The sequence below is a fragment of the Adiantum capillus-veneris genome, chromosome 27 (assembly GCF_014529385.1).
Source record: "Adiantum capillus-veneris isolate H3 chromosome 27, ASM1452938v2, whole genome shotgun sequence".
Lineage (NCBI taxonomy): Eukaryota > Viridiplantae > Streptophyta > Polypodiopsida > Polypodiales > Pteridaceae > Adiantum > Adiantum capillus-veneris.
The window spans coordinates 32,489,161-32,561,249 of NC_140957.1; the positions used below are offsets into that span (position 1 = coordinate 32,489,161).

General features: G+C 41.0%; 1 protein-coding gene across 1 annotated transcript; it reads right to left on the reverse strand.

Moving 5' to 3' along the window:
- Positions 1–15,003: 15,003 nt before the first annotated feature.
- Positions 15,004–17,967, reverse strand: LOC147421740 (uncharacterized). Its single transcript, XM_086503367.1, has 4 exons — positions 17,566–17,967; positions 16,393–16,547; positions 16,060–16,227; positions 15,004–15,915 (listed from the first exon to the last, which is right to left on the reverse strand). Exons 1-4 carry the CDS (start codon positions 17,738–17,740, stop codon positions 15,220–15,222), a joined length of 1,194 nt encoding a protein of 397 aa, XP_086359493.1. The 5' UTR covers positions 17,741–17,967; the 3' UTR covers positions 15,004–15,219.
- Positions 17,968–72,089: the final 54,122 nt, after the last annotated feature.

A 72,089-nucleotide genomic window follows, 5' to 3' on the forward strand; every position in this document is an offset into this window, starting at 1 on the left:
AATAAGAACATGTATCATCGTGTAAGCCCACATTGTATAATTTTGCCCATCCAATTTACCCTTAGCAGCAAACATTTTGAAAAAATCTGTGTTGTTGTTAGCCATGGTGAGTGACTACACCTGATGTAAAAATTTCCCCAAAAGAGAAAACTTCCCCATCATGTTTGTGTTTTCTTGCCATGCCTACCTCAATTGTTGTCGATGGAGCTGCCCTTGTTGCTTGCTTTAGCCCACAAAACATGAGACTTGCTTGCCTTCATTGGCCCCATGTGATGTGTTGTAAAATGTATGGATTAGGTTTCTCTTCCATTTGTTTGTATCTTGCTTTTTGGTTTTTGTTATTGTTTTTTTCCATGTGTTTTCTTATGTTGGGTGTATGTGTGTTGTGTGAGTTAGTGATTCTTGGTTTTTTCATGCTTTGTTTTATCCACACCTTCTTGGATTGCTTTAGGGTGTATACGTGAATGTGGACGTGTGTGTGTGTGTGTGGCTGTGTGAATCTTGTCTTGTCAAGTATGTGAAGGAGTACGAGCGGAAGTGCGTTGCGAGAGAGAGTGCGAGAAGAAGAGCACGATGATATGGTGAACTCGCTCTACTGTAATGTGTAGAGCATAGTGAGTTCTTATTAGGTTTTTACAAAAGAATATGTGTACATACCTGGTGGCCCGCCCACTTACCTGGGCGACCACATTTGGCTTTATACCCCAACAACCTCCCACTTAAAGTCCAATGTGGTACTTTAAGTGTGAGAGAAGCTACTATACAAGCTAATATACAAGAGATGTAGAGAAGTGATGTACTACCCTACACCTAACTGCTTGCGAAAATGCGCAAAGCTCTCTGAGGGAAGTCCTTCTGTAAGTAGATCAGCAAGATTTTCTGTGGTGTGAACTTTGACAAGCTGAAGTTGCTTATCCTCGAGCATTTCCCTGATGAAATGATACTTCACATCCACATGCTTTGTCTTTGAGTGATAAACTGGATTGCGAGCCAATTGTATAGAACTTTGACTATCACAATATAACACAGGCATCTCTTCTTTGATTCCCAAATCTGTTACTAGTCGATTAACCCAAATTGATTCTTTGCATGCCTCTGATGCTGCAACATATTCAGCCTCTGTAGTAGACTGAGTAACACAATCTTGTAATCTAGAACGCCATGATATTGCTCCACCAGCCAATGTAAAGACATACCCTGATGTAGACCTTCGGTTGTCTAAGTCACCTGCATAATCTGAGTCTGTAAAACCCTTTACACTTAGCTCCTGACTCCCATAGCAGATACGCATACTCTTTGTAGCTTTCAGGTATCTCAATATTCCTTTCACTGCCTCCCAATGTTTCTTGCGTGGGTTTGACATGTATCGACTTACTACTCCCACTGCAAATGCAATGTCTGGGTGAGTAGCAATCATTGCATACATCAAACTACCCACTGCAGACGCATATGGAATCTTATCCATTTCAGCGTGTTCTTCCTCAGACACATGACAATCTTGTTTGCTAAGTTTCACATATGGTGGCAATGGAACACTCAGTGCCTTTCCCTTCTCCATATTGAAACGTTGCAAAACCTTGTCAATATACTCTGTTTGAGATAACCAAATCAACTTCTTTGATCTGTCTCTCTCAATGCGCATACCAAGTATATGACTTGCCTCACCCATGTCTTTCATGTCAAACGATTTTGCCATCTTTGACTTCAAAGCTGAAATTTCTTCCAAGTGCTTGCCAACAATCAACATGTCATCCACATACAAAATAAGGATCAGCCAACTGCCATCCTTAGACTTCTTTGTATATAGACAGTGATCGAACTCACTATGTTTGTAGCCTTGAGAAAGCATAAACTTGTGGAATTTATGGTACCATGCCCTCGGTGATTGTTTTAAGCCATAAAGACTCTTTAACAACTGGCATACCCAATCTTCCTTGCCTTTCTCAACAAACCCTTCTGGCTGCTGCATGTAAATTTCCACATCTAAATCACCATGCAAGAACGCTGTCTTGACATCCATTTGGTGCAACACCAAATCTAATATGGCAACCGATGCAAGAAAGCATCTCAATGTAGTCATCTTGACCACCGGAGAGAAGACTTCATCAAAGTCAATGCCTTGTTCTTGCTTAAAGCCCTTGGCAACAAGCCTTGCTTTGTACTTTGGCTGACTATCATGAGCGGTGATCTTATACCTGTAAACCCATTTACAGGGTAGAGCCTTTTTGCCCTGTGGTAATTTAACTAGCTTCCATGTCTGGTTTTTATGCAGAGATGTCATCTCTGACTGCATGGCCAATTGCCAATTCCCGGAGTCCTTCATTTGCACTGCTTCCTTGTAACATGAAGGCTCATTGCAATCAGTCAACATGACATAGTTCATAGATGGAACAAACCTATCAGGAGGTCGCGTGACACGTCCAGATCTACGCACAATAGGTGGCTCAGGCTTAGCCACAACCTGTGGTTCCACTCTATTCTGTCCTTGCTCCTCTTAAGCCCTGACATTTTGTCTTGCATGTGCAGGTCCATCTTCTTGGAAGACAACTCTTCTAATCTCCTCAACCCTCTCTGGTTTAGAATGATATTTGGATTCATTAAAGTGAACATCATTGCTGCGGACAACCTTTCTGGATTCGGGATCCCAAAGTCTGTACCCCATCTCACAAGAATTACCATAGCCTAGAAAGATGCACTTTCTACTCTTTGGCTCAAGTTTGTTCCTAAATTCCTTTGGAACGTGAGTATATGCCTCACAACCAAAGACTCTGAGATGCTTGTATGAGGGCATTTTGCCTGACCATACCATCTCTTGCACTGAATCCTTCTGCAAAACCTTGCTAGGAGATCTATTTACAAGATGAACAGCTGTTGATATAGCTTCAGCCCAAAACCCATTTGGCAGCTGTGCATTAGACAACATACTTATGACCTTCTCTTGTATGGTCCTATTCATCCTCTCAGCAACACCATTTTGAGGAGGATTGTAAGGAGCAGTAAGTTCATGTTTTATACCTTTTGACTCACAAAAGTCCTGGAAGGCCTTTGAAACATACTCTCCACCATTGTCAGTGCGTAAGCATTTAAGCTTCTTGCCACTCTGATTCTCCACAAGTGTCACAAACGTTTTGAAAACACTAAACGCTTCATCCTTGTGCTTGAGAAAGTAAACCCATACTTTCCTCGAGTAATCATCTATAAATGTCATAAAGTAAGAAGCTCCCCCTAGAGATAGGTTAGGCATAGGTCCACACAAATCACTATGAACAAGTGCCAACTGTGTATCTCTTCTACTGCTTCTATGCTTATGTGGCTACTGTGTTTGCTTACCATACAGACAATGTTCATAGAATTCAAAATCATTAAATGAAAAGCCAGGCAAATAACCAGAACGAGACAAGATTTCCATTCCCTTCTTGGACATATGTCCTAACCGGCTATGCCACAAAGAAACGTTCGGCTGCTCGGTTACATTGATTACATTTTTAGAGACATTTGATACATAAATCATGTAAAGTCCTCCAGACTTTACTCCATGTGCTACTGCCATAGAACCCTTGGATATATTCCACATGTTCTGTCCAAAAGTGGTGACGTAGCCAGCATCATCAAGTAAACCTGTGCTGATCAAGCTCTTTGTAATTGCGGGAACATGTCTCACATTCTTCAGCGTGAAAGAAGAGCCATTCTGAAACTTCAATTGAACATCTCCAACACCTAAGATCTCACATGTCTGCCCATTGCCTAGCCGAACATGATATTTAGTGGTCACATAAGAGGTAAACCACTCCTTGTTTGGAGACACATGAAGTGATGCCCCTGAGTCTATAATCCAGTCACTCATTGCATTTCCATCAGATGCTGTAAGAAGAGCTGAGTCCATTGTATTCTTCAAGAAGTAGATGTCTCCTGACACTAGACTGTCATCCTCTACAACAGTGTTTGTCACATTTATTTCTTGAATCTTCACTGAGGACTTGTTCTTCTCACCATGGTCTTCAGCTTTCTCTTTGCCTTTTTCTACTTTCCATTCTCTGCAGTCTCTTTTCATGTGACCCTTCTTGCCACAATGGTAGCATTCTATGTCACTCTTGCCTTTAGCACTGCGGGACTTGCTACGAGACTGATTCCTCTTTCCACCTTTGTACTTTTCTTTGGTCCTTCCCCTGACAACTAAGGCTGTTCCTTTGCCTTTGTCCATTGTCTTTCTATTGGTTTCTTCAGTAAGCAGACTTCCTTCTACACCTGCTATGTTCAAACCATCTGGAGGTGCAGAATTACTCAAAGCTGTGCGAAAAGTGTCCCAACTTTTCGGCAATGTGATCAACAGGAACATAGCCCTAACAGGTTCATCAAACTTGACACCTTGAGCTGACAACTGACTATAGATTGTGTTGAATTCATTCAGATGATTGGACATAGGTGTCCCTTCTTTCATCTTCAAGTCAACAAGCTTCTTAAGCCAGTATACCTGTGAAGCTACACTCTGCTTCTCATAAAGATGACTCAGCTTTAACCATGCTTGATAAGCCGACATCTCGTTTGCTACATTGAAGTAAACGCTTTCTGCCAAAGTCAGCATAATGGTAGAAAGTGCCAATTCATCCATTTCGCTCCATTCATCTTCGTCCATATCTTCTGATTTTATCCCCTTGAGCTTTATAGGTTTTATCTGCTTCTTTTGTACCAGCACGTGCCAAATCTGCTTCTTCCACAATGGGAAATTGGTTCCATCCAGCTTCTTGATATTGTAAAGAGCAGTGTCCTGTGATCCAGCCATAGCTACGCTTCACAATAGTTTACTTTCCTGGGAAAAATTCGGCAGAGTTTCCCCTGTAAACTGACCTCTGAACCAATATCAACCTGTCAAATGAACCAAGAAAGCTTCAGATTCTGCATAAATTTCGGCAGAGTCTCCTTTGTAAAATGGCTCTGGTGTACTCAAAAAACAGACCAAAAAAACAGCTAAAAAAACACTGTCTCTCTGACACTGTAAGATGCGGGTAAACCTGTCCTGCACCTGTACTGTCTCTGTCACTGTCCTGTCACTGTCCTGTAAGCATAGATTGCGACAATGCCTCAACGGTAGTAAAGCAAAGATGCAATCCCAACTGTCTAACTCACAGTCAATACATCCTAGCTGCCTATCTAAGGGTGCTCGAGGGATCGCTCCAAGACCTGTATCACCGAAAGGATCTCAACATTCGAGAATCCCCCAGCTCAATAAAACCTCACTCGACCCTCAACAAAGGCTGCAGTAAATCTGACAGTACATAGACTTCCCACAAAGTCACACATCCACAAATTTTCCAGTGTGTGCTGTAACCGCTGCGGTGGTTGTTTGCTGCGTGACTCACAGCCAGCAAACCCTCAACAGACATACATCATCTCTGACAATACATCCCATGTGGAAGTACCTGCAATGTCAGGATGAAATCTGGAATATCAAGCAGCAAACACAAGATACCTGATGAACTAGTCGATGTCGCCTACAGTCTGTGTGTAGATGCGCCCGTGTCGTATGTGACACGCCTCCAAGAACTGTGAGCCGTCCTTCGATGTGTAGATAGCCACAAATCAACACTCTGGGAGTGTCGATATCCTCAGCACCTGCAGTCGTAGGCCGAAAACCCCAAATTTGTAGAGTCGGATCTGCACCCGTCGAGACCACGTAGTCGAAAATGGCCTGCGCAGACCTTTGTCGAAGCCGAACGGTGGCCGAGATGACCTCAGAATGAAATTCTGACAACACCAAATCCTTCGGGCTCTCCCACGAGATTTGGGGCCGTGTCTTCGCCTGTCGAATTTCACTCCAATCTGAGTTGGTGACTCTAGCCTCCTGCAGTGCTTCCCCGAGCCTCGATCTGAGCTCTGATACCAGTTGAAGGAGTACGAGCGGAAGTGCGACGCGAGAGAGAGTGCGAGAAGAAGAGCACGAAGATATGGTGAACTCGCTCTACTGTAATGTGTAGAGCATAGTGAGTTCTTATTAGGTTTTTACAAAAGAATATGTGTACATACCTGGCGGCCCACACACTTACCTGGGCGACCACATTGGGCTTTATACCCCAACAGTATGGTGTTTGTTTATGTTTGCTTTAGTTGGGTTTTTTCTTTTCCTTTTATCTTGATTTGGTCTGTTTTGTGATTTCTCTTGAGGTTCTTTTGGGCTGTGATCTACTCTCTCTACCAAGTTTTCTACTGACAGATTTTCTCTAGCGAGCCCTAGATATTGTTCTATTATCTTCTCGGAGGTTCCCTCCCTAACATTGGATTGTAGGAGCCATCTTTAGTTAGTGGATGTCTTCTATAGCGGTCAAGACCTCCTTGAGAGTTCTATTTTGGTGATCTTTTTGGTTCTCCCTTACAGTTTCGTTCAATAGTTCTCTTGGTGGCTTCAGCTGCTTTTGAGCTCTCCCCCTTTTTTATGCTATTTCTCAACACCAAGAAGTTTCTTTGGTGCCATTTTCTTCCTCCATCACACCACCGATGGCTTTCTGGCCATGCTGGAGTTGGTATTTAGGTATAGGGAGTGATTTTGGTAGGGAGTGCTTATCTTTCGAAGGTAAATATCATGAGAGGTCTTTATCTATGGACTTTCATTCTCTCAATTTTTCCATGTGGCTAGTTGTATATGGCTGCATAAAATGTCACATTTGGGTATAATTTGTACTCAATTTTCTACTTGCCCTCCTCATAGGCAACATTAAGGCATTTTGAAGAAATTTTCAAGTAATAGAAACAACCCCTTATATATATATATATATATATATATATATATATATATATATATATATATATATATATATATATATATATATATATATATATATATATATATATATATATATATATATATATATATAGATATAGAGAGAGAGAGAGAGAGAGAGAGAGAGGGGGGGGGGGGGGGGTGGGGGTACTTGAAATGGAAGGATTTTATGCTCAAGAATAGAATGAGAAAATAAGGAACTATAGAGAATAGTGTGAAATATGTCATTTCCATTTACACATTACCAAAAAATGCTATGTTATGATATGTCTATATGTCATTCTTTTGCTGCCACACTCTCTTTTGCAAATGCACATATATGCTTCTAAGAAATGTTGAGGTAGAAAAGCCAGGTAGAAGTCATTGTCATACAAATTTATGGTTCTAAAGCAATCTAACATATGTTGTTGCAATGTGTTTTGTTATATCGTTTTCAAGATACTGCACTTTGTAGGTGGGTGAAAGCACAATAAGGTGGTACCAAAAATCTTGAACCCCGGACATAGCTAGCCTAGCTCCTTACTAGCTACTATTTTAGAGTTTATCACATGGCATACCTTATCATGCTATATATCATTTTAAAGATCTTGATGTGTAGAAACTAAAAACATAGCTTTAAAAAAATTTCAAAATATTTTACACAAATTTCACAGTACCCCAAACCCCAACATTGTTTAGGACCTCACTAAATATCCCAGTTAGTGTTCCACCTTAACATACATTCGGCTAGGTTTTGTAGCAATTTAACAAGTCATTGTACATAAGAACTTTGAGCCAGCCTCTCATTGTACATTTGGTCATTTGGTTGATGGGTGCCAAGCCAAGGGACAGAGGCAAGATTCTAGTCTGAACGAAGCTCAGGGGTTTCCTATATAAAGGGGCAGAGGCTGGGTGGAGATCAATGGTTCTAGACACTCTGATCTCACAATGGTATCAAAGCTAAGTTTAGCAAGTCACGGAGCTATTCTTAGAAAAAGGCATGCATGAGCTCTCTCTCTCTCTCTCTCTCTCTCTCTCTCTCTCTCTCTCTCTCTCTCTCTCTCTCTCTCTCTCTCTCTCTCTCTCTATCTATCTCTCGGATGAAGCTCTCACATGTGGGCATGGCCTCTTAGAGGGGAAGAAATGCCAGGGAAACTGACTCAGAACAATGAGGAGGTGGGCTTGTTCTGTTTGCAATAGGAAGGGGGGTGTTTTTGGCTTTTCTCTCTCCCTCTCTCGAGCTCGCTACAGAGCGGGGTGACCAAATTTCTCTCCTGCAGTAGTGATGCATTGCTGTCATAGTCTTGAAGCTTGTTGTATTTGCATGTGGGTGCCCACCCAAGGCAAGGCCACCCTTTTGACCTACAAAAAATCCCCTAAGGGAGTGTACCTATGACACCCTCCCCCTTACCTTCTCTTTATGGAAAAAGTGGTGTAAGCTAACAAAGTCGAAGGTGCGAGAAACGTTCGTCGAGGCAAGAAACATTGCCAAACCTCTGCAGACTCAAGAAATTTCAAAAAAATCAGAGAATTGTGAAAGTAAGCATCTCTTCGATCTTCTTCTTATCGTAAAGTTTTTGACTAGAAAAGCGGTATCAAGTGTTGCGCCACACAAAGCTAGTAATATAGATCTAGAAAAATCTTTTTGCTATATAAAAATTGATGCTTTGTCTTCCTCAGATTGGACACGGTCTTTTTCGACAGACTTTCAAGTAGGAGTGATTTTCACGATTAGACGGTGATTTTTGAATTTCGCAATCAACATCGACAATTGATTATGATTTGACTATATTGACTTAGCAAGGCTAATAAATTTTGTTTGTGGTTGTTCATAGCTAGTTACGGTTTGGTTTTGGCACGTGACTTTTCTCAAAGGTACATCTTTTCTAAGGCTAGCACATCACGTTACGCCATGGATTCAGACATTGACATGCAACATACACTTGATTTTGAAAATCCTACACTAGCTAGTTCTACTTGTTGCTGCCTTGTGGTTGGCTACCCCACGGAGGGTGCATGCATGGCAACAGGGCCAAATGATAGCATTGAATTGAGCACTACAAACACATATGACTGTTTTAAAGTCTAATTTTGCACAGTTGAATGCAAATGTCACTAAGATGTTTGATATGCTTGTGCAATTCATGCAACAGTTGGCCAAGGGCCAAGTTAATGAGAAGACTAGGGTTTTTGCAACACCCATGCCTGGCAGGAGCACCCATGGTTTGCAAGAGCAAGGCTCCAATTTGGAGGGGTTGCACCTTCTCTCTCAAAAAGAGGTGGATGACTTGTTAAAGAATACCAAGCCACCGATTTTTAAAGGATAGGAAAAGGAATGCAACAAAGATACTGTGAATATATTATTGAGAAAATGGGAAAGGATTCACGATCCTAGATGCACTCCAGATGCAGTCAAGGCACTATAAACAAGTTAGACACTAGAGGGTAACACCTACAAATGGTTGATGTCGTTCAAGGAGAAGGGCATTATACCACAGACTTGGGAAGCCTTCAAGAATGTGTTTTGAAATTATTTTTGTTCTACAAATGAAGCGAATAGAAATTGCTCTGCATGGGACAAGTGCTTTATGCATCATCATAAGACACACTTGGAGTATATCTTGTACTATCGATGTGATTCACAAGCTGGATGATCTCGATACCTTTCAGCAAGGGCATGGGCTCATCCATGGGTTAACAACAGATCTTAAGAAGCATGCTAAAATCCAAGATCCCAAGACGCTTGAGGAAGCTATAGTGCAAGCACATGTACATGACGATCGCGGGGCGAAAAAGATTTGCATAAAACTCACGTGTCTGACATTGCACATACAAATGCACGAACACAACATGAACATAATAAGAGAAAATTTATAGTAGCTACATTTGATGCATCCAAGAAGCCTGAGGGGCTTAGAGGAAATCTGCGTAGTGAAGAGTTTGAGAAGGCTAAGAATAAAAAGTTATGTTTTACATGTTTAGGGAGTGGACACAAAAAAAAAAGAATTGTCCCAAGGGAAAATTTTCTCCCCAAGTTAAGGAGAAAGTGGGACACGAGTGCTGTATCATGGCCTCAATGTGGTAACCAACCTTTGGTCCACACAAGTTGGTATGTATGCATGGTTTTATCCAAGGTCACAAGGTGAGAATCTTGGTCAACGATGGTGCTTTGCATAATTTCATTAGCTATAAGCTAATAAAACATCTCAATTTTCTCTAGATTTCGAGTTCTCACCGTTAATGACGCTTATGGACAATGTCTTGAAACCATATTTGGGCAAGTTTGTTATGATTTTCCTCGATGAAATTCTTGTGTATCACCTTTGAGGAAGAGCACTTACAAAATCTAAAGTAGGTGTTTGAATTGTTATGGAGAAATAAGTTATATATGCCAAGGAATCCAAGTGTTATTTTTTCAAGGAGGAAATTCACTATCTGTGGCATGTGATTTCAGCTGTCCGCCTACATATGGACAAATCCAAAGTAGATGACATTAGGAGATGGCCTTCTCTCAAAAATTTGAAAGAACTACATATTTTCTTGGGATTTGCAGGTTTTTACTGAAGGTTCATTAAAAACTATATATGCTCATATTGTTGTTTCAATGACGGACCAATGGAAAGCCAAGGGAAAATTCAAGACTCTCTTCTTTTCATAGAGATTTGAAGTGAGTTTTTGGAATATCTAAAGGGAAAATATGAGCATGACAAAACATACTCCAAAGTGTGGAGCCATGTGAAAATGAGGGATCCTTCTGACTCCAATGTTGGTAGAGTGTTTTTAACCTCCACACCTAATTCTCCTCTTTCAAGTGATGAGTTGTAGAGATGGAAGAAACTTTCCATAGATTATGGGTACCTACTCCACAAGGGGAGAGTTTGTGTATCAATGGACGCGGATATTTGGCACCAAATTCTTTATCAATGCCATGATAGTCCTAGTGCAAGGCACCCATGTATAAAGAAAACATATGCACTCGTACGATGATAGCTTTCCTAGCAAGGTTTACACGGGTTTGTTCAAAACTATATCTTGCATTGTAAAAAATATCAATTGAATAAAGTAAAGTGTCTGAAAGTAGAAGGTCGCTTGAATCCATTGGAGATTCCTACTGGTAAATGGAAAACTATGTCTATGGATTTTATTGTGGGTTTACCATCCAATGTATGAGATCATGACTCGGTATGGATGGTTGTAGATCCGTTGACTAAACATCGCAAGTCTATTCCACCCAAGTCCACAATTAAAACTCCAGAGTTAGCTAAGTTATTTGTTGACAATCTGTACATGTTTTATGGGCTGCCCAACAACATTGTGAGTGACCGTGATCTCAAGTTTAATAGTCATTTTTGGAGGGTTGCGTGTACATCATTGGTGCACAACTCAACAACAGTACGATGGATAATCTTGAAATGAATTGTCAGATTGAACATGTTAATCAAGTGCTAGAGGATTTTCTAAGAGCATATGCTAGCAAAATGCAATCAGACTAGAAAGATTATCTCCATATCTCGTGTTTGCTTTCAATAGTGCCAGGCATGTAACAACTTGGTTTAGTCCTTTCATGCTTATACATAGTTTTCAATCTTGGTCACACCAGTTATGGTGGGGTTGGCAATTGAGAAACTTCAACAAGTAAAGGATTTTCTCCAAGACCATATGAAAATGATGAGTTTAGCTCGTCAGAATGTTTGACAGTACATCATCGATATAAAAAGTATACAGATGAAAAACATCAGCAAGTTACCTTCACGAAAGGGAAAAAAGTATTTTTACGTGTGCGAGAGCATTCATAAAGTTTGAAGACTGGGAAAACACCTAAATTATCTCTGAGATATTGTGGGTCTTTTAAGATACTCAAGCGAGTTGGAGATATGGCCTACAAACTCTCATTACCCGTGTACTGAGTCGCATTCATCCGGTATTTCATGTAAGTCGTTTACATAAAAGCTTGCATAGGGATGACAATTTCATTGACCAATAGATTTTGGTTGATTTCATTGAACTTTCAACCCAGCTACGTGAATCGGAGCATATTTTTTATTATCATGATCTACATACATGTCATTATATGCATCAACAAGCATTAGTCAAGTGGAAAGAAGATCTTGAGAAGGTGCCACTTAGGAAAAGATTAGTGTTCTTAAGAAGAAAATTTCCACTGTTGTTTTTGAGGACGAAAATGCTTCTCCAAGGGGAGTGTAATGTCAGGCCACATGGCTAGAGGCTAGAGGCAAGAGGCCAAGGCAAGTTTGAATCGAGCTTGGGGATCATCTACAGAAGGGGGTAGAGGCTAGGTAGAGAGTAGGGGTTCTAAACACTTTGATCTCACAATGGGTGTGGCACTGCATTTATCACTCTACCCCTCATATTTTTTTTTTTCTAATGGCATCAAACAAAGGTGTTGATGATTACACTCTGTAGGTGTTGGTATCCTAGTCCTTATCACAGCTAGTAGAAACGCCTCTATCCCACACATTATATCTGATGTTGTTGTTGACTTGATAGCAATAGTCATTGACAATGGTGCTAGTAGCAACATTCTTATAGCGAGTAACTACCACCGAAAACAACGCCAGGGACCAAAGCTTTGTTGTGTTATTGCATCCATATTTTGGTAGATATCCTTTGCAATCCCTTGTAGTGAAGTTTTCTATGCTAATTTCTATTGAACATGAAAAAATGTGACATTTAATGCAGAAAAATATAAGAATAGCTCTATAGTAGAACGCTTAGACATTATATTCCCATTATGGCGAGTACATGTTGCAAAGAAATTTCTCTTAATTAACACTAGTTTGGTACGTGGACAGTGAAATGTCACGTGGACATTATAATGTCCTAAATTAGAAAAAATCATAGGTCATTTCTATGCTCCAAACAATGTCAAATGGGTTTTTCAGGGAAAGCTACCAATAGATAACTTAAATATGCAAGAAAAAGCCATTTTTTATTTATAAAATAGTTTCTAAAATCTAAATGGACACATCAATGTCCCCTATTTTTTGCTTGTTTTTGGCCTACCCACTCATATTGAATGATCGTTTTCCTAGGTCAAATGAATTTTGTTTGTCACAATACTTTATGTGCCACTATAAATACTTACAAACACTACATATTCATGTAGTTTAGAGGCAATGGATTTAAAAAAAATAGGATTTATGCACCACATACTAGAATCCACGCATACTTTTGTAGACATGGTATTAAAAACCCTTTTTTTAAGTTAAATAGTGATTCTCAAAACAACTTTGTAGTGTTTTTCTTATGTAGTATACCCATGGGGAAATTCATACACTATGTAAGTTGGTAGAAATTCATTATGATTTTACCTTGATATTTTCTAGAAAATGATCCAAAAAGGACACTGTAATGTCCAGTTGTGGTACCAAACTAGTGTTAAAGAGCTCGCTAAATAACTTCTGAAGTTTCCAAGGAGTGAAGGGTTGTCAACTTCACCTGCAAATATTCATCGGCCTGCGGATTTCTCCTTTAGAGAAGAGTTCAATATCAGAGGTTGCAACTTGTTCTTCTTCATGACCACTGCCAACAGATGTTGAGCTTGGCATTTTATACAGTTGAACTTAAATGCTACCCAAAATTACTAAAGCTAAAGAGTTAACTAAGGAGATATTCCTTCTTCTGCCTAAAAGCTTTAGGGTACTACTTACAAGAAATAATTCCTTGTATTTTTGTGCGTGCCATTTGGTGATATCTTACAATCTTTTATGAATGATTTTTAGCATTGCAAGAGCTAAGCAAGGCTTTCAAAATTATGCATTAGAGAACATGGCAATAGATATAAGAATGGATCATTAAAATCAAGAGGGGACATATAAGAAGATAGTTGGCATAAAAGCACCCTGGGGAGGTCACCTAATAAAAATGTAACGTATCACGTGAGTTCAACAGAAGGGTATTTAAAGTTCTTGAAACTTACAGAAATATATATACAAAAGGGCATTATTTTTTCAAATTTGAAAAAAACTTACAGATTTTAAAAGAAAAGGGTACATTATATTCCTAACAAAATTTCAGATAAGGGGTTTTACAAACATGTCTTGAACGCACGTGATATGGTAGTTTTACACATACTGAACCCCCCGAGAAAAGCACAGGCCATTTACTATATGTAAAACGACCATACCACATGCGTTCAACTAAACCCTTATTTGTGAGTTATTCCATGAATTTTTTGATATTATAACACACCCTTTTCCTATTCGATCCGTAATATTTTTATGAAGTTCCTTAAATGATACTATATAAAACAAAGTGAATGTTTTTGGACAACTTATCTTTATTTGAACCCACAAGAGGAAGCAACTAGAATCTATAATGCCACATTCAAGCTCCCGTGTATCTATTCTGAGATTTTGTCTTTGCTCTTGAGCGAATGTGGATATCTTCAAAGAGAGAGAGGGGAGAGATTGTAAGAATCTCGAGTATGTCAGAATCTTCAAGTGGTCAATGTTTATCCCTTATTAGTTCATAAGGTAGTTATATAGAGAGAAGGACACATTAGCACATCCCCTCACAACCATTATCAAAGGCTATATGCAATTATGGAAAAGAATGCAATAATGGGTCTTCCACATGCATATAGAGACCCTAAGTGCTAACGAGGATGTCCATGGCATGCAATATTGGCTCTTATAAATGCACACAGAGACATTAAGTGCTAAGGAGGATGTTGATGGCATGCTACTTACAATAGTAGATCTTCCTAGAATACATGGGGAAGACTCATAATGGGACATAGTAGCCTCATGATGAAGTTTTTTGGTGGCATAAGACACTATTGCATCAAAAAGGGGATGTAACATGTGTGTTATGGGATTCTCTCACAAATTGAGATAACACTTATGTTTGATAAAGAGTATTTCTAGTTTAAGAGCTTATATCATGTTCCTTGATGCTAATTAAGAAGTGCAACTTTATCTCATGAATCATATTGAGAGTAAGTCATACCTAAAAATATTAATTATAATCAAAAAGTGTTCCTTGATGCTAATTAAGAAATGCAACTTCATGTCATGAATCATTTTGACAATAAGTCATACCTAAAAAGATTCAGATTAAAGGTGGGAATCCATAGTTGAGCACACATTAATTTTTCTACATGTTAACAAAAAATAATTCAATCATCAAGCGTCCCTTCACTTGCTAATTTTTCAACTTTTTCAATTCAATCATTCATCATCTTGTGTTCCTTTCTAGTCCATAAGCATGCCTCACACTATCTCAATTAGTTGTTGCAAAAGTCAATTCATGATTGCAAGAAGAAAAAGGGGGGGGCGCCCAATTGTATACAAATTTTGTCACTTTGCAAAATGGATAAAGAGGGAAAGCTAACAAAAGGTTGGGTGGCAAATGTACATGTGCATATAATCTATCAATCCAAAAAAGTATCCAAAAAATAAGTCCTAGTTGAAAGGGGTATATGTGGCTATGGTTTTCTGAGTGGGCTACTTTGTATGCACACAATTCGTTCTATCGAATTTGTCCAAATTGTGTACACTAGATTGGTAAAGATATTTGTTCTTGCTAAGTAGGGCCATGCAACTCTTTTGGGTGAGGCTCGGAAGGCTAAGCAAGCTATGTTGTCTTGGAAAGTAGTCGCCATTGTCGAATATCGTTGTGTCTAAATACGGAGGCACAAGAGGCGCAACTACGGACTCGAGAGTTTGTTGGGGTAGACCAAATGATGGAGAGGGATCAATAGTTGTTGTGCAATAGTTACTCATGGATGCATTGGATGACTCAAGATTAGAGAAATTGGAGTTGAAATTAGGAGACATTATGGCCCCATCATGAGTGTAAAAATGTGGAGAATTGTTGTGAGAAGGGCCACTATTAATGTTGGGCTCTTGCAAAGGTGAGCTATCAAAGAAGCTCTCTTGCAAAGGTATATAGTTGTTGTTGAAGGAGCCAAAAAGCTTTGGGAGTTCACTCATGTGGAGCTGTTTTGGGGGGTTCCCTAGTGGTTGCTTCATTGGAAGATGGTGCTGCCCTATTGGTTGTTTGATATGAGGCGGCGTCTGGATCTCCTCGTCGAGGCTTGTATAGGTTGACGATGACTCCTCAGGCATATATAACTTTTCAGGCTTTCCACTTGAGTGGGAGCTCTTCTTGTATATTCGACATAGCACCCAATCATCCAACTGTAGACAAGCCTTTGTTAGAAGCATACTCTCTCTCTCTCACACACACACACACACACACACACACACACGCACGCACGCACACACACACACACACACACACACATGGGTGTAAAAGGTTGATCAAAAGGGGAGGAGCTATACCCGAAGAGACTTGCGCGAGGAGAGTGAAGATAGTAAAGGGGGGCAACTCATACTAGTGGAGGAGGAAGGGCCGGCGGATAGGAGGCGGTACTCGTGCATGATCCAATTGGTTTTAAGGCCCTTAGGGGGTCGGCCTTGGTAGAACACCAATGCCTTCTTCACACCCACCTTCACAAAACAATCAACACACAGAAATTTACTTCCATACTCATATATTATTTCCTCAACTGATAATTTAATGATCCTTCTTTATAAACATTTACATTATTCAAACATTGGACTCAGTATAAATTTATTAAACTAGTTGTCCAAATCCACATTCTTTAGGATTACCTTATGCTTATTGGATGTGGTAAAAATGGGCTTGTCAGTGCCTGTGGCCTTCCAATAACCCGAGGCTGCTGCCCTATTCGGACGTGCGCCATTGGGATATTTCCTCTCCCTTGGGCTGAAGAAATACCATTCTTCCTCCCCAAAGTTTGCTTTATCTGACACCATTAAGCATATACACATTCAATTATCCTTCATTTACAACGCCTTATCGAAATTGTCAGAGAATTGAAAATGGGCTAACATCTCTCTCTCAAAGACACACACACACACACACACACACACACATTCACTCTCATGTCCATATAAGAGCATTATGAAGCATACAGAAGTATCAAGCACCTAATATTTGATTTACCCAATGTATCAGGCTTCTTAATGTAGTGGACTGATTGAAAACTACCTAGAATTTACCCTATTTGGATAAGTTTGAGGTGCTAAATATATGAAGCCTGTATATCCACATGCTCGGTAGGGTTTTAGGGGAATAACAACCATAAGAAAGCTCCTCTCTCAAGATATATGTATGTGTGTATGTTGCTTGTATTATGTGAGTCTTGCAATATACATGCAATATCTACTAACATAATATGGCGGAAGGGGGAGCCCTTTACACGTGTCGCAATCTGCGACCTGAAGATGATTACTCTTAGATGATTAACTACAATCAAAACTGATTTTTTTGTTACGGCCAAAAAAAGAACTCGTGGGTGCATGCGCGCGCGCACAGAAACACAAGATGAGAAACTCCGACCACCAATGGTACATGAGAATTCCCCGTTTCCATGAAGTAAAAATACAAGCATCAACAGGAGATTTGCCCATAATTTGCTGAATTTCATGTGCAATGAGAAACGACGAAAGGGCATTGAAAAAATATATGAGCCTCTGCAATTAGGAATAATCACAGCTCAAGACAAGGGAAGAAGTACCATAACCACCAGAAAAGCAGTAAAGGGAAGAGAAACCCACCTCTTCCACCACACAAAAGCACAGCAAAAGTGGCCGGAAGGAGATCAAGAAAATAGGAGAAATCCAAGCTGGCTGCCTAAAATTGAAGGTGCCAATACTGCTACAAAAGAAGCATAGCCAAGCATAAAAAAAGTACTAGAAGGCAAGGCACAAGGAAAGCACTAAAAGCACAAGAAAAGCAGATTACAGTGAATTGGGCAATACCTGGGAGTTCCCAGGGATCGAATTTGTAGAGGTCGATGTCTGCGATAATGGGGACGGGGAGCGGAGAGGAGGCGGCCTTCTTCTTGAGGTAGTGAACCACAAGCTCCTCGTCGGTGGGGTGGAAGCGGAAGCCGGGCGGCAGCACCGGCTGAGTGGCAGCTTGGCAGTCCAGCATGTGGGAAAGCGGACAAAACCACAGAGAGAGAGAGAGAGAGAGAGAGAGAGAGAGAGAGAGAGAGAGAGAGAGAGAGAGAGCAGCTGCTACTGTTGTTGTTGTTGATGATGATGATGATGAGGGAAATCAAAGCGGCCCGAGAACTCTTCCCCCCTGCAATGTGAACCCAAGATCTTGTAAATGTTTCCCAAGCTTGCCATGCCCCCGTTTTTATAGAGCTAGAACTAGGCTGCCCTTATTGGACAGGCTCGAGACTTGACCTCTTATGTCCATGTTGGGGCCTCTCTTCCATGATTTGATCAACGGCCCTAGCGCCACCTCACCCATGGTCCCATGCCCATTTGTGCTGTTATGGACCTTCACAATTATGGGATGTCAGTTCTAACCAGCTCTTAAGGTATATTTTTTTTGTTGCTTTGCTCATCACTGACCAATCCTTGCTTTCCCTCCTCCTACGTCCCATTCAGGCCTAGAAAAAAATACATTTTTCCTACCCAAAGAAAATAAGGGCAAACTTGAAATTCTACCAGTTTTTAAGTCAATTTTTTGAAGATTTTGCCTGTGTTTGCACTAAAACTCGCGTAAATTTGTCGGTTTTCTTCAAGGCAAGCTCAAAATCTAACCGGGATTTTATAATTTTAGCCGATTAAAATACACTATACCCCGGTTTTTTTCTAACACTGGGTCCCATTCACACTCTCGACTCTCGAGTAAAGTGATCGCAAGAAAATGTGCGCATTCACATTTATGGTCAATTGCTCATATTCATCCTGGGGCTACTATGTAACACATTCGTGGAAAAACAATTCCCACCCTTTGGAAGCCTAAGGGTGGATTCAATCAAAGACACGAAGTGCACAAACTTTGTGTCGGTAACTTGCAATGGTATATGATCTTGATAAATCTCATTGTTTTAAAGTAAAAAAAGGAGATAAGGATTCATGCTCCTTCCCACTTCTTGTGGCTTGGTTGTAATCAAATATGGATATTGAGGCATTAGGGTGCTATTGCATGTGGTCAAATTTATGCCACCTAATCATGTAGTCGGTTTGGAGTTTCCTTCTGAGTGAATCATATTTGATTGTGTTAGAAATTGTATGACATTTGACCCCCATGTTGAGCATCTTTAAGAGCTGCACACATTCGTGAGATGTATGGACATGTCAGATTCCTACATCCACAAAGGTGTAGTCATCTTTGACAGAGCTTCAAGAATGATGAAGTTTTAAGAGGAATGTATACATTGTGAGGGATGTCTACATCGTGAGTATGCACTCCTCGATAGTAACAATTTTTCAACAAAACATATTAGAGGTTAGGAAGCTCAAATTGAGTAGAAACCTTTTTAGAGTTTCTTGGGTGAAGGCTTTACTTAATAAGTGGTACATGTACATTTTTAACACTAGGTTGGTAATGGGACACTTTAATGTCCTGGGACACTTTAATGTCCTGGGACACTTTTATGTCTTGTTAAGTGACCATTTTCCTTGAATTATGTCAAGAGTTTCAAAATGGATTTTGAGGTGCTATCTATCTAGAAAGTTGTCTCATGAGTTGAAAAAAACTCGACATTTTTTTGGAATATCAATTCCATCTTTAACATTGTCCTTGCACAACATTTCACAACCTAAACTGTGTGAAAAAACGGGTCCTGTTTTTGGCTTTTTTCAACTTTTTGCAACTATACCACTCTAGAATTCATGTTTGTGAGGTCTATAATGCTAGAGAACTATCTTTAGTAGTCCTCAACATGTCCTGATGCTTCTAGGGAGAAACAAATATTAAAGTTGTAAGTTATGACCAGATTACAAAAATTGTCAAATCCTGTTTTTTAGCCAATTTTAGCTCTTCTATGATTTTTTTGGTGGATTTCATGATATCCAAATGCATTTTTGATTTTCTATGTCACATATTGTAACATAAAGCTAACATTCCTTGAGTTTTGCGGCACCTAATACCCTATTTTGCATAGTACACAACGATAGTTGGTTTTTTCAATTATAGAAGAAAACAAAACATTCTAGTATATCAAGTATAGCTTTTTTAATATTGTTAGTTTCTTGTGACAACTGCATGCATTTTGTAGGTAGTAACCATATCTACTCATAAGGATCAAATTTGGCTAGATATTGAATAGTTTCTATGGGATTCTACAACTCATAATGTTGAACCCAGTTTTTTCATGTTTGCTGTATTTAACACTTCATCTTTGTCCCCAAGATTCCCCTTGGTAAGAGATGTATTATTCTTTTGACATGCTCCATGGCTCCTTATGAACATAAAGGACAATAGGGAACTAAGAAAACATGCATATATTATTTGTATTGAGCGTGGCTATAGAAACTTTGATGATATGTTTGCAGAATGGTAAAAATTCAACTTTTTTGTACCTATTTATTCTGGCAAAACAAAAAATAGTGAGTGAGAAGCAATCATATGTTCTGATCACCAACCCATTGAAGTTAACTAGGGAATTTATCTCAAGTCCTACAAAAATCCCTAATCTTATTTTTATGCAACAATGCGTAAGAAATGACTGTTTTGATGAAAATGCACTGGTCCATCAACTTTGGAGGCTTGGTGTGACCAAAAGATGAGAAATTTTACAAGTTTCTTATTTTTTCCATGTGTAGTAGGCCTTGAACTATAACCTCATGAAAGGATTTTACAAAATGAGTGGATCTACTATGGTTTTGGAGGTTTTTTTCAAAACCCTGAAAGGACACTTTTATGTCCTGTTAGGTTACCAACCTAGTGTTAAGAGGATATGAACTTATTCAGTGCGCATTGTATGTGTAGGAGGAATTATGAACTAGATTTACTCTAGCCTAATTCTCATTGGTCCACCTCCAAGGCCATCCAATAGGAATTGGGTACACCTTGTGGGCATCTAGCCTAGGGAGTTGACATGTGTCCCTCATTCCTTTTGTGTAAAGGGAGCTTGTGTGTGTGTGTGTGTGTGTGTGGCTTTCTCTCTCATCCCCTACATGCTAGGCTCGCCCCCTCCTATGTAGGGATGTGCAAAGACTTTTTTTGGACACACACAAAGCATCCAATTCCCCTATGGTTGACTTTTGGACACAACCTTTGAATTTTGGAACCTTAGCATTTTGGAAGTCTTAATAGACTGAACCTTAGGGTCTTTTTAGCCCATTGTTGCACATGGCTCTTTTGCAGATGGCCCCCCCTTTGGATCCCTATTTTCCCTGCTTTGGATCGCTACTGTGGCCGGTCTGCTAGCTTAACCAATATTCTAGCTTTTTCTCCCCTCACACTTCCCCATCTTAAATGATCAGTTTAACATGAGAAAATCATTTAGGAGAATTAGATATTGATTATTATGACAAGCCCTAAAAAGAATTTTGAGCCTTGTTGAACAAAAGTGATACCTATTAGAACATATCTACTCTCATGCAAATGATCTCAATGATTTTCAATCCACTAGGTGTCACATATGTTCCAAAAATGGCATGGTTCTAATTACACTCTTGTTCACATCTTATCATTGAATCTTGTAGTGCTTGGTAGCATCTTTGCACTGGTTGTATTCTTGTGGAGCATTCGCTAGTTCACACTTACGAAGTGAGCACCAAGTGTTGTTATTGCCCCATCTAGTTGTCATCATTATATGTAGAGGATGTCCATTCTACAATCACCTCACATGAGCAAATTTTGATTTCAACTTTTCTAGAATCAATCATATGCAAAGTGGTCGTGTTCTCTTCAAAATTTTAAAAATTCATGCAGACAAATTGCAATCCTTGTCTTCACCAAGACTCATGCTGAGGAAAATTTTTCAAGAAAACCACCTCTCTTACATTAAATGATTATGGTCTCCACTTTTGGTTATAGTACATTTTTGTCCCTTTTGAGATTTCTCAATAAACTTCCTAAAATTCTTCAAGTCTACATCCATTGTTCCATAAAATTCTTAGACATTTAATCTTATTGACAAGATTAAAATTCTATCAAGATAACACAATTACCACCTTACATTGCTTCAAAAGGAATATTTGGGGTGATCCTTGCAAAGAAGTATCATGTGCAAACCCAACAAACGACAAGTATGAACTCCAAGGTTTTGTTTGTCATTATCATTTATCCTAAGCATATCATTACAGGTCTCTTTACATAGCTATATCCTCATTCATTCAAGGAAGACGTGTCATACTCATTTTCAACTATGTACCAAAATCTTTAAATGCTTCTTGACAAAAATGAGAAGAAAATATGGATTTTCTACTAGAGATTTTTTTTTAATGATCATGTAATTGAAAAAGGACATGTCACAAATGATTCAGGTATAGCATTGTAATATTGGTCTTCTTGATCTAGGGACTTAGCACTACTTTGCAACATTCACTTATGTTCAACCTTGACATGTTGACATTCCAAACATTACTACATAAAAGATTGAACCTCCTCGTTTTCATGTATACCTCATTGAAGTGTAGGTGTTCACACAATTATGTGTCGGTACGCTTATTTCAAATTTGATCGAGTCGAGGAAGCAATTATGCACAAAAAGTATAAATATTAAAGGTTTTCTCTCTAAACTAGATATAATTCATTCAAATAAGGAACTATCATGTGGAAGGTGATCATTTATAAAATGCTCCCTATATCATGTGCATTCAAGAGACTGTTGGTGCCCCAATGTATGTGTTATATTTATATTATGGGTTTCTATTTTAAGAAATCCATGACTTCTATTTTGTATATAACTTATGCATTTGAAGGTGACCCAAAAAATTATGATGTACTTCAAGTCAGATATGGTCGATTTCAATTTTCCTCTCAACAATTGAAATCATTGAATGTGTATTTTGCACAATAGTAGTGAAATGAGTACATCCATATTTTCAGCCACTCTATCATAGCCCTTAAGTTATTTTAATCCTTAGATTTTAACTTCAAAATCATATCTACTTAGACATGGACCAAAGAAGTGTTGTCTATTGCTTAAGTGGTCAATTGAAACTTAAGAGTTTGTTAGCCAATTTGTAGTTCATGTTTTTAAAAAGAAGAAGAAGAAGAAGGTGTCTCCCATATTCCAAGATGTTCACAATAGCCAATATGTGAGTAAATAGCTCTGTTTGCACTTCCTCTGATGCAACTACTATTCTCACTTGAGCCAAAACATAGCCCAATTGGATTCCAGCAACATCACACCCCACTAAAAATTTGTTGTCCCTGTTGCAGGCTTTGTGCAGATTTAGACATCCTGAGGTCTTTACTTGGAGAGAAGTTTTGCTTGCAGAGTCCAAAGATTTGAACCCTACTATGTGGAACCATGATCAATGTAGGGCTCCTTTGGAAAAACATGGAAGAAAAGGAATAAAGCAATGCTTTCCAAGAGAAAATTCAACCCAATCAATGCATTTATCCATGATACTGTAGGACCTTTTTAAAATGTACTTGATTCCGATTAAGTAAAGATAAAATATGATTCAATTACCATGTAAGAGTGGTAAGTGCATTATTTGCATAGACTTACCAACAATCTAGGGGTGGTTTGATACAAGTGTCATTGTACTTTTAAGTAAGAAATCTTGCATTTACAATTTAAAATAGTAAGTGAGCTATGTTATAAATTATTACTCTTGTGTAAGAAAATAATATGGTGGTGGGCTCTTCAAAGGATCCGATTCTTTCATATAGCAATGAGGTACTCTATATTTGACCAAACATACAAAGAAATTTTGACCTCCATCGTCATGGATTACAATCTATGCATATCCTAAAAAACTGCATTCACTTCTACAACAAGTGTGAGCACTTAGATGCATGTCCCAAGTGCCAAGGAAAAATGTATAGACATACTCGGAGAAGCTATCTCTAAAGAGGTTTTAAGCACCTCCCTATTATTTCAAGTATAACGAGCATGGTCAAGTGCAAAGTCAATAGTAGGCCTAATGATGTGGCACCAAGCAACTATACCTAGAAGTGACGTGATATGGGTGCTTATATATTTATTTTCATGGAGATACACAAAAGAGGTGGACAACATTCGAGGAAGATCCTCATTGTCTCTATTTTGGGAATTCAATAGATGGAGTAAACCCATTTGGCTTAAGGAGTTTTTAGTGGAGCTAATAAATCACTTGGAGGAGGTGCACTCATAAATATGTAAAGATAGCATGTGAGTTCAACAAAAGGAGTTATTTAGCCCCATATTTTACATATTCTTACTGTACAAAAGGGTACCAATTGAAAGGGAGATACAAAATTAATGGTGTGTTATAATCATGATAATATATAGATTAGGAGGAAATTTAGGATCTAGATGCACGTGATAAATAGAGTTTACATATAGTGAACCCCTCAAGAGGACCCATCAACCTGGTAAACTACAACCTTCAACCATGGCTAGCAATAAAAAGGAGCCATTCTTTATTTTTCAAATGTGCCAAGGAAGTATAAATCAAAGAGCATGGATATATATTTTGCACACTTGTGGAGGAGCTTCGTATGTTGTGAATATGGATTGATATAGGTGACATGTTGTAGCGAATCAATCAATGTTGCAATTTTTTAGTGGAAAATATTCTCTTGTGGAAAATGCATAAGTGACTAGGATATTGCAAATGCTTAGGTACATTTATACCTTTTGCCTACAAAAATCCACACACATTGAATTATTTTTTTAATCTAACAAATATCTCCATGTTTTTGGTGTTTAGAAGGATGTCAAGGGGTCACTACAATTAAGAAAAGTCTACCGCATGGGTTCAATAGTAGGGATTATTTTATTCTATATTTTCTCACATTCTCACATATAGAAGGGTTTTGAAAAAAACGATCTTGAAAAAAATTAGAGATTGAATAGGAAAAGGATCCCTTTTATTGGTGAAAATCTCATAGTTAAGGGTTTTATAAATAGTCCTTGAGTGCACGATATATAGGTTTTACACATAGTGAACCCCCCCCCCCCCCCCCCCCCCCCCCCCCCCCTGCACATCCGGGAAGGATCTCCTATATTGAAAAGTAATGGATGTCCACTATGTGGTTTTTAACCTTATCATTTACATACAATGTTGCAACTTCTCTACAAATTTTTTTTTTATTGTATTTTTTCACTACTTTAATAACACTCGTGTGAAAATCATGCAAGAATAAGAAGAAAGTCTTATTTCTCATTCGCTTGACATGAATTTCCTATTTATTTCCACTTTGCAGTATCCAACCACTACAATTTTGATTATATAGACTTGATGTGCTCTTATCTATAAGGATTCTTGCACCAAAGCTAGACACAATAGAGCTCACTTGCATAATTTCTTGCATCATAACATGCAAGACATGGTTCCTCAATATGTTTCAAAGTGAAGTGATAAAGGACAGGAATCTAGATGAGCAACTAAAGATAGAAGAGATTGAGGAAATTCTTATACATGAGAAAGTTTTAGTACACAAAGGAAGGAAAGTGGAAAGTAAGGTAGTGTGCAGATTTGGTCAAGTTCAAGAATTATCAAGCTCTTGATAATGATGCAAAGTGGATGGAGGAGGAGGAACTGGCAAGTACTCCTCAGAGACTGGAGCTTTATCTTGAGGTCTTTGGTCTAGCTCTAACTATTCCATGAGTGCACATCAAATCAACGGGATGAACCTATTGGAGTGAGTGATGCACAAGTGGGGAGCCACTCTACTCAGTTGTCATAGATTGGCCAGCAAAGGATATAGTCGATTAGCTTATCTTTGAGCTGGTTTTGGGGGTACTAATAGGCTACCAATATTCTGCTAAGTGACACTAATATGTACATAGAAATTGACCATAACTTTTGGGATTGTGGTTTGAAATTTGTACCTATACTCTTACAATTGTTGTTTTGTGGGAGTATGTATGGAGGAGGATGTTCCATATACTCCTCCGACACTAGAGTTGTACCTCAAGGTTCACCTCAAACACTAAAGTTTTACCTTGAGGTTTTTGGTCTAGCTCTAGCTATTCCAAAAGTGCAAGTCAAATCAATTGGATGGATTGAGTGCGATGAGTGATGTACAAGAGGGGAGCCACTCCAATCCTTTGTAGATTTCCCAACTAAGAATAGAGCTGACCAATTTAATTCTGAGATAATTTTGGGGGTGCTCATAGGCTGATAGTATTTTTCTAAGTGAGAGTGATATGGACATAATGAGTTACCATAATTTCTGGGATTGTGGTTTGGATCTCCTTAATAAGACGGAATGATTTGTATGCTCTTATAATTGTTGTTTTGTGGGAATATTTATTTAAAAACATGTATGTAGCATTTTTTGTTGTTGATGTAAATCTAGAGTGGCTAGATTTAGTGCATCAAGAAATCGGTGAGAGATCTAAAGGAAATGTCTGCAACATTTTATCTTAATGATGTAAATCTAGAGTATGTATAAAAAGAGAAATTTTTTGTAGCATTTAATCTTGTTGATGTAAATTTGTACTGACTAGATTTAGTGCATCAATACCTCCACGATAGATCAATGTGGTCTAGATGTGATGGCTAAATAAGACATAATGATCAATGTTCATGTCTAAGATCTTGATGGGGATAGTGATGTGAATGTGATCATGATTGTTCATTGGCTGTGTGCCTTTGGGTCCATGTCAATGCATAGTTTGAGTGGTCATATGTATGTAAGCATCACTACAAGAGGTTGTGTGCTCTTGTGACGCTCTTAGCGACGGAAATACACTGGGTTTTTATAACCCCCGGCGTCGCTATAACCGTCGCTAAAAGCGTCGCTACGAGAGCGTCGCTATCTGCGTCGCTATAGGCGTCGCTATAGGCGTCGCTATATAGCGACGCTCATAGCGACGCCTATAGCGACGCAGATAGCGACGCTCTCACAGAAGAGTATAGCGACGCATATAGCGACGCTACAGAGCCATAAATAGCGACGCTTATAGCGACGCCTGAGAGAATATTTTTTTGGTGGCAGGGCATTGAATGCTCTGCCACCCATCAACCATATTGTACTTGATTCACTTTTTAAAAAAAGTGCAAAGGTAAATAATAGACCCAAAATAGTCACCCACAAGACGCATTGTTTGCAAAATTGACAATTGTACACATCATAGACAAACTGAATTGATTGGCAAATGTAATAATGACAATTGTACAACATCATAGGCATAAAGAATTGATTGGCAAAAGGAATTGCGGTGACAAATGTAATAATATACATGGTTCAAAAAGACGTATAAAATCCGTCTCATGATACATAAGCTATGAGAAACCCTAAACTAATGCTATCTAGCTAAGGCTAAACTGACGTCGTCTAATCAGACGTCTCATCGCGTCCAAGCGGCGTATCTGTCGGATTCTGCAAAAAAAGACAATAAGACAGTTTTCAGTAAATATAAACATATAACGACATTTATAAAACAATACAAAAAATAAAAAAGAGTAAACCCTAATACTAACCATGCCGCCGCGAGAACTGAGAATGTCCATCAGGGCGTTTAAGCCCTTCCTGCCCGCGTACTCGCGCTCGTACGGTGTGGGATCACGTCCTGTCATCGACCACTGTCAAAACATACAAAGATTTCATTATGTTAGAACTAAAAAACTCATAAACCCTAAACTATCGAACATGCATAAAGAGCAATGTGAAAAGACTTACAAAATCGGCCTCAAATGATGCCCATCCACCGCTCCCCAAGTGGTGCGAGCTCCCTGCCTCTACTCGCGCTCTGGCTGCATCCTTTTGTTGCTTCCACTTGTCGGGATTCTCGCGCGTTGCTTTCTTCGCATTCTTCCAATCTTCTTTGGCCAGCCAATCTGGCCTATTCCACCCATTCTTGATTGCTTTTTGCACTTCGGAACGCTTGTGTTTGCAGTATTCGCGCATTCGAATCTTCATCAGGTCTTCATTGAAGCGCTGATCCCGTGTTGGAACGAGAAACTCATCATGAAGTATGCTGATGACTCTGTTTTTTAAATCACTTGGTACTTCACTCCATTTGTTTAGTATATAGTGTCTAAACAGCTGAGAGCAAAGACCACGCATGCGCGAGATCACCTTCTTGCCGTCATCATCCATGATGATGCCGCCGCTGATGTCGACGGAGTAAGGCAAGCCCTCTGGCCGGTGACGCGTGAACCTGGGTGTCCCGGCAGGGGTCTCTAGTGGCGTGTCGATGGGGGTACGGACGTCAGGTGTCTCCATCGGCGTCTGGGCGCCGAAGCGAGGAGTGTCGAGTGGGGTGGCTCCTGGCGGAGTAGGTAGAGGTGTGTAGCTTCTAGGAACAGTCAGCCGTGCAAAACCTGGCGTAGACGGCGATGCTGTGGCTGGTGTGGGGGCGGGCAAAGAAGGGGAGGGTAAAGAGCCTCGTCGAACACGAGGCGGTGTGGAGGCATCGGTGGCGGAATCCCCACAACAACCGCCACCGCCACCACTAGAGCGCCGGTGTCTAGACGAGTGTGACGCTCGTCTCGTCGACGCCGAAGCTTCGGAGCGCGCCGAATGCTCCGAAAGAGAGGGAGATGCGGATGGTGTAGGAACGCGCGATGATGCGCCAGAGCGATGACGCTCCACGTACCACTGTCTCTGCTGCGGTGACAAAGAAGAAAGAAACTCCTCATCATCCATACCTGCATTAAACACACGAATATTTAAACTTAATATTGAATGAATAGAGTAGACAATGACGCAAAGACCATTAAATACAATGACGTAATGACGCATATAAATACAATGACGCAATGAATCGAGTGATAGAAGAGGCAAGTCGAAAACTCAGAATTTTCAATCAAAAGATGTGAGCGCGAGTAGAAAAGAGCGTTACACACCATGGAAGCTACTTAGAGAGCTAGAGCTTTTACAGCACGGAGCAAAATTGTTCAAATACAATATTTGTGGCTTTAAGAGATCTCTCTGATACCAACCAACCTTCTGCCATGCTACCCTCCGGACGTGCCTTTTGACGCACATATCCCTTAAGCGTTTTCATGAAACGCTCTAAGAAGAACATCCATCTGGAATGAACTGTGCCAGCTATTTCCACCTCATCAACTATGTGAATAAGAAGATGCACCTGAATGGTTAGTATTGTAGTAGGAAAATGTTTCTCAAACATGCACACAAGCTCCGCAGCATTTAGTTTGGCGAATGGTATGGAGTCTACGTCGATCTCCTTTTGTGAGATCCATTGCACCAGCTTTGCAAGTTTGTAGATTGTGTTACGGATGTCGAGAGACAAACATCCCTCAATGGCAACCGGTAAAATAAACTGTAAAGTATGTGCAGCAATGATATTAAAGTCCACATTTTATGCAATGATATTAAAGTCCACTATGAACGTACCTGACACATTTTATGCCAATCGTGTGACTTCAAACCGGTAAGCTTTCCTTCTTTAGTAAAACACGTTCGGAGCGAGTGCATTACGCCAGTGGGGGTCCGCAAAGATCGAATGGCCTCTTTTACTTTGCGTTCTTGGGCTCCTGTGAAAATCCATGGTGCTTTAGGAAGTTTTATCGATCCATCAGACGCTGTTTGCGGCCAATATTGCTCCATACGATCCACATTTCTAAGGTCAACTCTGGCTCCCAAAGTATCTTTCTTGCCGGTCAAATGGTCCCATAGTAGATTACCCACATTCTTGAATATGTGCATTGGATCGAGCAAGTGATTGATCACGAGTCGGGGCCAGTATGGTAACTCGTACCATAGAGATAGTCTCTTCATCCCTGGAGGCAATCCGTCATCGCACATCTCCTTCTGCTCTAACCATGCTTGTGCAGACATCCTTGGTGGCTCTCTTCCCAAAAAGCCGTCGCGTAACACATGATTCTCCGGAAGATACGCTTGATGACCTTCGTAGATTTGCTTCTTCAGTGAGGGTGCCCTACGTGCATTCAGTCTAGGTCCACATGTGACACATGCTCTGTATCCGCTTGTTTGAAGCCCTGCATGTATACACATGATAATAGATCAACTATGGGGAAAAACAAGATTTACAGTGTCTGAGAGAGGAGTGTCAATAGATCACCTGAGCATTCTGTTAGCCCGGGATAGTCATGCATGGTCCACATTAGAATACCTCTGATCAAAGCATTCCGTCGTCCTGTGTGTCGGCTCATATCCACCACCTCTATGCCAATCCACAATTGTTGTAGCTCTTCCAATAGTGGACGAAGATACACATCCATATTCCCCACTTTATATCGCCCTGGCACAATCAAGCTTAGCCATAGGTGCCCCTTCTTCGTAGTCAACCACGGGGGAATGTTGTAGTTGACGATGACAACGGGCCATACACTGTAAGATGTTGATCTTTGACCAAATGGATTTACGCCATCCATAGCCAGGCCTAAGCGCAAATTTCGAGCTTCCCTGGCAAAATCCGACCATGTTCCATCTATATGTTTCCAGGCTGCGCAATCTGCAGGAATTCGTAGCACACCATCCGAAGATTTATTCTCCTCATGCCATGATGCTAGGGCGGCCATGGACTTACATTCGAAGAAATGCTTGATGCGAGGAAGCAAAGGAAAATGTCGCAAAACCTTTTGTGGAATTTTTGTCCCGTGGAGATCTACTCGATATCTTTCGGAATCACATTTCGGACACTTCTCCATGTCTATGTATTCCCCTCTGAAAAGAATGCAGTCATTAGGACAAGCGTGGATAGAATTGTAATCCATCCCCAAGTTTTGCAAAATCTTTCTTGCTTCATCTCGGGAATCTGGCATCACATTGTCAGCTGGTAGAATGTGCTCTTTCAGCAATCTACACAACATAAAAATATGATACAGTCGTGTAAAAATCTATCAGATCATTATACATTTAGAGTTCTATTAAAGTAAACTAATTGTAATAGATCACCTGAAAAGCGCTGTGACGCTAGTGTCACTCCATCCAAACTTTGCCTGCATGTTGAGAAGAACCATGAGTGCTTTCAATCTAGACATACGTGCTCCATTATACAATGATGTATCGGCTTCACTTTTCATATCATCATAGATAAGCCTTTCTGAATCCATGATCGTCTCGATCATTTCATCAATCTCGGGCTCAAACATTGCCTCGTTGGGAATGTGCTCTGCATGATCATCCCCCGAGCTGTCAGAGGCTACATCTTGTGGCCTCACATATGCTGCTTGACCAAAGCGCCTGCGAATACGTCTATTGGGTTGCAAGATTGCTGCTTGTTGGCCAGCGTCAGAGTCCGACGAGTTATAATTGGCAACAACTCGATCTATAATAGATGGATCGAACTCGCCAAATTCGCGAACGTGCTGCAAAGAAACACGTCTTGTCCGTCGCACAGCATGCTTGCATTGATTACAAGGACATAAGACCCTCGTTGAGAGATAGGTGTTTCGGTTGGACGGTCCCACATCCTCGTCGCTACTCATAATGAGGATAAAAAACTTATAACCTGGACAACAAATTTAATATTCTATTGGCATTCTTCGTCTTATCTCTCTCTCTCTCTCTCTCTCTCTCTCTCTCTCTTTACCTCACATTCTCTAGTCATGTCCAATCCCCGCACACCTCGGTCTAGAGGTGCACGGAGATCAGAACCACCGGGTTATAATCTCGTCTTTATTGGTCAATACCTATATTTGTGGGTACAAGAAATCTAGACACCCACGTCTACATGATACTGCATGTAGTGGACAAAATCCCTTTGCCTCTTCTCTAGCTGTAGCACTTCACTTCATCTTAACATCTTTTCACAGTAGATCTTTTCACTGTTCGTCTAACTCTAAACCCTAAACCGTAAGTAATTCTTGCGTGGACTCGATCTAACGTAAATAAGCGTAAATCTAAATAAACGTAAATCTAACTAAAAATAAAGCTAAATCTAATTTAACGTAAGTCTAATGACTAGAGGTTGTCTAGATGGTCATTGTGTCGGGGATGTAGTGACTCTTGCCGCCTTGAAGATCCACCTTCTTCCCTATCTTCTGAAGACATTTCACCAGTACTTTTGGATCGACGGAGCCCACCATGAGTGAAGGCAGCAATACCCTATATTCCATTGAGGGCTGTCTTCACCCGCTTCATGCAAGCATCGCAGTCTATGGAGACCCGCATCTAATCTAATATAACGTAAATCTAAATCTAGCTTAAATAAACGTAAATCTAGTTAAAAATAAACCTAAATCTAATTTAATGTAAGTCTACATATAACCTAATCTTTAACGTCTTTTAAGATAGTTTCCTACGACGTTATAACTCTCTTCTTCCTGTGTGTGTGCGCGTGTGTGGATGTGTGTGCCAATAAAAAGAGATAAATGGTATAACCTTTCTATCACCCATGCCAAGTATGATAGATTGATTATGCCATTTCTCTCTTGAATAATAGGTCTTCAGTTCAACTCCTCGTTGGCTAGATCTTTAGGTCTTTTAATTTTAATTAGTTTCCTACGACGCTCCCTTAGTTTCTCTTTCTTTCTCTCTCAATGTGTGTGCGTTTTTTTGGATCGTATGCATGTTTTCTTTCTCTTTTCCTCTCTCAATGTGTGCGTTTTTTGTTTATGCATGTTCTCTCTCTCTTTTCCTCTCTCAATGCGTGCGTTTTTTGTTTATGCATGCTCTCTCTCTCTCTCTTTTTCTCTCTCAATGTGTGTGTGCATTATTTGTTTATGTATGTGTGTGCGTTTTTGCACTCTCTCTCGCTCTCTCTCTCTCTCTCTCTCTCTCTCTCTCTCTCTCTCTCTCTCTCTCTCTCTCAAAAACACTATGTGTGTGTGTGTATGTGTGTGTGTGAGAGAGAGAGAGAGGGAGAGAGAAAGAGGGGAAGGGAACATGAGAATGAGGAGAGGGAAGGAGCATACCTGGCTCTCCTTCCTCTCCTCGTGTGTGTGTGTGTGTGTGTGTGTGTGTGTGTGTGTGTGTGTAAAAGAAAAAGAGAGAGAGAGAGAGAGAGAGTGAGGGAGAGCGTTACCTGCTCTTTGCTTGAGGGCGCCGAAAAACTCAGATCTGAGATCTGAGTTTTTGGGCGCGCTCGGTTATTTTTTTTACCCCAGCTGGCGTCGCTATGAGCGTCGCAAATTTCTTTGTGAATTTGCGACGCTCATAGCGACGCTCATAGCGACGCCGGGAATTTTTTTTTTTGAGCGTCGCTGTGTGAGCGTCGCTAATATGAAGAGCCTCTTGTAGTGCATATTTGGATATTTTCTTGTATCTCAAGGCTTATGGAGTAGGTTTGGACAAAGGTGTACTGACTCTTTATTAGTTTAGTCGATTAGAAGATGATTAGTATGGTGATCAAGTGATTGAAGATTTGAAAGCTCAGTCAAGGATATGATAGTTTAAGGTCTTTATGTTCTAATGCCTACTTGATGTTTGGTTTGGGTTTCCTTTTGCAAGAAGTTCACACCTAATTCACTATGCTAAGATAGTTCTTTGGCTCACAACTAATATGATATGGTTATGCCTATTAATATTTTCATTTGTTACCCAAGTTTGTATTGTAGCTTCACTACTAGGGGATCTTCATACTTATGATTCCCATACCGATGTAATTGAACTAAGTTATGATCAATGCTCATGGCATTGGAAAAACCTTCCTAAAGTGCATTGCAACAGAGACATCACCATTTGCAACGATATATGCATTGCTATGTGCATTGATATATTCGTCACTATATGCATTGATATACTATGGTATCAATGCACATAGTGATGCATACCAATCATGATATAGACGCTATATAACCATAATTATCAACATACATATCAATGCATGCATGTAAATTTCTTTTGGGATGGCATGACCAAAAGGCTGTGTCACCCAATCAACCATTGTAACCAATATTGACAATCATTTCGTTACAACAGAACCTCTACAAGGTGCCATAAGATTGAGATTGTGATTGAAAGTGTGGTTGAGATTGCGAGAATGATCGTGATTGAGTGTGTGATTGTGATTGTGATTAAGAGTGTGAGTGTGATTGGGATTGAGATTGTATGCATGATTGTGATTGTGATTGTGATTGTGATTGAGAGTGGGTTAGCTCGTGCGGGAGGTTATGAATAAAGCTATGCTCTTCTTGTAATCATTATCTTACATCCATACAGATTCTCTATTTCATCTATCTATTTTGCACCCTCTTTATTTTCCGTTTATCAATCTAATGTCGCCACATAAGCCATGTTGATCTCTCTAGTTGAAAGTCCTCCCTGACATAGCCTGATAATGCACCTCAATGTGCTTTGTGTGAGTATGAAAGACTAGGCTCCTTGAAACTTCCAATGTGCTCTAAGTATCAATATAGATGAGAGTGCCACACTCATGTCCAACTTCCAAACTATCCATAAGGCATATGAGCCACACACACTCAATTGTACTTGTAAAAGCTTCCATGTACTCAACCTCACAATTGGAGGTGGCCACAATAGGTTGCTTCTTGCTCAGCCATGATATCCATGAACTATCAAGCATGAAACAAAAAACACGCATGGATACTCGTGGGTAGAGCAACCAGATTGATCCAAGTCAAAAAAATAATGTAAACATGGAGGCAATGATTCCCCCTTGGGATAAAATAACCCAAAATGTATAGTGCCACTCAAGTAATGAAAGAACCTCTTATCTGCGTACCAATGCTTTTGCCTTAGGCTATGCATAAATTTTCTCATTTGTGAGGCTAAAACCCAAATATTTGGCCTTGTATGTGTACATAAATGAGGCAACCAATAGATATTTAGTAGAGGGTAACATATGCAAGATCTTTGACATCATCTAGAATTAACATCAAACCTATTTTAATACAAGTGGCAATTGGTTTGCAGTCATCAAGTCCAAACCTACTTAGCAAAGTTTGCACATGGTTTGTCTAACATAATACCTCGGCGGGTGCACTATGTAATCATGTTAATGTATAATGTGAGTTCAAAAGGAGGGGTTTTAAAAGGCAAACATTCTAGGCAATTTAACAGAGATACATTAAAACAAGGGTTTTTCATATTCAATTTTTAAAAAATTTCTTAAAATAAGGGGTCATTTTATTCATTCAAACATGTTAAAAGATGGTTTTTTTTAATACTCCGCGAACACATGTTATATAGGGGGTATTGAACGATGAACCCCCCGAGCATAATACCCTCATCATAATGCTTAAACTCAATGCCCAAATAATGATGCAAAAGCCTTAAATCTGATGTCTTAATCGTATGTGTCTCATTTAGACTCGTGATCAAAGCAAATCAATCCACGTACACAACAATAATAAGTTATATATCATCCGCACATTTTACATACAAAGTGCTTTCCATAGGATTGTTTCAAAATCCATGTACACTCAAATGATTATCCATTTTCTTACTTTAAACCATACAATTATTTATCACAATTTGCACACTTTCTTTTCTTGTCCTTTCTTAACAAAACCACTAGGATGCACTACATACACCCCTCATACAAGTCACCATTTAAGAAAAAGTTTTAATGTATGACTAAGCAACCCATCCAAAATAAAATGTCAGTGCACAAATGAGACAAATAGTAGTCATATGAAGTTTCTTGATAATCAATGCCCTCTTGAATTCCCTTTTGTTGAGCATAGCCTTTTTTAGGAAGCCTTGTAGTAATCAATCCTACTAATTGGCTTACATTTTAGCTTACAAACCCACCTTGTACCAATGCCCTTCTTGCCAGGAGGCAAGTCACATGAATACCAAGTATTTTTAGTAATAAGTGCATCATACTCATCTTGCATATAAGCCATACAATTCTCTAAATTTTGTGCATCATCAGTTGTAAGAGGTTTCAGAACCAAAATGAGTATGACCAAACAAAGGTGTATCCAATTTATTGTCATGCAAAGTATGCACCAATTGTTTTTGTATCCCTCTAGCTTTCTCATTTTCAATCACGTCTTCATCCAATGCATCATTACATCTACATAAAAAATAGGATGATGTGTTATGTCAATTGAAACCTATGTAGGCTAAATATTTGCCTCATTTGGACATATATTTGTATTTCCACCATTGAAAAGATGCAATAGGGTATCAAAATATCATGTGAGCTTACACATGTCTTTAGTACATGACAACAATGGTTGAACTACATCCTCCACAAAAACAACACATTGAGAAGTCAAGATATGTTTCAATTGCAGATGATAAACCTTTAACCCTTGCTCTTAGCACTGTAAGCAACAAAGATGCATTTGATAGCCTTATCATCCAATTTTTTGTCTTGTTGTTGTGGCACTAGAGCATAAGACAAGCAACCAGAAACACACAAGTGATCAATAGATGGCTTCATAGCAAAGCTTGGCTTTTGAACATACATTGTGCCATCTCCATAAACGACCTATCTTTTCTCTTAGCAACACCATTTTGTTGAGGTGTATAAGACACTATACATTGGTGTTTTATAACATGACTAGCTAGAAATGCATCAAGTTCTTTTGACAATATATACTTGCACCTTTATCAAAACAGGGGATATCCATAGAACAAATAAATACATTTTCATGCCAAGGTCCTAGAGGCTAGGGGCCATTCTAAATCAAACTTGGGGGTTTGCCTATATAAGGGGCAAGAGACTGGGAGGTGAGAAAGTTTATAGACTCCCCGGTCTCACAATGGTATCATAGATGTTGATATTAGGGAGGATATAAAAGGGAAGCTTTCATAGTGTTGGCATACTAATGACAATGCTAATTACACAAGGAAGATAAAGTAGAATATAAATGCAAATATAGATTAATTGATACTCATAAAGTGCATACAAAAGAGCTAGTGTAATCTTCTTAACTGGTATCATTGGTAACATCATGCCTTGGGTGCCTTTTTTCACATGTGACCAGATGTTTCTTTGACACCTATGCATCACATGCTTCCATGCCACCTATGTATCCCAATAAGATAGAGAAGATATAGACCATCATAAGAGAAAGACCACAATTCCCAACAACCCTACCCTTGGGGTTTGGACCATGAAGAAACTGGAGAGACTGGCATCTCTGGCACACTCTAGGAGAAAAAGAACATCTCCAATCTAGGAGACCATCCCCAATCCCAAGGAGACAAATTATCCCTAATCCAAGAGATACTAAACACCTCCCCTCAAACATATGTATAAAAATAAGAGATAAAGGAAAAACAATAGCTAGAGAATGTCATCATAAACTAGAAGACTACTATCATCTTTTTCTTCATCTTCATCTTTGTCTACCACTGCTAAACAAACTTAGGGCCTTTGATTTCTGCTAGTACTACCTCTATCTTTCTTTGAAACATTTGGAAGAAAGATGGCCCTTATTTCCCAAATGCTGCAAGTCTTTGATGCTAGACAATCCTTTGTTATGTGTCCTTCTTTGCCACACTTGAAACTAGTGTTATTATTTGAACTAACTGCAAAAACTCCTCCCCATGAAGTAGCATTCCTCCATTTCTTCTTTTCCTCAAAAATTAAAGAGTTGATTACATCTTGAAAATTTGGTGTTGGATCCTTTTCCTTGATGATGGTCACTATTTGGTCAAAGCTAGGCGATAAGAATGCTAGAAGAACTACAATTTTTTCCTCCTCTGGTATTGCACTATTCACATAGGGTAGTTGTGTGGTCATGCTTTTAAGAAGATTGACCAGGCTTGCAATATCTTTGTTAGGTTCCATTTTTAATTTTCATAGATCCTTCTTTAAGCTTGCTTTTCTCTTCTTTTTCCTAGGCCCAAGATTCTTTTTTAGTTATTCCCATGCAGCTGACAAGGTTTCACAATCATAACGTGTACATAATTATCATGTTGTATAGTGATTATGATTCCTAATTGCTGCTCATTTTTTGCCAGGTTTTGTGCGCTCATAGCTCACGTCTATACATCCGCTCCATCACTAGATGGGTCAGTGTGGGTCGGCTTGACTATTCCCTATAGTCTTTGTTTTACCTCTCTTTTCCAACCTTTGGAACCTTGGAACTTGGCCCTTCTGCTCTCCTTTGAACTCGAGCTTGATCTACCCCTTAACCACCTTTGACTGGCTTTGGGAATTGCCCCTTAGACTGCCCCTATGTTAAGCTTTGACCAGCCCAATGGTCCACCCAACCTGCTCCCTCTCTCTCTTGCCTCATCTCTCTTCTCTCTTATGGGCCCCCTCTTAAGAACTAGTGACCTTGCTAGTGGGGGGGGGGGGGGGGGGGGGGGGGGGGGTCCCTTGCTTGCCTTGCTCTCAAAAAATGTCCCTTTTCATTAAGTAGCCTTTCAACTTGGTCTGCCAAGTGTAAAAGCCATCCCCATTAAATTTTCTAAGCCCTTTCACTTCCATTGCACTTTGGAGTGGTCTTAGCACTTGGAATTTAATACCAAGACCAATGTCTAAACTCCTCACAATCACACAATACCAATAGATATGTATTTGAAAATGATGTCGTACTTGAGTGCATGAAATTTTAGACTTTAATTTATTTGTGAGAAAGAGGGAAAGAATAAAATTCCTTTGATGCTCCTATGTGAAGTACCTCTGGACTTTAAAAGTGAAGCCACCCTTCACAATTGGAAGCCTTTAAACTTTCAAAAACCTTTGAAATCTTGTTTTGAAGCTTGAGTGGAGAGAAGCCTTGAACACTTTTTTGAATCTCCTTTTTGAACTCAAGGAATTTCTCTTTAATCTTCTTCAGATCCCCCTCCTATGGGAAGATACCCTTTTTAAAAAAGGGTTATGAGAAGCGTAGGCAGGTAGGCAACTCTAGACATGTGCAGAACCGAGCAAAAAACCAGGCAATCTGGGAAGCTTTGAGTTTTTGTGAAGGCTCATTCAAAAACGAATTAGGCAACAATTCCATAATACAACACATTTTTGGCAAGTGTATTAAAAGCCTTTTTGACTTTTTCAAGACCTTTTCAAAAGGTAAACACACACATGTTCAAATTTCAAAGGGAGAAAACACACATGTTCAAATGGCACGCGCGTACACACATGCACACACGCGCATAATAAGTAGAATGAGCAGAGAATGCGTGCCTAAGAGCTTCAATTATTGTCAAAATTAATCAAGCCATTACTTTCTCATGCATAATCCAAACATGGTGTATGAAGATTCGATCAAAAGCTCTTGTGATCTGCTACGTTGTGATGTATGTATAGGTGTGATCTGCTACGTTGTGATGTATGTATAGGTGTGAAGTCTCCAATGTACCCAAATTTGCAAGCTCTCCAAATGAGGGGACTCAATGCAGACAATCAAAAGGCAAAATCCTAAACCTAATCACACCAACCATTAGTGATTACACCAACCTCTTGTGATCTGCTACGTTGTGATGTATGTATAGGTGTGAAGTCTCCAATGTACCCAAATTTGCAAGCTCTCCAAATGAGGGGACTCAATGCAGACAATCAAAAGGCAAAATCCTAAACCTAATCACACCAACCATTAGTGATTACACCAAGCAAGGGTAGTGGCTCATTGAAATTACCAAGGACATGTCCAAACCTTGATTAAATCAACTTGTGTAGATATGTTTATTGCTAAAGAGTATAAGGGGAAATTATGATTAGCAATCAAGCATATAGGGATGCTCAATATAGTATAGAGAATAGAAAGAGATTGGGACTTATGCTCATGCTAACATGATGATGGCTTTGATACCAATCGTTGAGATTATGGAGGATATAAAAGGGAAGCATTCATAGTGTTGGCATACTAATGACAATGTTAATTACACAAGGGAGATAAAGTAGAATGTGAATGCAAAAGTAGATTGATTGGTACTATTATAAAGTGTATACAAAAGAGTTCATTATATAGAGCTAGTGTAAGCTTCTTATCTAGCATCATTGATAACATCATGCCTTGGGCTGACTTTTTCCACATGTGACCATATGTTTCTTTGCCACCTATGCATCACTTGTTTTATGCCACATATGTATCCCAATAAGATAGAGGAGATACACACCATCATGAGAAAAAGCCCACAATTTCCAACAATATATAATTTATGTGGTTCTCTTTTTAGAAAAAATATGTATGTGAATCCATGGTGGATAAGGAGACAAAGAAGGGAGCTCTCTTTCAATCGAGGAGGATGCAAGGCGGGAATGATCCCTTGAAGGGGAAGGGAAGCTAGAGGGGACCGTCATCAAACTCTATGTTTTTAGGCTCGATTTATATGTTTCTATGGGAACCAAATCCTGCTTCAACATGTTTCTCCCTCATCCTCTGTACGGCGCGCTACGGAATTTTCTTCCTCAAATTGTGCTTCTTGATAGTTTTTGCCATCGCTCAATTTTTTGGATTCAATTGGTCCACCCAAGGGAAGGACCTCTTCCATCACAAAACTCACTTAAAGGAGCGTGCTTACATGGCACACCCCCTCTCCTAGTGAATATGGTGGAGAGTAAAGAGTTTTTGCTAAAGGTGAAGGATGGACATCAACACCAAAGGAGTGCTACAAAATTTTCAAAAAACTAGAAATTTAAAAGACAAATTTTCACCTTTGTTCCTCTCTTTCTCAACAAAGGTTCCTACTATGCTAAAGTTCGGCCATACCTAGCAAGAGAAATATTCTTGCTCTATTGAATTGAAGGTTTCTTCTCCCTCAGATTTCAGACAGTCTTTTTCAACAAGGTTTCAAGTTTATCGGTAAGTTTTTTATTGGATGGTGGATTTTGTCACTCAAGGTTGGCATTGGCAATAGATTACAGATTGACAGTATTGATTTAGCAAGGCTAGTCAATTTTTTTGCAGTTGCTTCTAGCCAGCTACTCTTTGGTTTCATCAGGTGACTTTTACTACAAGCTACATATTTTCTCTTGCTAGCACAACACATTATGTCATGGATTCAGATATTGACATGTATCATACCTTTGATTTTGAGAACCCTATCCTAGTTCCACCTAATGCTACCCCGTAGTGTCACTAAGATGTCTAGTATGCTTGTGTAATTCATGCAATAGTTCATCAAGGGCCAAATTAATGAGCAGACTAGTGTTTCCATGACACTCATGCCTGGCAAGAGTATCCAATGTCTGTGGAGTGTCTCCAATCTATAGGGGTTGCACCTTCTCTTTCAAAAAGAGGTGGATGACTTGCTAAAGAATACCAAGCCACCAATTTTTTATGGAGAGGAAAAGGAGTGCAACAAAGATACTATGAATATATTCCTAAGTAAATGGGATAGTATTTACGATCTTAGACACAATCCAAACTTAGTTAAGGTACTACAAACAAGTATAACACTAGAGGGTAAGGCCTAAAAATGGTGGATGTCACTCAAGGAGAAGAGCATCATACCACAGATTTGGGTATCCTTCAAGGATGTATTAAAAAATATATATATATCCACAAATGATAGAAATTGGTGTACATGAGACAAGTACTCTATGCATCAGCATAAGACACTGCTGGAGTATATCTCATACTATCATGATGTGATTCTCAAGTTGGAGCATCTAGAAACATTTCACCAAGTTCATGGGCTCATCCGTGGGTTAGCAATGTAGCTTAAGAAGCATGTTAAAACCCAGGATCCCAAGTCGCTTGAGGAAGCTATAGTGCAAGTGTATGTACATGACAATCTCAATATAAAAGCATTGCATAACACTCACATGCCTGGCACTACACATGCGAATTCACAAACACCTCATGGAAATAATAAGAGAAAATTTATAGTAGCTACATTTGATGTGTCCAAGAAGCCCAAGGGACCTAGGGGCCATCTCTTTAGTAGAGAGTTTGAGAAAACAAAGAAAAGGCTAATTTTTACATGTTTAGGGAGTGGACATGCCAAAAAGGAATTGTCCCATGGGAAAATCTATTGCCCTATGATAAAGAGAAAGCGGTGCACATCATGAAATTGTTGCCTCTTGAGTCCTCCTCTCGCATTTCCAATGTGGGCATAACACACACCAAAGCAGTGCATGATTGTTGTATTGTGGACTCAATGTGGCAGTTGACCTTTGGTCCACACAAGTTGGTGTGCAACATGGGCTTATCCAAGGTCACAAGGTGAAAATATTGGTAGATGACGGTGCTTCACAAAATTTCAATAACTATAAGTTAGTGAAACAACTAAATTTACCCCAGACTCCTAGTTCCTACCATTACAAGGTAGCAAAGATTAACTATGAATATGGATCAAAAATCTGTGATACTTGGTGGGGAGTCATTATATGGGTCAGTGTCATACATAGCTATGAACATAATAGTTTGATGTTCAAATCCATTGTTGGCATGCACATGCTACTATTCGGAGAGAATGATGTTCCTTCATTGGCACTTATTTGTATAGCCAATCTTATGAAGCTATCTTCTCAAGATGAGATAGAAGATTTTTTTTTTTTTGCGTTTCTCAATGTGTCATTTTTTTGTCAAATGTTGATAATGTTTTAAGTGACAGTTCCTCAATGCCACGTACTTCTCTCTCATATCTTCCATCTATGGCTACTTCTCTCAATAGATGTTGCTAGAAAATTAAAAGAATTACTAATGGAATACAAGGATGTATTTCCACATGATTTTCCTCTAGAGTTATCATCGACACGTCGTGACATGTTTTTGCGAAATAGTGCGACTCACCCTACAGACTTTAAGAATTGTCTTTTTGTGCTTGAGGGACCCTTGGATGTAAATGAATCATCCTTGTACAAAGTGTACAATGGTAGTATGTCAGATCAGTTGTCTCTACATATGCAAGCTAGTTGTGCAAGGTACATGGTTTTACTGTTTTTGTACATAGAAGTGTCAAGAATTCAAAGACTGAGTAAGTGCTTTAAAAATATGAAGAAAAATTGAAATTTTATCAGCTTGAGGTCATGAGTGAGTTGGGAGTTTTAGTTGTAAAGAAAAGAGCCTCTATTGCTCAACCTACAATGGTGCATGGGGGTTGTGTAGTCATGTGCATGTGTGTGTGTGTGTGCGCATGCGCGGGTGAGGGCTGGAGCCTTAATGGGAGAGTATGTCTCTCATAAATAAGGCCATGAAAATGAGTGGTGACCTCTGCACTTTCACCCCTCTTCTTGGTTTTTGGTGATGGAAGCTGTGTGAAACGGAGCTCTCTTTGTATGTGTCTACTTGCTACTCAGGTTTGGTAGTGAAAGCACTTTGTTATTGTTGTGAATGGGAGAGTGTTTTCCCATGTTCACTATGTAATTTTTTGAGTTTTCTCATTGAAAATGATGAATTTTATTATAGCTCATGATCAACATGCTTTTTAATGGGTTTATGTCCATGGTTGGGAGCGATTATGGAGCCCCATCTTGCATATGTAAGGACTATTGAGATGGTGTGGGGCTATGATTTTTATGATCAAACTTTTAGAGATTTTTCTTGTCTTTTTTGGTTTCTTTTCCCCAAAATGTAGTGGTTTTTTTCTTCCTTGAGGCAAATTGCTCATAGCTGGAGCTATGGCAATATAGAGGGAAGCTAGTCGAGGCTAGTCGAGGTTGAGCATGTGTGGTTAATTAAATTTGTGACAGGAAATCAGCCCATAATATCTTGAGAGAGATATTTTCTTCATCATATTTTTAGTGTGGTGGTTTGAGGCATTGTAGACGCTAGCCCTCCAATCCTTCACATAAATTGGTGCTTCCATTGAGGAGGGGATAATAGTGTTTTGATGTTTTGATTGTCAAGTTGGAGCTGTCCACTTGGGAATCAACTTTAAGCCTTACCTAATTTTGGTCTAAGATGATTTTTTGGATTTTGATCACTTACTTGGAGGCATGTGACCATGTACTTGAGGACTGTGGACTCAATGATGACTATAAATAGGGTTTTCTCTTTATACTGACATGCCAATACATGCAGTTTGAGTTCTTGCAGGTATTTCAAAAGTGTGTCATGATGATGCTATGTATGAGACATGTGTTAGTTGGAAAAAGATAAAGGATGCACTTTTGGATTTAGCAAAGGCCTTTCACATGGCAATGAAGAGCATGTTGATGAGTATACATGTTTGTGGGATAAGGAAGACATTGTGTTTGATAGCACATGCAAATAAAATGAGGTTATGCAAATTGTGAATATGAACTTTCAATATGAAGAAGCTCATGTGGGTAAGCCTATGGTGGAGTATACATTATGGAAGCTTGATGCAGGTTTTTGTGAAGTTGTAGTGAAGCATGAGAATGAGGTAGAATGAAAGCATGTGGAAGATGATTCCATATATGTGGCTGATATATGTGATGAAAATGCAAATGCTTCTTTGGTCCTCCTCTTGAAGATGTAAAGGCTGGTTTGATTGAAACAATTGCTGACAGATGCTAGGAAGCATGGCTCATCAAGTATTCTAACTAACAGGATGGTGCCCATCAATGCTCTTAGCTTATCGATTCTCCAAGGCTCATCAAGTATTCTAACTATCAAGATGGTGCCCATCAATGCTTATCGATTCTCCAATATTTTGGAGAAATGTGGAAAAGATTGTGAATGTGACAAAGCCCTTTGTATATTTTCTACAATTGGTGGACAAAGATTCATTTGTGTTTAGCAAAATATATTGATATATGTCTAAATCTATTAAAAAATTTACAGAAGGAATAGAGATGGTAGCAAGAGACAAGGATGCAATTATCTCTCTTGCGACTAAATGAGGTATTTAATAATCACGAGATCGAATGAAATGTTTTTTAGTTACCATGTGTTATTATCATATTCACATAATGAAACGTGTTCACATTTAAGCAGATGAAAGGTAACCTGATAACCCACCAAAAGTGTGCCGATCTATTATTTTTTTGTGGTAGGTCCACTTGGATATAGCAAAAACCCACGAGCGCCTGCTAAGATATGGAAAAGCCATGTAAGACTATCGGTTTCGGTAGTTTGTCCAGGTTAATAGGAAGGTCACGTGAACATTTAACGTGTTCACGTGTTTTAAAATGTGATCGCTCAATGTTATTTACATGTTTGCATGTTTGTGATCACATTAATGAAATCCTTGGATAAAATGGAGGGCACAGATGCATATGTAATTGCATGCTGTTGCGTTTGTGTTGGATCCAAAAATTTTGTTACACAAAAAAGCTATAAATAGTAAAGCAATTAAAGATTTTAAAAATGTGTGTCAAAAACTTCTAGATGAAGATGGTGAAAAGTTTGCATTCCATCAAAGAGTTGCATATGCTAATTGGGAGGGAATGTTTCAAGACCCCTAGCACATTGATGCACTACAAGACGTCGCGCAGAATTCGGCGCAGGTACCGACGAAATAGCGTTAATTTTTAAACTAAAAAGCGCTGAAATAAGCCTTGTAAGAGACGTCGGTATCGTAGGGTCGGTATGACCATCTATATAGCGGGTGTTGGAATACACTTTTAAATAGGCGTCAAAATATGAAACGTAATAAGCACCGGTATTATTTATACTAAATTCCGACGGTCAATCCGTTGCCCCTACCGATGGTGATACAGTCACCTGTACTGACGACCAAAAACTGTAATTTTTTTTGGGCAGAGAGGGTTGGGAACTAATGCTGCATGTACTACAGCAAAAGAAAACAGCCCTCTCTGCCCAAAGGAAGAGTGCACAAGCAACCGCACTCCATCTACAAGCTGACGCTAAAGAGCGAGTGTATGGCAATTAGCAAAATTGTAAGAATAACATAACTTGTTAACAATATAATTAAAACATGAGTCTAAAATTGTAAAACCATAAACATAACCTGTTTTCCATACCATAACCATTGCCATAACTTGCTTGTCATACCATAACCATAACCATAACCATAACCATAACCATAACCATAACCATAACCATAACCATAACCATAACCATAACCATAACCATCACACGATTGCCTATACCATCATAGCAAAACCATACCTATCACCTAAACCAAAACCATAACCATAACCTTGCACAAACATAACCATAATCATAACCATAACCATAGCAAAACCCTAACCATAGCAAAACCATAAACATAGCAAAACCATAACCATAACCTTGCACAACCATAACCATAACTATAAGATGATTGTCATACCATCATAGAAAAACCATAATCTTAAGTTGACTGTCAAACCTTAACCATAACATCTGTGCCATACCATAAACATAACCATAAACCATAAACATAAGCACTACAAAACTGTACATATGCAAACAATCATTGAGTGAGAAGACCCTCATGGTAATACCTCCCAATCGACGTCCTCTCCCTCCTCCTGTAGGTGGGTGAAAAGGGCCACATTCCATGCTTGTACCCATACTTCTCCTGTCGGAAGGCGCTTCACGGCAACTTCCTGCAAAATTATGGTTTAATCATTAGATAAATCTTCAAATAACATATATATTATCAATAATTTAAAGCATACGTATAATACTTACAACTCATGTTGAAGTGTATCATAGCCTCCACTCCCAAGATGTGACGCTCTAGCAGACTCCAAACGTGCTCTGGCTGCATCTCTCTACTGCTGAAATCTATTGGGATTGTCTTGTGTCTCTCGTGCAATCCCCGTCCACTCCTCTACGTCCAACCATGCCGGCTTGGGACTGCCATCATTGTACCTGTCTCTCACCTTTGACTGACGATGTGACATTGTGGACCTCGCCACGCTCAAAATCCATGCGTTCGAGACTTGATCGTACCCCTATGCCGGCCTGTACTCTCTTTGAATGGCGTTGACGATGTAATTCTTTCTCTCAGCATCGAGGTTTTCCCAAATCTCCATCACAGAGTGACCAAACTGAATCGTACAGAGTTGTCGAATCCTCTGTCGCATTTCCTTTTCGACCCTATCTGCCACAACAGCCCCATCCCTGCTCTTGTACACCTTGCTAGGATCATGCTCGTGTGATCCCCAAGGTGTACGTGGTGTGCTTATCGGTGAACTATCTACTGAAGAGAGTGGTGGACGCTCTCTCGTGGTGTGGACGCATCAGTAGAACCGCTACCACAGCAACCACCGCCTCTAGAACTACGGCTACGTCGTATCGAGGATGAACCACCCGTCAATGTAGGGGGCACACAAGTCCTAGGTGTAGGGGGAACACTAGACTGAGATGTGGGGATGCTCGGTGTAGGGACCACACTAGTCCCGGGCATAGGGTCGGCCTAGTAGGTCTAGAGGGACCTGCACCCCAAAGGTGTTGTGCCATCGCGATCTGCTCTGGTGTGAACTGAGACAAAAACGAGCCCACCAAATACGTTAGTTTACATAAGAAATGCTTAATCAATACAAATAACAAATCAACAAAACTGCTACACAATGAAAACATCTAAAGTGTTTAAGTCGAGGCCACATCTCTGGCATTCGACCCACATCCTACAGATCATCTCTTTGGGCCTTGCTCTCCCTTTTCCCAGTGATGGTCTTCCAGATGATCTCCCCCACATTCTTAAAGATGTGCATTGGGTTGAGCAAATGATTAATCAGCAGGTCACTCCAGTACGAAAGATCATGGAAAATAGAAAGTCTTTTCATTCCAGGTGGCATCCAATCTCTGCTCTCCAGCCACATGTTTTTCCAATCGCTCGCTTTTAGTGGATGCATGTCATGTTTGCATATTCTTGGTCCATGTAGGTCATGTCCTTCAAGAAAAAATCTACTATGCTCCTCATAAACTGTCTTGCTTAAATGCTCAGAGCGGAGGAAGCCAAGTCGAGGACCACATTTTGGACATGCATGATTGCCCCAGTAACTCAAGCTTGAAACATCACATATTAATATTTAAAAGCGTTGAAATAGCCATGAATCACATGCGTGCGAGGGTTTTAAAGGCACTTACCTGAGCACTCATCGAAGCTTGGCCAATTGTGCATGGTCCACATGAGAATGCCTTGCACATGTACATTTCGTCCTCCGATTGGTTGGGACATATCAACCACATCGATTCCTGTCCACAAGATTTGGAGCTCTTCTATAAGTGGTGCCAGATAGGCGTCATGTTCTTTGCTTTGTACTTTCCTAGGATGATCAATGACAACAACAGATGGCCCTTCTTGATAGCGAGCCATGGTGGAAGATTATAATTAACCAGACAAATAGGCCACGTGCTCCATGACGAACTCCGTAATCCGAATGGGTTAACTCCATCCATTGCCAGACCAAAGCGGATACATCAAGGCCCGTTCTTAAATGTAGGCCAAATTTTCTCTATGTACTTCCATGCACGAGAGTCAGCAGGTACCCACATAACATCATCTGTTGATCTAGTATTTGAGTGCCATGTCATCAAAGCGGCTATGGACTTGCACCTGAACATGATCTTTATTCTTGGAATGATAGGAAAGTGTCGAAGGACCTTTGCATGGATAAATTTTCCTTGTGTGTCCTCCCTATACCTGTTTGATCCACAATTGGGACACTGTTCCAGGTTTGCATACTCGTTGAGAAAAAGTATATAATCATTAGGGCATGCATGCATTTTCTGATAATCCAAGCCCAAATTAGTAAGAAGCTTTTTAGCGGCTGGATGGATAGGAGGCATCTGATTCCCTTTTGGCAAGATTTTCTCATTCAGCAACCTGACGTTACATGAACAAGTCAGCCCTTTGATCACTTTATATGAACCATAATTTGCAATTTACCATGCTTAGGATAAATATGTTTACCTGAAAAGCTCTGTGGACTGAGGCGTCAGACCAACCGTAGATAGACTGCAAATTAAGCATTACCAATGCGGTATGGAGAATTGAGATTTTTGCACCAGTGTAGACTGGCATGCGTGCAAGACTTTGCATCAACTCTCTCTTCTCATCGTTTCTATCATGCTGCCGATATGAACGGGATGGTTGAGGTTGGTCCACGGTACCGTGTTCAATGTTTTCGCCTTCTATGTCGGAATCCATGTCAAAGAACGCATCCAACATCTGCTCCATCTCTACTTCTTGAAATGCCGCTTCAAGTATTAGTTGGGAGGACTCAGTCGATGGCTGCTCGTTTGAAAATCTTCTTCTCTGGGATGAAGTTGGAGCAATATCTACTTGCGGACTTTGACCTTCAATCTCTAGACCATGAGATCGATAACGCAGGTCTTGTAATTGCTCTATCGGAAAGCGACCGTGATTGAGTATGTATTGGTCATAGATTTTTTGTTTTCGAAAGATCTGATGCTTACAATGCGCACAAGGACACGCCATCCTATTGTCCATACTTTATCTACCAATGATGCAACAAATAATTAAAACACTCTAGTTGTTATAACTACACATTACTAAGTACATGACAAGCTTTAACAACCTCACTTTCTCTAGCTAGGCCCGATACCCGCACACCTCGGTCTAGAGGTGCACGGAGATTAGGACCACAGGGTAATAATCTCGTCTTTATTGGTCAATGACTATATATTAAAGTTCTTGAAGTCTGTGTGCACTTTTGAAGTCCGATTGCATTTTTTCAACTATGTTCTGCTAGCTCTAACAACCTCATATTCTCTAGCCAGGCCCTATCCCCGCACACCTCGGTCTAAAGGTGCACGGAGATTAGGAACACATGGTAATAATCTTGTCTTTATTGGTCAATGACTATATATTAAGGTTCTTGAAGTCTGTGTGCACTTTTGAAGTTCGATTGCATTTTTCTACTATTAATTTGATGCTAGCTCTAACCTAACCTATAATCTAACTTAACCTATAACATAACCCTAACCTAGCTTAATGTAACGTAACTTATAACCTAACCTAATCGAAGTCTGTTTGCGTTTTTGGAAGTACACGAGTCATCTTCGAAGTCCAATTGCATTTTTTATACTATTAATTTGAGGCTAGCTCTAACCTAACCTATAATCGTTATGCGTAACTTATAATCTAACCTAACGTAAAACCTACACCTAACTTAACTTAATGTAACCTAACTTATAACATCTACTAACCTATAACCTAACCTAACCGAAGTCTGTTTGCGTTTTTAGAAGTACACGAGTCATCTTCGAAGTCCAATTGCGTTTTTTCTACTATTAATTTGATGCTAGCTCTAACTTAACCTATAATCGTTATGCCTAACCTAACGTAAAATCTATACCTAACCTAACTTATAACATCTACCTAACCTATAATGTAACCTATAATCTAACCTAACCAAAGTTAGTTTGCGTTTTAGAAGTACACGAGTCATCTTCAAAGTCCGATTGCGTTTTTTCTACTATTAATTTGACGCTAGCTCTAACCTAACCTATAAGCGTTATGCCTAACCTATAATCTAACCTAACGTAAAACCTATACCTAACTTAACTTAATGTAACCTAACTTATAACATCTACCTAACCTATAACCTAACCTAACCGAAGTCTGTTTGCGTTTTTAAAAGTACACGAGTCATATTCGAAGTCCGTTTGTATTTTTCGACTATTATGCCGTCGATAGCTCTAATGTAACCTATAATTTCACCTAACATATAACCTAAACCTAACCTAACCTAACCTAACCTAACATAAAGACAACACAATGGTGAGGTGTTTAGCAAAATGACAAGCCATACAGCTTGCCCACCATGCATATGCGATCTGGGCAAGCTCTATGGCTTGCCAATTTGGCAAACGGCTCACCATTGTGTTGTTTTTAGAGTTGCGAAGCGATTTTATGGCCTGAAAATTGCTCGCAGACATATAGAAAACACAATGGCAAGCCGTTGGCAATGTGGCAAGCCATAGAGCTTTCCCATAATGCATATGCCTTGTGGGCAAGCTTATGGCTTGCCGTATTTCCAAACGGATCGCCATTGTGTTGTTTTTAGGGGCACGAGGTAATTTTAGCGCTTGAAACTGCTCGCAAATATATAGACAACACCATGGCGAGCCGTTTGGCAATACGGCAAGCCATAAAGCTTTCCCACAATGCATATGCATTGTAAGCAAGATCTATGGCTTCCCGTATTGCCAAACGGCTCGCCACAGTGCTATTTTAGGACTTGAAAACCGCTCGCGGGCATATAAACAACACAATGGTGAGCAATTGGCAATAAGGAAAGCCATAGAGCTTGCCCACAATGCATATGTGTTGTGGGTAAGCTTTATGGCTTGCCGTATTGACGAACGGATCACCATTGTGTTGTTTTTAATATGCACTGGGGGTAAGCTCTATGGCTTGCCGTATTGTCGAACGTAGCTTAACCTAACTTAACCTAATGTAGCTTTACCTAACCTAACGTAACTAAACCTAAAGTAGATTAACTTAACTTAACCTAACATATAAGATAACCTAACCTAACTTAACTTAACTTAACCTAACCTAACGTATAAGATAACCTAACCTAACCTAACGTATAACCTAACATAACAATGTAGCTTAACTTAACGTAACCTAACCTAATCTGACTTAACTTATAACTTAAACTTAACCTAAAACATAAACCCCATCAACTACATAATTTGAAAAACGACATAATTCAATAAAAATTTCTTCAAAACAAGATTTTTTCATAAACTGAAACAAAATTTTTCCATAATTTAAAATGAAATTTCACATAACAAATCCTAATTTCTTTTAAAGCATTGAAAGTTTAAAGCATGAATTTTTTTTTTCTTAAGATACAAAGTAATTTAAATATACTTAATATGCATTTAAAGGTTTGAGCACTCACATTCGTCCTATTTGAGCAATGAAAGTTGTTGTAAAAGTCCTGGAACCTACAATTAAAACGCACACACAAACACAAAGTTAAAGCATAAATCCTAAATCTACAAGTAAACATGAAAACGATCTTACCTTAGTGTTATGCGTCAACCCACAAGCAAGATTAGCACCTCCGATGGCGTGTATCGCAGGAGATCTGTTAGAGATGGTGGAGAGGAGAGCTTGAGAAAACACACAAGAACTAAGAGAAATGTGCAGAGAAAGCCCGCAATTTTGATTTTTGGTAGGTGCCGTCGATATAGATATTGGTACAGCTGTCGATACAGACATCGGAAGAGGTGTCGGTATGGGCATTCGCGTTGTTGTCGGAATACGTGCTAGAAGAGGCGTCGGTATTTTGAAAATCAAAATTTTAAAAAGACCTTAGCTCCCTCCATAAATACACACACATATACCGACGCCCGCCAGTGACGCCGGTAATGTGGCGTCGAAATTCAAGTGACCTCTTGTAGTGATGCAATTAATGTAGTCAATACCCCGATTTGGTGGAAGGAGTATGGTGGAGAGAAACTGAAACTATGACAGACTCCAATTTGAATGCTATCAGCTTCTACAAGTAGTGGCAATTGCAAACAAAATTGGTAGCTTTTGACTTTGTACACACCAAGAGATAAAACATACTTCACATCAAGCGAACATCTGGTCAAGTGTATATCATGTGCAATTTACGATTAATACATCAACCTACAAAAATTACTATAAGTGTAGTGGACCAATGCTTAGGTATGCGACAAACACATGATGCTATTGTAGATGAAATTAACAGTGACAATGAGCCAGAGTGGAAGGTTACATCTCAAGGTTTGGACATGGAAGAGGTGGATGATATGGTTCCCATATTCAAGCAAGTTGATGAGTAGGTCACAACTTGAAATCTTCAATATTTTGTAATGACTTCACACATGGAAAAGATGGATCATATGCGTGCCCATGTTCAAGCAAGTTGATGAGTAGGCCACAACTTGGAATCTTCAATATTTTGTAATGACATGATGACATGTGCAAGAAGTGTGCTATCAATTATATTTTGCAAGCTTTGATGGTTCAAATTATTGCTAAGATGTCATTTCAATGTTTCAAATATGTTGTTGTATATAAATTGAACTCTCTCTCTCTCTCTCTCTCTCTCTCTCTCTCTCTCTCATGTTGATAGATCAAATGGACTAGATTGTATTAAGATAAACAAACACCGAAATTATTTACATTTTTGTTTCAAAATGGTATACAAAGCATCACTATGGGCTAGAAACAAACATAAACCATGATTTCTCAATTTAAGCTATGTGCAGAATCTTCCATGATGTCTAAGAGTCTAAATTCATCTATCCCAATTGAAGATATGGTAGGGCATTCTTCTTTGGTTTGTGTTGCTACATTGTCTTCTTCTAGCAAAGCCTCGTATACTACAAAATAATGTGCAGCCTTGGTTTCTTTGAGGTTTCATAATTTATTTTGTAAGTCTCTAATGGTTGCTCAAACGCTTGCCACTGTCTCACCTTGGCTCGCAAGCTCTATCCCTTGCATTTCCATGGTCTTATATGTTCTTCAAGAAGCAAGACAATTGGACACTTGTGGGGAGGCAGAGGAGTGTTCTCCATGCTGGTAGCCACTTTGCCTGCAATTCAACCACGACCAACATCAACTGTGTGTGGACAATCATCCCAGTTCACTTGCCTTCTTAAGATGTACTGGATGTAGTAGTCGTGAACAATATTAGCTGGATATTTGATTGTTTCTTGGTACCGCTCACTCTTGATGTATGAACCGTCATAGTAGCACCCTTGCTAATCCCACGTGATGTACATCAGAGAGCTTTAATGGTGAAGTCTCTTTGGTGTTACCACTAACCCTAAAGATATTTCTGTGCACAAAGTAGTTGCCACACAAATTTCTACACTCTTCTAGGCTCAATGGCTTGCCCTCGACGGCTTTCCCTTGAGCTCACCTTCATCTTCCTGTGTTTGTGCGATGGCGATCAAGTCTTGGGAGCCATAAAAAAATTTCTCTTCTGATAGATGATTTGTGCTTGCTTGTAATCTAATTCTTTGCCCATAGTTGTTGCAAACAAAACAATGCATTTAGAATAGATTCTCTTTAGCATTAATTTATTAAAACCACGCACATCACTTAATTCGCTTGTACCACTTATTTCTCAAGTCATTAAAACCACTTAATTCACTTGAATCACCCAATCAGTCAAGTCATTGGCATCACTTGGCACCACTTGAAAATAGTTAACTCACTTGAATCACTTGATCACTCAAGTCATTAAACACTTAATTTACTTGAATCACTTAATCACTCAAGATATTAAACATTTAATTCACTTGATCAACCACTTAATGACTCAAGTCATTAAAAACACTTGAATCATAGAATTCACTAACATCACTTAAATCGCTTGAATTTTATAATTCACTATGACAAGAACACAAAACATGAGATTTATATTCAATCATCAACTATTCGTAGACCAAAACTAAGTGCAATATCATAACCATGTTGATAGGATCTATACATACATAGAGATGTGTTTGCCAAGAGCATAGCTTTTCCAGAGATAAGGTGGCAATGTATAGTTCTTACATAAAGTTTTTTCAGGTTCCACACGCTTTGGGAAACAATTTAGTATGTGATGCAAAGTGTGGCATACAATATATATGTCAATTTACCTAGAGAAGGGGAATCCTCGATAGATATACATTTTGGCAAAGCCTAGGGGTAGTTTTTATCTTGCTTTGCCTTGACCTCCGATGATAGGGATGGAAGCTTTGGGAATGTCTTGGTGGGGGAAAATTGGATGCTAAAACCCAATCACAAATGCCCTCATAGATACATTTGTCTGCAAAATGCAACATTATGTTGTGACCATGGAGATCATTGTGAAGGAAGTGATGGCGGTGGATAAACTTTACTGTATCCAAAACGGCATTGATGATGTGAAAAATATATTTATGGAATCTTTCTATTGTGTCATGCATGTCTAAGTAGTCTCTAATAGCAAGTTTGCTATCATCTGAGTTGTAGTCCTGAATCCAATTCTCGACATGGCCACCATTCCAAAGTTTGTATTCAAGTGTAGGGCGTGGACTGTAGTGAGATATGGCCATTGGTAATATCATCCCTTGATGTTGTATTTCTACCATTGTGGCTTCTTCAAGAGCTCTTTGCAATGTGGATGTGCCATAAAGAAGGATTTTTTAAATATTTTGCTGCATAGATCGGCAATGGAAGTGAGGATTTTGTACTACTACCCACATACCCTCACCCAATTGTGGCATTGACAAATGAAAAATTGCTCTCTCAGGGAGAACATGCAGCTCTAAAGGTTGGGTGCTCATGTCAAGACTTGCTGCCTCTAAAATAGAAACTTGTGGTGTTGTGAAGGCCACAAGCTCCCTCTCTCCTTTGGTTCATGTGCTCAATTCTAGCTCATCATCTATACGCTTGCGCTTTAAGAAGACTCAATCTTTTCCTTGGCCTTTTACGTTGCATGTAGCTACTTCACCAGTTGCACATCAAGAAGTGCGTAAATGGTCGGATCATGTAAACTATCAAATGAGACAATGATCTACTCGATGATTTGATGAATTACATTCTCTATAACTTAATTTGAGATAAGGGTAGTGTGCAAGGAGGTGGTTGGGTATGCCTATTGTAATTGGGTGAATGCGTGGAAATGTCTTTGATGAGACGGGTAAAATTTGCAAGTGTGGCAAGGTCAATATGACGGCACATGTCATTCTCAAACAGCTAATGTAAAAACAAATGCAACATCCCATTTTGTGCTTATGATGTGTGCGTGAAAGTTTTATCTCAGCCATTCGTGTGAATACATAGTTGTGTCAATGACAAGCACGATCAAAACAAAATAAATACTAAAAACTAAAGATAGATACACCAACTATCTTCAACAATGTTACTATGTGAGACATAGACAGCATGTACTAGGTTATTTGTTTTCACTAGAAATAGAATCATACGTGAGAGAGAGAGAGAGAGAGAGAGAGAGAGAGAGAGAGAGAGAGAGAGAGAGAGAGAGAGAGAGAGAGAGAGAGAGAGAGAGAGGACAAAAAGGCATAGATACAAAGAGAAAATGAGAATAGTATGTGTGCAATCCAACTAAGTGTGACTAATTTTGAAAATACAAATCTAGAATTGGGATGCAAGTCAAACACGATAGTTATGAGGATCTCAGAACTGAACACATACGTTTCATCTAATAACTTGCACAATGATTGGAGACAAAGAGAATAAAAATGTCAACTAAACGTTCATCTCGTTGTTTAAGATACTAGATGAATAACATCTACAATATCAAGTTACAATATCAGATATAGAGAGAATATAAAATTCAAGTCTATTCGTTTATCGTAGTTTGAGATAGAAGATGTATAACGAAGGTGAATTGTTCTTGTGTCGCAAAGCACTATGTCGTGCAAATTGTGAACTGTAATCTAGGAATGTTAAATCTAGTTTATGAAGTGTGAGGCAAGCCTCCAACATAGCACAAACTAGACACCTATATATGCTCATCTATGAAGTGTGAGGTCTTTGAAAACCTCTAGCACAGCATGAGTGAGACTCTGTGATCCATACCCAACATGGAGCTTCCTAAACCCTCTTGCGGGTGTGACTGCTAGAGTCTAACACAGCACAAGATAGGGAGTCTATCCACCCCTCAAAACCCTTCCTAAAGTATGACTTTAGAAGTCTAACACAACACAGGATAGGACCCTACAATTCTTATCATTACTACAGTGTGACCATGGGTCTAACACAAGCATTAAATGCTATGTGCACCTGCAACCAAACTTAAAGGGAGAGGCATGCCTCTGCTCAGCAAGGCTAGCACCAAAACATATGTAACGTTAGATTAAAAAAATCATGGTAGTTTCTAAATGTTGTTGATGTCGGCAAGTAGATTACTGCTATGCTATCTTTGTTTTTTCCGCTAGTAGGAGCTCTCTTACACAAGTCACAAGAATGACTTTTTGATCAAAATTGTCACTTGTCTTATCATTGTTTTTAAATATCAAAACGGTTTTCAACCAAAAAATGTTTCAATCAAAAGATCATTTTGATAAAAAATGAATTCAAATTATACAATGGATACATGTACAATTAGGATAATTGGCATTTAATCCCCTTTTGAACGTATAGATTTTGTTATACGGGTGTATAAATGGAACCTAGCTAGTAGCTTGGTGAGATAAGTTTCTTTGATTGGCATTGTTACAAACATGGTAGCCAATTCATTGTATGGTCTTTCTTTTATAATGAGGTTTATGGTACATATGTGACCTGAGCTATAAGGCTGATTTTTATGTTTTTCAAAATGGATCTTTTGGTATGAAAGGTATGCAATCTTATGTGTATGAAAAAGGAGGAGATATATGTTTAATGTCGTGAGCATATGGGCTTTTGCCATCTATGGGAGAAACTCTTTGTGTGTTATGTGTATGATTACTGGATCCAAAATGGAGGTGGATGGTGAGAGAATCTATGTTTCTTTTTAGCTATCTTATGTTTTTGTGCTTTTGTGACATGCAAAGTAGAAGGTGTTTAGAAGATGCTACAGTATGTACATGAAACACTTGAAAGTGTTCCATGCTTGTTGGGCGGTAATACATGATGTGCTTTTGCAGAATGGTGTGGGCCACCCCAAAGAATTCAAGAAAAAAAATTGTGCTTGTGGGAACCTTTGATGTAAATAAATAAAGCATGCTTGTACAAAGTGTACAAAGGTAGTTTGTGTGCCAACTGTGTCTATGCACGCAAAGTGTGGGATACATAGTTTTGATGTTTTTGTACATAGAGAGTGTCAACACCCAAAGAGTGAGTAAGTTGTTTAGAAATATGAAGAAAAATTGAACTTTTATCAGATCAAGGTTGTGAGTGAGTTAGGTTTCTAGCTGGAGAACCTAGAGCCTTCATTAGGGCCAAAAACTGCTAGAAAAGGGATGTTTGTTAATCTAAGAATTAAAGAATAGGCCAATGAAATCGTAGTAATGAAACAAGAGCACAGCTGGAGCATAGTTTTGGAGGCTTGCTACTGCTGCTCGCCCCCCCCTTGCTGCACCATCGCTACCCTCTCCCCCCCCCCCTGCCCACCCGCTGCCCTTGCACTGCCCCTGCGTGCTAACCTCTCTCCCCCCCCCCCCCCCCCCAACCCGCTGCCCTTGCGCGCTGCCCCATTGCCCCCCCCCCCCCCCCCCCTGTTTTCGCGCTGCCCCAAAGGCTTCCCGCTGCCCTCCTCTCGCGTTGCCATCCCCACCCCATCCCCCCACTCGCTGCCGCTTGTGCACCCGCACATTACCCGGTTGCCCACTTCGTCCTCGCCGTCCCCCCATCCCCCCCCCCCCCCCCCCCCCCCCCCCCCCCGTCCTCTTCGCTCCTGAAGGTCTTCTGCACCTGGCTCGGCACCGCTTTCTCTTCGAACAAGTGCTTGGCGTACTCGTTCATAGATTTTCTTCACCGCCCGCTTCTTCGACTCAGCAGTAGACACAGGTGGAGGCTCCAGCTCCACCTCAGAGGGACTCGCCTGAAGACCCCTCGCCCGACCTCGCTGAGCCCACCATTCGACTTGCTCTTTCGCCGACAGAGCAAGCGAGCCTTGCCGGAGAGGTAGAACGCTTGCAGGCGACTTCTGTCATCTGCAAGGTTCTCGGCACCCGTCCTAGCACAAGAGAGCTGCGAGACCTTCTCCAGGCCCGCCTCCTCGTAGAGGTGGGCAAGATCTTCGATGTCCAGATTCTCGGACGGGGGTACTACCAGATTGAGTTCGAGACTTCCGAGATGGCCTCCAAGGTCATAGCTATGAGTCCATTGGCCATCCGAACATCACGCGCCCACTTTCGACAGTGGAGACATGGTTTTGACCCTACTTCGGATGTGCTAGTAGAGGAAGCGGACATCCCCATCTCACTCTGCTTTTCGGGTTACGGAGGGAGTACCTTCCACTTCTCTCCAGGATTGGCTCCGCCATCGGGACTGTTCTGGAGACACCTCGTATGGCAGCATCAGTAGCTGCCAAGGCGGCTGGCATCCCTTCAGTTCGAGTTTTGGTTAGAGATACCCACACGCTCCCGAAGGTCATCCTTCTGCCTCGGGTGAGTGGGGGTTGGTTTAGACAGAGTGTGGAGTACTCGGGTCTCCCGAACTAGTGCTTCATTTGCAGACAGATGGGCCACCTAGCGAAGGCATGTCCACGGAGGAGAACACGACCCGCACCTCAGCCTCAGCCCCAGCCTGCCAAGGCTGGGTCGCAGCCACAGCGAGCAACACAGCGCACAGATTTAGAGCCACCCTCCGATCCTGGGGCTCCAGCGGAGGAGGGGTGGCAGCAGGCCCGTGGCCGTCGATGCCAGGGGCCACAGAGACAGCCTGGCACTCAGAGTGGCCCTCAGGTGCCTACTCAGCAGTAGTGGGTCCCCACGGGGAACCGCTTTGGTCTTCCTGAGCAGGAGGAGCCCCCTACGCCAGACTCCACCTCCGCCTCACCCCCGCCAGCCGCTCCGCCTTTTGATTTCCCCTCCTCCTCATCCCCTCCCCCGCCCTCTGCTCCCGCCCACTCCCCACCTCGCCCCCCTGTCTCTGTCGTCCCACCCCGCTCCTTCTCCGCCCCCCCCAGCTCCTTCTCCCCCCCCTCCTACTCTAGCACCACAGTCGACTCAGGAGACTGGTCCCTCGCCGACGGCTAGGAGATCTCTTGGCAGTGCCTTTGCCACGAGTCGCCTAGCGAGAGAGGGCCAGCCCATCTTGCGGCCCCCTCTACAGATTCAGACATCTTCCCTTGCAGCTATTCGTCGTGGTCTGATGAGCATTGACCTCCGACGCCGCTGGGATTTCTTCGATTACGGTTCACTCGCTTTCTCGGCGATTCCGCAGCAGACCACGAGGCAGCCTGCTTCAGGGTCCACGCTTTGTTCCTTGCCACTAAGGGGACAGAGGCCTTGGACTCACCAATTGGTTTCTCCTTCCCCCTCTGTGGTAGGACTGAGACAGAGTGGTCCCTCGACTCAGTGGTGGGATGGTTGCATACACAGGTTCTTGAGTTCTCTCACCACATGGGAGAAGTTGGCGTTACAGATTTGCTGCAGACTTTGTGGCCATTGGCCAAGTTTGCGGTGACACCCCCAGACTTAGCAAGATGTAGACACATTGTGGTGTACTTTTTGCTGATACGCAGTGTTTGCCTTGCTATGTATACATTCATGAGGACTCCTGGACAGAGGAGGTTGCTTTACACATGGCTCGCTCTGCTTGGGCTTGGACTAGGCACTCACAGCAGTCTCGCCTATCTAGAGGGCGCTCGGATGCGGATTACTCCCCATCCAAGCCAGCCTCGAAGATAGCCCGTCTTGCTACTGTGGCAGCATCTGTTCTCTCTCACTCCCCATGAGGATCGTCTCGTGGAACGTGCAGGGACTAGGTGGGCCCCAGTTTCAGCGACAGAGGGGCCGATTGCTTCAGGAGCTTCAGCGTTGCCTTGTGGGAGGAGAGATTGATCTCCTTATGCTTCAGGAGCACCATTTGTCTGAGAGCCGCATTCGGCGATGTGGTCAGATTTTGCGTGGACGCTATGATACCTTTTGGTCAGCTGCTTTTGGACCTAGAGGCATCCAGGGTGGGGTATGTATGACTATTGCGGACTCATTACAGCAGGCCATTGTGGGCAGAGGGATTATTGTGCCTGGCAGGGCTCAGTGGATTACTATGTAGGTTCAGGGTGGCCTTGTGGGTTTTTTGAACATCTATGCGCCCAATGTGGCGAGTGCTCATGCAGAGTTTTGGTCACAGATTGTTGAGTCTTTGCCACAGGTTGACCAGTGGTGTGTAGGAGGGGACTTCAACATGTTGAGGACCCTTCTGACAGGATCGGAGGTAGCCATGCTAGTGTGCATGGAGTTGAGTTAGCAGCTTGGGAGAGGTTGTGTATGACTTTGAGGGTCTCGGACACATGGCAGCATTTTGGCTTTGTGAGGCCTTCAGAGAGTCTTGCCTTCTCTAGATCGGACCGCAGAGTGGGAGGAGTGAATCTATCGCGCATAGATCTCTTCTACACTAGTGACCACTTCACTGACTTGGGGGGATCACTGGGCATCCTTGCAGGGACATCCTTCTCGGACCATGCACCAATGATCCTCACAGTGGCAGACAGGTAGAGGAGTGGGAGCACGATGCTTCGCATCTCAGAGCGGGTCTTGTTGGACTCAGCACTCAGAGAGAGGGTCGAGGCTCTATGGACAGAGGGCATGGACAGCCAGGCTCCACCTGCAGACAGCGTGGCCTCAGGCCTAGCTCAGCTTAGCCACTTCTTTCTCGAGGAGTCTCTGGCTCGACGGGCTGCAGTGAGAGAGGAGGAGGAGCGTCTCAGACGAGGCATTGCTTCACTACAGAGGATGCAGGAGCAACATCCAGACAGTCCATGGCTGGAGGAGAAGTTACAACATGCTCAACCGGAGCTTGCTTGCTCAGAGGAGAGGCGCCATGAGTTTGCCTTTCACCGACAGGCATCTCAGTGGACTCAGGTGGGTGACAGAGTGACATGTGCTTTTTTTGAGACAGTGGGACCTCGGCACTCGCATGCCAAGGTCAATCAGTTGAGGAGACCCGATGGGTCAGTTGTTTGTGAGCCAGAGGATATGCGTGCAATTGCTATTGACTTTTATCGTGAGTTACTGTCGACTGAGCCCGAGTCAGAGAGACAGGATGCATGCAGAGAGCAAGTTTGGGCACAGATGCCTTGTCTTGTGACTGAGGAGATGCGCCAGAGGCTAGAGATACCTCTTCAGCTTGAGGAGTTGCACACAGCTCTTAGGGACCTCCCTCGTGGTAGCTGTCCAGGTGAGGATGGGCTGACTCCCAGCTTCTTCTTGGAGTACTGGGACCTGCTTGGCCCAGATCTTTGTAGTGCCTTTCAGTACATTTTGCACACAGGAGTGATGCCGGATAGCATGAGTGAGGGCCTGATTTACATCATTCCAAAGGAGCGTGGATCCTTGGATGAGATTCGACAGTGGCGCCCCATCACCATTCTCAACTTAGCCTACAAAATTCTTGCCAAGGCTCTGAGTTTGAGGATTCAGCCACTTTTGGAGAGCCTTATACATGGGACTCAAACAGGTTTTGTCAAGGAACGCAGTATCCTTGACAACATCTTCACTTTTTGGGAGGCTTCTGCCCTTGCACGGCTCCGTGGGGAGGACCTTGTGATTCTTCTTCTCGATTTTGAGAAGGCATAAGACAGAGTTGACTGGGACTTTCTAGAGGGCGCGGCTACGCAGGATGGGATTCTCAGATGCTTGGATCAGAGGGGTGTCAGCTTTGTACAGACAGGCTCACAGTCAGGTGCTGTTGGCAGGAGGTAGAGGTGAGCGCTTCATGCTCACACGTTCGGTCAGACTGGGTTGTCCTCTTGCCCCTTTTCTCTTTTTGTTCTATGCGGAGGCGATGAGCAGATTTTTGGTGTCACAGCAGGTTGGTTTAAGAGGCTTAGCACTCCCTATGCGAGGAGATGAGCTTCTAGACGCTGAGTTTGCCGACGATTCAGCCTTGTACTTAGAGGGCCAGGAGGCAAATCTACACAGATGTGAGCAGGCTTTGGAGACCTTGTGTTGTGCATCGGGCACATTGATCCACTAGAGAAAGATAGTGGCTTTCTCGGCTGGCAGTGCTCCTGTGCCAGATTGGATGCCAGGAGAGGGTTTCAGGTGGATTCCTCCAGGGACTGCAGTTCCGTACTTGGGTTGTCAGGTTGGTCTGGACTTGTCCTCCGAGCAGCAGATTGCTCCTCTTCTCCTGTCCATCAGGGGAAAGCTGTTACATTGGAGCTCAACACGACTTTCGCTGGCTGGTAGAGTAGTAGTTGCCAACCAGGTGTTGTTGGCGACTATGTGGTACATCACTTCTTGCTGGATCTTCTCGAGTTCTTGTATCATCCAGGTAGAGAGGCTGATCAGGAACTTCTTTTGGTCAGGTCGCGATACTCAGATTGCCCGAGCCAAGGTGGCTTGGTCGGTCATCACACTTCCTTGTTCTTAGGGAGGGCTTGGGATCATTGATCCTGCACAGCACAACAGAGCGCTTCTTGGGAAGTTTGTCATCAGAGGACTTCTTCCAGGCGAGGAGCCCTGGAAGGAATTCTTGTTGCAGAGGCTTCGCGCCAGGGTGCCTCAGTCAGAAGGCCCTTGGCAACCTTCGACCAGATGGATCTTTTCAGAGCTGCGCCGAGTTGGTTTGAGCAGGAGACTGGAGGGCAGATTCGCTGTGAGTTTGCTTCGATCTTGGGAGCTCTTACGACGTGGCCTAGAGTAGAGACAGCCAACGTGCACGGAGGAGTGCCTATGACAGCCCCTCGTCTGGAACCCCATGGTTAGCACTCAGAGAGGCCACTTGGTTGGGAGTCGGCCTCATGTTTCTTGGGGTCCCATGGCGGCAGGTCCAGCGCGTTCTCTAGGTGACTGGCTAGAGTTCACAGGTTTGTCAGAGGAGGTGCAGGCTGTCCAGCTACAGGGCATGAAAGGGGTGCAGAGCATGTGTTAGGACATCTCAGAGTCAGTTCCAGCTGAGTGGCTCACGCCTCTTGAGCCTGTAGCACCCCGGTGGATGGGAGCCTTCACACGACTGGAGGTTCTCATTTCAGTCAGGGCTTGCTCAGAGATTGTCCCAGCCCTATTCTTCGAGCTTCAGGGTGGGGGACGATTACAGCGAGTTGCAGTAGAGGCCCCGCAGGTAGCAGAGTGCTGTTTCCAGAGGATCCGAGTTGTGGGCATCTGTGGGAGGACTTGCGTCATAGACCCTGACCCAGCAGCTCTTGAGACTGGACACTGGAGGCTATGGGCTTGGGAGTGTTGTCCACTGGCACGAGTACAGTGGGATCCTGGTGAGTGGCTATGGAGGGACCCCTTCTCTTCTGCCGACCGCCCAACAGTCCCCTTCTTTCAGTACACTGTTCGTCTTGGACGTCATATACTTGCAGCACAGAGAGAGGCCCGCCCCGCTGCAGCATGTCATTGGCAGGAGGAGGGCCTCACAGTCGAGTTCTTGGTAGCTTTTTGGCAGAGGCTGTGGGACTCCAGACAGCCGAGGGAGTCACCTTGATGCAGTGGCTGGTTGCACACAGAGCCACAGCAGTAGGGAGCTGGCTTGTGCATAGTGGTCTCTCGGCCGCATGTGCAGCCTATGACCACTTGGTGGAGAGTTAGCGTCATTGTCTTTGGGACTGTCCCTTGGCCCAACAGGTGTGGCTACGTGTTTTTCGGCTAATGCCTACCCTCTCCACGGCTCGACAGTACACTTGGGGGGGCAGCGGCTTGGTCCACCCTCAGGGGCCCAACACTTCAGTTTGATCTATCTTCCACCAACAAGATGATAGTGATATAGGGGGGGCGACCTACACTCCAGCCTGCTACAGAGATTACACCACAGGAGTGGTGCAGTGAGAGAGAGGAGTGTTGGGAGCTCATCAGCGGCCTAGCTCTCTGGTTTATCTAGCGGGCTCGCTGTTTCTGCATATTTGAGGCTCGTCCTGTGCCACCAGCAGAGAGACTTTTGGCTAGAGCTGATCCATACTCTCAGAGGACAGCTTGAGGGACTACACGGAAGCTCCGACCGCATGCGGGAGTGCCGCGAGGCTTTTCTTTGACTCTGGCTCCCTGGGCCTTTCTACACCATAGTTCAGGGGGTGCTCAGATGGCACTATTGTCCACCTGTGTGGCTCTTCCCTCCTCCCATGTCTTGATTTAGCCTCATTGTATATATGTTGTTTTTTCATTGGGAGAGTCTACCCATCATGCTTGTTGTAGCCCTCTCTCGCAGAGGTGGATGTAGCCCTATTGGAAGTTTTCATTAACTAATAGAAGGATCTAAAAAGAATAGTCCAATAGTCATTTGCACGTATACAAAAGTATGGCACTCTTGTATCCTCTATCTTGGGTATAGATGGTTCTATTTTGGTGGAGAACGGCTCAATGTCTTGATCACTTGGGCAAAACTGTTATATTTAGGTGCTTTCGATGATTAAGCCCATTAATTTTTGGCTCAAAGTACTGAAGGTTAACCTTTTTCCTATTTGATATTTCACAAAATCATTGTCAAAAGATACGAAATCTTTGTGAAATCTCTATTTGAAGGCTCTAAAAACAAGTTCATTAATTACAAATCACCTACTTTTTTCAAATGTCTATTTTTTTCACCTTTGCTTCATTGTGTGAGAGCTTTGCTTCTTTTCTTCACTGTATTTTCATTTTTCTTCTCTGATCTTTGAGTTTCCATGGGGTCTTCTACACATTGCCCTTCTCATAACATAACTTTGTGACTTTCATAACGCTAGAGAGGATGGTATTTGGAAACCCATGTATTTTGTGTAAATGACTAGGTAACAATGCCTCCTTCATGCAAAGGTATACACAGGCTGAAGAGAACCAAGCAAGATAAACTAAAAAACCATTGGAAAGGTCGTGTTCTTGTCCTCAAGGTGATCAATAATGGTTGCCTAGCTAAAGTTCAACATGTGTATATGGCTAATGATATGATGTTAAACTTGGATGAACATCCCATGCTCCATCTTACTGTAAGGAATACAAAATCTTATCTATTTGATGCCATGAATTTATAAATTTTTATTTTTCTCTCTCATTTTTTGATTCCATTGCAGATAAATTTCCTTCAACAGCTACGGAGTGGCAGTGCATGGAGAGCCTAAGTGGGACATTCAAAGCAATTCATAAGGGATTGTAGAGGTTATGTATGCTGATAAACCACCTTCCGTTTACAAAACAATGGATTTGTTTGTCTATTTTGTAGAATACAGGGTTCCATCAAGACAAAGTGCATATAGAGAACTACATCAATTGCCTGCTCCCACCATAAGATCGCTTGATTGGGAAGTCCATGATGCATGTACACTATCAAGCTTCAAATCCAAGATCAAAGAAGACATCCTCAAAGCTATGCCTCTGTGTAGGATTTCAAGAAGGATTAAAGTTCAATGGTACTTGCCTATACATGTCTTTGTGGCAAGTTTCAAAACAATGGATTTGCAGAGGACAAAGATGATGTGGCTTAATAGAAGGCTTTCTATGACTGAATTGCATATTGTACTTGAAGAAGGATGGGGTACCAAAGAAATTTTCCATATTGGTGATACTAATAGATGTAGAGTAAGCCCAAACTCTATGTCTATCGCATATCAAATATGTCGTCAGTCATTAGTTTTGGGCTATGACTATAGGAAATGGAGAAGCAAGTTAGGTAGTTGGGCTCCTCTTGACTTTGAGAAAAAAATTCAAGAGTTTGAACTAAAGGTCATAATCCATAGATACATTGAGTCTAGAAGCCTTATCGTAACAACAAATTGGAGACTACAACATGTCTAAGAATCTCTTGAGTTCCTTGATGCAGCATCTCCTAAGTATAAATTCAAAGTGGATGGCATTTTTGTGAGCACCAGGTTGGAGAATACAACCTCATGCATCAGATGTCTCCCCCCAAAAAGAGTTGTATTTGAGCCACTTGCAAGGACTCGGGAAAAGTGGAGCTCAATGTTGTAATCGATACATTTTGCAAATATACATGTATTTTTTGCCTTGTTGTGATTATTATTTATGCGGTTTCGAATCTAGATGACACAATGATACACAATCAAGAATCAAATAGTTGGAATTAAATTTTAAAGTACAAAATTATGAATGACCAAAGGGTGTATGTTCATATGGACAAAATGAACAAAAGTGTACATAATTTTTGTGGAGTGATGTAATCAATCATGAAACTCCATTTTTCTTTTTGCATCGAATGATCCTACATCCTTAGAGACCCTTTTTGTTTTTGTATTCAGGAGGGGGATGAAATTGGTTCAGGAGGGAGTGGTGGTGAGTTGGGTTCCTTGGGGTGTGATAACTTGGGCTCTTCAAGGCTTGGCTTGGGGACTTGGTAGTGGGTTCTATGGGCGTGGTCCTCAGGGGTTGGCTTGGGATACTTGGAAACCTTGTTTGGAAACATGAATGGAAGTTTGAAGGGTGAGCCAATATTTTCCCCCTTATTGTTCTTAGTTGAACGAGGCTTTTGAACATGGAATTTCAATGATGAGTGGAATGGATATCCCTTTGCTTTTGATTTTATTTTTGCATTGCTCTTCTTCTTGGTAGATCTCTTTCTCTTGGCAGGGATCTTCTTTGCATGGCTCCTCTTTGCATGGCTCTTCTTCTTTGTAAGGCTTGTCCTTCCTTTTCTTTGTAGCTACACCATTTGTGGCTCTACCTTTCTTTGGTAGCATAGGAGAGTCTGGATCATTTGGGTTTATTGATCTTTCCAAAACCACCATAGAAACATCCTTCTCTTTCACCCACATAACCCAAGACTCTCGATATTCATGCAAATGTAGCAAGAAGAAAAAAAAAAAGAACATGAGTACATAAGTTAAAAATAATAATAATAAAAAATGGCACATGTGATGGACACTTACAATGAGTGTAGTCATCTTGCACCTTGACTCAAGATATCTCCATGCGTTGGCAAGCACCCTCCATTCAGAAGATGTTGAGTCTGTTTGTAAAGGAAAATTTTTATTGTAGTACTTGAAAGATTCTATATTGTAATCCTTGTTTGTGGTGCTCAAGTGACCAACGATAAGTTTGGAAATAGTGCAAGCAAAAAAGAAGACATTAATCAAAGAGCTACCAATAGAAAACAATGGGCCATCAAGCATAGATCATACTTTAGGCTTACAGTTTACTTCTCCCATGAATACTTGACAGGTAATTCATAAATTTAATATCTTTCTCAAAAAGATTGAAGATAATAAGACTCCAATGGCCTCTACAAGAAAAAAAACAATTAGCTAGAAATACCACAAAATATAAAAAAATTGTTACGAGTTAAAATTTACTCTTCAACATAGGGGTATATTATGTAATTGCATGTTAGAATGTCAAAGCTTTCAAAAAAACCTAAAAGATTTCCCCGCTTGTTGAATAGGCACTGTGTCGCTAGAGGATCAAGTATGGATACTTGCATAGCCATAGCCTTAGGAAGATCCCTCATAAGACATCTGAAGTCAAAGGAAATACGTCCCCCATGAGGCCCATGTACACATGCACTAATAATTAGCAAAGGGGCAACACATACCTGAGATAGATAAATAGCACAGTATCACCAACCTCAATGTTGGGGTTTATAAGCATACTTGCATCTTGAGGGAATATGTCACAGTACACCTCATCATCCCCACGCATGAGACATCCACATCCATTTGGCCTGTAACTATTTCATAAAGGAGGGAATTGGATGCTCTTAAAATTTCTGCTTGCTTTGTAAGGATAGCATCTTCTAATATCATGTCTTTCTCTCTCTCAACCTCCTTGCCTCCTTTGATATCCTTTGCCATTCTTGTTTCATATTGATGTGTAACATCTTCAATGACAACCCGTGACTTCTTTTACTACCTGGCAATAAGAATATTTAAAATTTGATAGGCCCTAAGGTCCTCACTAGGAATTGGCTCCAGAACCTTATCAAACTTGTACCTCAGCCTTGACACAAGCTCAAAATATTTGCTCATAAGTGTGACCTTGTGAGAAAATGCAGCTGCAATGTAGTTATCATACATAAACTCTATTAAGAAATCCTCAACCACCTCCTAAAGGCACATCAAGGCTTTAGATTGCCACCTTAGTGAAATAAAATTTTTACTTCTCATCATGATAACCAATCTGTCTGATATCTCCTTGAAAACTCTCATGAAGGGTAGCCTAGGGATAAGAAGGAAAGTTGATTTTTGTGCTTTTCTTATCTCCCTTAAAGACTTCACTTGATAATTTATTCTTTTTCTAGCAGTGGTCAAGTCAAGAGGTTTTGGAACTGGCTTCTCCTGCTCATTCTTCTTTGATTCTGGCTTGACAATTGGTTCCTCTTGGTGTCATCATGTTTCTTTGACTCCTCTCAAACTTTGTAAACTTTTCTAGCAGTTTTCTTTGTTCTTGCCATTTGGGCAAGAATAGGGGGATGTCATGTGATAACCGATAAGAATGCCCAAACAGAGCGATAAGGTGAGTTTCAAACTTTGTCGACCGTGCCGATTGCACAGTGCAGGATGATAGAGGTGAAGGAGGGATTTTGTGGGATACCAGATGGGAATGCCCGAACGGAGCGATGAGGTGTGCTCTAAACTTTGATGATCCTGCCGTATGGTGCCATGCGGGATGATAGAGGGATGTAGATGGGAATGCCCAAACGGAGTGACGAGGTGTGCTTCAAACTTTGTTTGACCCATTGTATTGCGTCATGCGAGACAATAAAAGGGACAAAAGGCAACTAAAGGGAGCTTTGCTTAATGCGTGCACCATGCAAAGGGATTCTTCATTTGGGGATCCCTTGTGGACAACTAAGACAAACTCCTATCATGTTGTGCAAGATGAAGGCAAAATGGGCGATTCTGGTGTACTCAAAAATAGACCAAAAACAGCTCAAAAAACCATTGTCTCTCTAACACTGTAAGCTGTGGGTAAACCTATCCTACACCTGTACTGTCTCTCACTGTCCTGTAAGCATAGACTGCGAAAATGCCTCAACGGCAGTAAAGAAAAGATGCAATCCCAACTGTCTAACTCACAGTCAATACATCCTAGCTGCCTATCTAAGGGTGCTCGAGGGATCTCTCCAAGACCTGTATCACCAAAAGGATCTCAACATTCGAGAATCCCCCAGCTCAATAAAACCTCACTCGACCCTCAACAAAGGCTGCATTAAATCTGACGGTACATAGACTTCCCACAAAGTCATACATCCACAAATTTTCCACTGTGTGTTGTAACCGCTACGGTGGTTGTTTGCTGCGTGACTCACAGCCAGCAAACCCTCAACAAACATACATCATCTCTGACATTACATCCCATGTGGAAGTACCTGCAATGTCAGGATGAAATTTGGAATATCAAGCAGCAAACACAAGCTACTTGATGAACTAGTGGATGTCGCCTACAGTCTATGTGTAGGTGCGCCCGTGTCGTATGTGACACGCCTCCAAGAACTGTAAGCTGTCCTTCGTTGTGTAGATAGCAACAAATCAGCACTCTGGAAGTGCAGATATCCTCAGCACTTGCACTCATAGGCCGAAACCCCAAATTTGCAGAGTCGGATCTGCACCCGCCAAGACCACGTAGTCGAAAATGGCCTGTGCAGATCTTTTTCGAAGCCGAACGGTGGCCGAGAACACCTCAGAATGAAATTACAGGAATTGGGTCCGTGTCTTCGCCTATCGAATCTCACTCCAATCTAAGCAAGTGACTCTGGCTACCTGCAAATGCTGCCCTGAGCCTCGATCTGAGCTCTGATACCAGTTGAAGGAGTACGAGCGGAAGTGCGATGCGAGAGAGAGTGTGAGAAGAAGAGCACGACGATATGGTGAACTCGCTCTACTGTAATGTGTAGAGCATAGTGAGTTCTTATTAGGTTTTAACAAAAGAACATGTGTACATACCTCGCGGCCCGCCCACTTACCTGGGCGACCACATTGGGCTTTATACCCCAACACTCATCACTCCGAAAGGGACGAGAGGAAATAAAGGAAGAAAAGGGCAAGAAAGAGGTCACCCTCTTCTCCTTCTTCTTCACCTTCCTCTTCTTCCGACGAAAGCTATGGCTATTCTCCTAGAGAATACAAGAGGGGAGGACATCATAAATCATACCTTGCATGAAGAAGGTCACAAAAGCTCAAAAAGTTCAAAAAGGGAGGAAATTTTATCTCTTTTCTCACCTATGATGGCACCTTTGGTGCTACCGACAAAGTATTGGCCTTCATCCAACAATTTGATGTGGCCTTTGGAGACGAGGGCTTCACAGAGTCCTCCAAGCTATGCCATGTAGCTATGCAATTCCAAAAATTGGCTCCTAAATGGTGGGCTAGCCTTCCTAGTAACGGTGAAGCCCCAAAGATATGGGAAACTCTACGAGTTTCCATGATGAAGCAATTCCTTGCAAGCGATGCAAAGCTAACCGAATGGCGCAATTTGAAGCTTCTCTCTCATGAGTCTATTCACAAATATGTAAACAAGTTTTGGAATTTACATCTCAAGGCTATAGTCTTCCAAAAGATAGACTTCACCGAGAAAAAACAACAATTCTGTGTGGGATTACCTGAAGAGATGGCCGAGTACGTCAACTCTCAACGGCGTGGTTTTATCACCGAAGTAATCCACCACACTATGGTTGCTTTGTGCATCAATTTCCAACAAGGGGCTAGATGGAATGTCAAGCCCATGGAAAGCAAAGACAAAAATGATGCAAAGGGGAAAACCAATACCCAAAATTCTTCCCAAGGTAATTCCAACAACAGTAACAAAACAATCGCTCCAAGGAGAAGGGAGTTTACAAAGGTGAAAACAAACTCTCTCCTAAAGAGCTTGAAGCTTTTTGCAAGGACCATAAATGTTTTAAGTATGGGGAGGAAGGACATGGCTATCGTTCTTGCCACAAGAGAAATGCTCGCAATGAGACTCCTAGAGCTTCCACCATCAAAGATCCAAAAGAGGATGCTCATTGCAAAGGATCACCTCTCTCTTATGCTTGGGGAAAGGTAAGGGAGCATGATGCCTTCATCTTGTTTGACCCTGGCTCTACTTACAACTTCATATCAACGGAGTTGGCCACCAAGTTGGGCATTCAAGCTTTTGAGATGGGAGATGCTGTAACGGTCAACACTGCTTTCAACGGATAGCAAGCCTCTTTTACTCCCTTGATTGGGAAGTTGAGGCTTCATGTCCAAAGCTATGTCAACAAAGAAGATTTTTTCATCTCTCCTCTCCAACATGAGGATGCTATCCTAGGGGCACCATGGTTCAACCGCATGGCTGCCAACATGAAATTCCTTGAAAGGAGAATTTACTTCACCTACAGGGAAAATAACATGTATATAGATGCTAGTGAGTCTGGTCATACAATGCCACTTGTAAATCCTCCTACTTTTGATAAATCAATGAAGAGCTCAATTCCTACGTACATGATTTTTGTCAAAGAGTGCCTAAAAAGTCCTAATGTTTCATCAAATGTAAATGGTAGGAATCAAGAAGAGTTATACTTGTCTAATTTTCTAAAAGGATTCCAATATGTGTTCATCAATGATATCCCTATGGACTTACCTCCAAAACGAGGGGATGATGACCATCAAATTGAGCTCCTACCAGGAGGCTCACCGCCTAACAAGCCTCCTTATAGAGTTTCCCAAGCTCAACAAGAGGAGATCACGAGGCAAGTACAAGAATTGGTAGACAAAGGGATGGTGAGGCCTAGCTCCTCTTCCTTTGTTCTCCAGTCCTTTTAGTGCAAAAGAAAGATAGTACATATTGTATGTGTGTAGACTATCGAGCACTAAACCATATCACTATCAAAAACAGATGTAATGCACCTCAGTAGAAGATATGTTTGATAATCTACAAGGCTCTACCTACTTGAGTAGGATTGACCTTAAAAAAGGCTATCATCAAATAAGGATAGTGGATGAAGATATCCTATAGACTGTGTTTCGTACAACGTTTGGTCTTACAAATATCTAGTCATGCCTTTTGACTTGACCAATGCACCAGCCATGTTCAATCTTCTAATGGAGAAAATATTTAGACCTCATCGCAAATTCATTGGAGTGTACTTTGATGATATTATCATCTAGTCCAAGTCCTTGGAAGAACACAAGCAACATCTCCAAGTGATTTTTCAAGCACTAAGGGAGAACAAGCTTTTTCTCAACCAATCGGAAAAGCAAATTTTTCCTTCAAGAGATTCAATACTTAGGCCATATTATTTCTCAAGATGATATCCGTATGGATCCATCAAAGCTAGAGGCAATAAAAGCATGGCATAATCCAAGGAATCTACATGAGCTAAGAAACTT

Coding starts and splice junctions, on each gene's coding strand:
- LOC147421740 (XM_086503367.1), bottom strand. CDS start 17,740: ATGCTGGACTGCCAAGCTGCCACTCAGCCGGTGCTGCCGCCCGGCTTC. Junction 16,548..17,565: donor CGATCCCTGGGAACTCCCAG/GTATTGCCCAAT, acceptor TAATGGTGTCAG/ATAAAGCAAACTTTGGGGAG. Junction 16,228..16,392: donor CCACATCCAATAAGCATAAG/GTAATCCTAAAG, acceptor TGTTTTGTGAAG/GTGGGTGTGAAGAAGGCATT.